The sequence below is a fragment of the Lynx canadensis genome, chromosome A1 (assembly GCF_007474595.2).
Source record: "Lynx canadensis isolate LIC74 chromosome A1, mLynCan4.pri.v2, whole genome shotgun sequence".
Lineage (NCBI taxonomy): Eukaryota > Metazoa > Chordata > Mammalia > Carnivora > Felidae > Lynx > Lynx canadensis.
Window position 1 is genome coordinate 200271377 of NC_044303.2, and position 72089 is coordinate 200343465.

The following is a 72089-nucleotide window of genomic DNA, read 5'->3' on the forward strand; positions in this document are numbered from 1 at the left end:
AGGTAGTATGGATATTTGAACAGTATTTATTCTTCAACTCCATGAACATAGGGTATCATTCCATTTATTTATCCCCTTCACTTTCTTTCCTCAATGTCATATGGTTTTCAGTTTTTAGATTTCTCATCTCCTTGGTTAAATTTATTCCTAGGAATATTTTATTCTCTCTGATGCTACTGTAAATAGGATTGTTTTCTTAATTTTCTTTTTCAGATAGTTCACTGTTGGTGTATAGAAATGCAACTGACTTTTGTATATTTATTTTGTATGCTGATTTTATTATTACTAATAATTTTTTGGTGGAGTCTTTAGGGTGTAAAGATCATGTCATCTGCAAATAGATGTCAAATCTTCTATGTGTAATGTAAGATCATGTCATCTGAAAATAGAGACAACTTACTTCTTCCTTTCCAATTTGAATGATGTTTACATATTTTTCTTGCCTAATTTCTCTGGCTAAGACTTCCAGTAGCATGCTGAGTAAAAGGAGTGAGAGTAGGCACATTTGTCTTCTTGATCTTAGAGGAAAAGCTTTTAGTGTTTCACCATTGAGTAGGATGTTGGCTGTGAGCTTGTCATATATGGTCTTTATTATGTTGAGGTACATTCCTTCTATATCTAATCTGTTGGGAGTTTTTTTTTTTTTTTATCATGAATGGATGTGTTATTTTGCCAAATGCTTTTTCTGCATCTATTAAGATGGTCAGATGATTTTATCCTTCATTTTGTTAATGTGATTTATTGATCTGCATATGTGGAACCATTCTTGAAACTTAAGGATAAATCCCATTTGATTATGGTGTATGATCCTTTTAATGTACTGATGAATTTGGTTTGTTATTTTGTTGAAGATATTTTTCATCATGTTTATCAGTGATATTGGCCTGTAATTTTCTTTTCTTGTAGTGATATTATCTGGCTTTGGTATAAGGATAATGCTGGCCTTGTAAAATGAGTTTGAAAGTATTCCTTCTTCTTCAGTTTTCAGTGTTTGAGAAGAATTGACATTAATTTTTCTTTATGTGTTTGGTAGGATTCTCCAGTGAATTCTCCATTCGGTCTTGGGCTTTCTTCAATCTCTTTACTCATTATTGGTGTGTTCAGATATTCTACTTTTTCATGATTCAGTTTTGATAGGTTGTATATTTCTAGGAGTGTATCTATTTCTTCTAGGTTATCCAACTTGTTTGGAATATAATTTTTCATAGTACAATTGACCCTTGAACAGAAATGGGTTTGAACTGTATGGGTCCACTTATGTGGATTTTTAACAGTACAGTACTATAAGTGTATTTTTCTTCCTTATGATTTTCTTAATAACATCTTTTCATTATAACTTTATTGTAAGGATACAGTGTATCACATATACATATACAATGTATATCACAAAAGATGTTGTTAGTGATTACTAATGTTATCAGTATGGCTTCTGGTTAACAGTAGACAGTAGTTAAGCTTTTGGGTAGTCAAAAGTTGTATGTGAATGCTGTACTGTATAGGGGGGTCAGCACTTCCAACCCCTGGCCCCTTATTCAAGAGTCAACTATAGTTTCTTATGATCCTATGTATTTCTGTGATATCAGTTGTAATGTCTTCTCTTTCATTTATAATTTTATTTATTTGTGTTTTCTCTCTTTCTTCTTAGTCTAGATAAAGGTTTGTCAGTGTAATTTATTTATTTATTTATTTTGCAAAACTCACTCTCAGTTTCATTGATCTTTTCTATTGTCTGAGTTTCTATTTTACTTATTTCTGCTCTAATGTTACTATTTTCTTCCTTTTGCTAACTTTGGAGATAGTTTGTTCTTTTCCTAATTCCTTGAAGTATAATGTTAAGTTGTTTATTTGAGATCTTTCTTTTTTCTTAATATAGGCATTTATTGCTATATGGTTTTTTTTTTAGAACTGCTTTTTCTGCATTTCATACATTTTTATATGCTGTGTTTGCATTTTCATTTATTTCTGGATACTTTTTGATTTCCCTTTTAATTTCTTCTTTAACCCATTGGTTGTCCAAAAGTGTGTTGTTTAATTTCCACATATTTGTGAATTTTCCAATTTTCCTGTTATTGACATCTACTTTTGTATCCATCTATTAGACTTTTATACAACACTCTGCACAACATTAGGAGATAGTTCATTATTTTCAAGTGCACTTGGAATGTTCCATAAGATAGATCATGTGCTGGAACATAAAATAGGTGTCAATAATTTTAAAATGATAGGAATCACAGAGTATGTTTTCTGATCACAACAGAATTAAACTAGAAATCAATGATAAAATATTTCCTGGAAAATTCTTAAGTATTTTGAAATTAATAAACACTTTAAAAAATAACAATTGAAAAGAAGAAATCACTAGGGAAATTAAAAATATTTTAACTTAGTGAATATAAAGACACAGTATGTAAAATTTTGTTGGATGCAGCTAGAGCAATGCTGAGAGAAATTTATAGCTTAATAATGTTCACATTAAAGTGAAACAACATTTGTAATCAGTAATCTACATTTCCATCTTATGAAGCTAGAAAAATAAAAACAAATTAAGGATAATGTAGAAGAAAAGATATTAATGAAGCTAGAGTAGATATCAAGGAGAATATAGACAAAACAAATGGAGAAAATCAATGAAACCAAGAGTGGGATGCTTGAAAACATTAAGTAAAACTGATAAACCTCTAGCTAGAGTGATCAAGGAAAGAGGGAAAGAGACAACTTATAAATATTAGGAATGGAAGAGAGGATAGCACTGTAGATACTACAGAAATTAAAACAACTTTTGAATGTGAATATCCCTATATATAGTAAGGAAATTGAATAAGTAAATTCCTTTCTGCAAAGAAAAGTACAGTACCAAGTGGCTTTACTGGTAAATTCTACCAAATATTCTACCAAATAATGCCAATCATACCAACTCTTTCAGAAAATAGAGTAGAAGGGAATAACTTTCAACTAACTTTATTGGCCGGCATTACCTTGATCCCAAAACCAAAGAATTACAAAAGATGAAGACTACAGACAAATATCCCTTATGAACATAGATGTAAAAATCCTTAACACAATATTAGCAAATTGAATCCAGTTATGTCTGAAAAGGGCAATACACCATGTATTGAAAAGGTCATGCGTAGTTTATCTCAGAAAAATGTTGGTTTAACATTAGAAAATCAATGTGTTATTTACCATATAAATAATAAAACATAAAAACAATATAATTATTTCAATAGATACATAATAAATGTTTGATGAAGTTTAACATTCATTTATGATAAAATTATCCAGCAAACTATGAATGAAAGAGAATCCCTTAAAATGAAAAGAAAATCTATGAAAATATAAATCATTATATTTAAAAAATGGATTCCTAAGATAGGGAATGAAGCAAGGTTGTTTGCTTCCACCACTTCTATTATCATTTTTTTTAAATAATTTTTTAAATGTTTATTTATATGAGAGAGAGAGAGACAGAGTGTGAGCAGGGGAGGGGCAGAGAGAGAGGGAGACACAGAATCTGAAGCAGGCTCCAGGCTCCAAGCTGTCAGCGGAGAACCTAACGTGGGGCTCAAACTCACAAACTGTGAGATCATGACCTGAGCTGAAGTTGGACGCTTAACTGACTGAGCCACCCAGGTGCCCTGCTTCTGTTACCATTTTATTGAAGAGCTTAACCAGCGCAAAAAGGCAAGAAAATAAAGGAAGAGGCATACAGAATGGAAAAGAAGTAAATTTGTTTCTAGTTTCATATGACATGATTGCTTGTGTAGAAAATATTAAGGAATCTACACTTGCCAGACCCGAAGGAAAATTAGCAAGGTGTTTAGATACATGGTTTATTTACAAAAGTTAATTGCATTTATATATACAAGCAATAAACACTTTTAAAGTGAAATTTCAAAAATTTGATTTTTAATACTCAAAACAGAATATTTTAATATTTAATTTAATAAAACCAGAAGCATTTTGATATAATCAGAAAAAGTTATCAAGATAAATCAAGATAGTCTGTTTTTAAACAGTTTACATTGTGTTTATTTTTATTGAGATGTAATTGATTTACAATATTATATAAGTTTAAGATGCACACAGTGTGTTGATTTGATATATTTATATATTACATTTATTTTTAAGTTCTTTATTGTATAAAATATACATAACAATATTTACCATTTTAGCTATTTTTAAGTGTACAGTTCAGTGCATTAAGTATACTTATATTATTGTGCAACCATCTATAGAACTTTTTCGTGTTCTCAAGCCGAATCTATTTTTTTTTAAGTGTTAATTCCAGTTAGTTAACATACAGTGTTATATTAGTTTCAGGTGTGCAATAGAGTGGTTCAACAATTCCATACATCATCTGGTGCTCATCAGGACAAGTGCCCTCCTTAATCCTCTTCACCTGTTTAACCCATCTCCACACCCTCCTCCCCTCTTGTAACCATCAGTTTGTTCTCTGTAGTTAAGAGTATGCTTCCTGGTTTGTCTCTCCCTCTTTTCTTCCCCTTTGCTTGTTTGTTTTATTTCTTAAATTCCATATAATAGTGAAATTATATGGTATTTGTCTTTCTCTGACTGACTTATTTCACTTAGCATTATACTCTCTAACTCCATCCACATTGTTGCAAATGGCAAGATTTCATTCTTTTTTATGGCCATATAATATTCCATTGTAGGTATATGCCACATCTTCTTTATCCATTCATCAGTCAATGGATACTTGACTGCTCCCATAATTTGGCTATTGTAAATAATGCTCCTGTAAACATAGGGGTTGAGGTATTCCTTTGAATTGGTGTTTTTGCATTCTTTGGGTAAATACACAGTATTGCAATTCCTGAATTGTAGGGTAGTTCTATTTTTAACTTTTTGAGGAACCTCCATACTGTTTTCTGCAGTGGTTAACAACAGTTTGTATTCCCACCAACAGTGCAACAGGGTTCCTTTTTTTCCACGTCCCCGCCAACACCTTTTGTTTCTTGTGTTGTTAATTTTAGTCATTCTGACAGGTGTGAAGTTATATCCCCTTGTAGTTTTTATTTTCATTTCCCTGATGGTACTTTGGTACTTACCATGAGCATCTTTTTTTTTTCAACGTTTATTTATTTTTGGGACAGAGAGAGACAGAGCATGAATGGGGGAGGGTCAGAGAGAGAGGGAGACACAGAATCGGAAACAGGCTCCAGGCTCTGAGCGGTCAGCCCAGAGCCTGACGCGGGGCTCGAACTCCCGGACCGCGAGATCGTGACCTGGCTGAAGTCGGACGCTCAACCGACTGCGCCACCCAGGCGCCCCACCATGAGCATCTTTTTATGTGTCTCGACCATCTGTATGTCTTCTTTGGAGACATGTCTGTTCATGTCTTCTGCCTATTTTTTAATTGGATTATTTGTTTTTTTGGGTGTTCAGTTTTACAAGTTCTTTATATATTTTGGATACTGAACCTTTATTGGATATGTCATTTGGAAATATCTTCTCCCATTCTATAGGTTGCTTTTTAGTTTTATTGATTATTTCCTTTGCTGTGTAGAAACCTTCTATTTTTATGAGGTCCCAATAGTTTATTTTTCCTTTTTTTTCCCTCACCTCAGGAGACATATCTAGGCAAAAGTTGCTATGTCCAGTGTCAAGGAAATTACTCCTGTGTTCTCTTCTAGGATTTTTATGGTTTCAGGTCTCACGTTTAGGCCTTTAATTAATTTTGAGTTTATTTTTGTATATGGTGTAAGAAAGTTTCACTTTTTATGTTGCAGTCCAATTTTCCCAACACCATTTGTTGAAGAGACTGTGTTTTTCCCATTGGATATTCTTTCGTGCTTTATTGAAGGTTATTGAACATATAATTGTGGGTTTATTTCTGTGTTTACTATTCTGTTCTATTGATCTGTGTTTCTGTTTTCATGTCAGTACCATGCTGTTTTAATTGCTACAGCTTTGTAATATAACTTGAAGTCCAGAACTGTGATGCCTCCAGCTTTACCTTTCTTTTTCAAGCTTGCTTTGGCTATTTGGGGTCTTCGTGATTCCATAAAAAAAATTAGGATTATTTGTTCTAGTTCTGTGAAAAATGCTGTTGGTATTTTGATAGGGATTGCATTAAATGTGTGGATTGCCTTGGGTACTATAGATATTTTAACCATATTTGTTCTTCCAACCCATGAGCATGGAATGTTTTTCCATTTGTTTGTATAGTCTTCAATTTCTTTCATCAGTGTTTTACACTTTTCAGAGTACAGGTCTTTTACCTCTTTGGGTAGTTTTATTCCTAGGTATCTTATTTTTGGTGCAATTGTAAATGGGATCGATTTCTTGATGTCTCTTCCTGCTGCTTCATTATTGGTGTATAGAAATACAACAGATTTCTGTACATTGATTTTGTATGCTGTGACTTTACTGAATTTGTATATGAGTTTTAGCAGTTTTTTGATGGAGTGTTTTGGGTTTTCTACCTACAGTATCATGTCATCTGGAAACAGTAAAAGTTTTACTTCTTCTTTACAAATTTGGATGCCTTGTCTGATTGCTGTGGCTAGGACATTCAGTACAATGTTGAATAAAAGTAGTGACAATAGACATTATTCTCTGGTTTCTGGCCTTGGGGGAAAAGCTGTTTTTCTCCATTAAGGATGATGTTAGCTGTGGGCTTTTCATATATGGCCTTTATTATGTTGATGTATGTTCCCTGTAAACCTACTTTGTTGAGGGTTTTTATCATGAGTAGGTGTTGTACTTTGTCAAATGCTTTTTCAGCATCTGTTGAAATGATCATTTGATTCTTATCCTTTCTCTTGTTGAGTGATGTATTATGTTGATTGATTTGCGAATATTGAACCATTCTTGCAACCCAGGAATAAATGCATTTTAGTTTTGTTGAATGTTTCCTTTGCTGTGCAGAGGATTTTTATCTTGATGAGGTCTCTGTAGTTCATTTTTGCTTTTGTTTCCCTTGCCTCTGGAGACATGTCTAGTAAGAAGTTGCTGTGGCCAAGGTAAAAGAGGTTATTGCCTGTTTTCTTCTAGGATTTTGATGGTTTCCTGTCTTACATTTAGGTCTTTCATCTATTTTGAGTTTATTTTTGTGTATTGTGTGAAAAATTGGTCCAGGGTCATTCTTTTATGTGTCGCTGTGCGGTTTTCCCAACACCGTTTGTTGAAGAAACTGACTTTTTTCTGTTAGATACTCTTTTCTGCTTTGTTGATTAATTGGCCATATGTTTGTGTGTCCATTTCTGGGTTTTCTGTTCTGTTCCATTGATCTGTGTGTCTGTTTTTGTGCCAGTATCATACTGTCTTGATGATTACATCTTTGTAGTATAGCTTGAAGTCCAGAATTGTGATGCCTCCAGCTTTTTATTTTTTTTTTCAATGTACTTTGGCTATTTGGGGGTCTTTTCTGGTTCCATACAAATTTTAGAATTGTTTGTTCTAGTTCTGTGAAGAATTCTTCTGTGAAGAATTCTGATAGGTATTGCATTGAATGTGTAGATTGCTTTGGGTAGTAGAAACATTTTAATAATATTCTTCCAATCCATGAGCTAGGAATGTTTTCCATTTCTTTGTGTCGTCTTCAGTTTTCTTCATAAGCTTTCTATGGTTTTCAGCAAATGAATCTTGTACTCCTTTGGTTAGGTTTATTCCTAGATATCTTTTGGTTTTTGGTACAATTGTAAATGGGATTGATTCCTTGATTTCTCTTTCTGTAGCTTCATTACTGGTGTGCAGAAATGCAACCAATTTCTGTACGTTAATTTTATATCCTGAAACTTTGCTGAATTAATGTATCTGTTCTAGCAGTTTTTTGGTGGAGTTTTCTGGGTTTTCCACATAAAGTATTATGCATGTCATCTGTGAAGAGTGAAAGTTTGACTTCTTCTTTGCCAGTTTGTATGCCTTTTATTTCTTTTTGTTGTCTGATTGCTGAGGCTAGAACTTCCAGTACTATGTTGAACAACAGTGGTGAGAGTGTATATCCCTGTCATGTTCCTGACCTTAGGGGAAAAGCTCTCAGTTTTTCCCCATAGGTTGATATTAGCTGTGGATCTTTCACATATGGTCTTTATGATGTTGAGGCATGTTCCTTTTATCTCTACTTTATTGAGTTTTTTTTTTTTATCAAGAAAGGATGCTGTATTTTGTCAAATGCTTTTTTTCTGCATCTATTGAGTGGATTGTATGGTTCTTATCCTTTCTTTTATTAATGTGGTGTATCACATTGATTGATTTGCAAATTTTGAACCAGCCTGTCAGCCCAGGAATAAATTCCACTTGATCATGGGGAATAATTCTTTTAACTGCTGTTGAATTCGATTTGCTAGTATCTTGTTGATAACTTTTGCATCCAGGTTCATCAGGGATATTGGCCTGTAATTCTTCTTTTTAGGGGGTCTTTGTTTGGTTTTGGAATCAAGGTAATGCTGGCTTCATAGAGTGAGTTTGGGAGGTTTCCTTCCATTTCTATTTTTTGGAACAGTTTGAGAAGAATAGGTATTAAGTCTTCTTTAAATGGTAAAATTCCTCTGGGTATTTGTCTGGCCTAGGACTCTTGTTTGTTGGGAGATATTTGATAACTGATTTAATTTCTTTGATGGTTATTGGTCTGTTCAAATTTTCTATTTCTTGTTTCAGTTTTGGTAGTGTGTGAGTTTCTAGGAATTTTTCCATTTCTTCTAGATTGCGCAGGTTTTGGCATATAATTTTTCATAATATTCTCTTGTAATTGTTTGTATTTCTTTGATGTTGGTTTTGATCTCTCCTCTTTCATTTGTGATATTTATCTATTCGGGCCCTCTCTTTTTTTCTTTTTGATAAGTCTGGCTAGGGGTTTATCAATTTTGTTTATTCTTTCAAAGAACAAGCATTTAGTTTCATTGATCTGTTCTACTGGGTTTTTGTTTGTTTGTTTGTTTCTATATCATTTATTTCTGCTCTAATCTTTATTATTTTCCTTCTTTTGCTGGCTTTAAGCTTTATTTGCTGCTCCTTTTCTAACTCCTTTAGGTGTAAGGTTACGTTGTATGTTTATTTTCTTCTTCTTTGGATAGGACTGAATTGCAATGTACTTTCCTCTTAGGACTGCCTTTGCTATATCCCAAAGGGTTTGGACTGTCATGTTTTCATTTATCATTTGCTCTAATATTTATTATTTTCTTCCTTCTGCTGGTGTTAGGTTTTGTTTGTTGTTCTTTTTCTAACTCCCTTGGATGTAAAGTTAGTTCATTTGAGATTTTTCTTGCTTCTTGAGGTAGACATGTAATGCTATAAACTTCTCTTTTAGGACTGCTTTTGCTGTATCCCAAAAGTTTTGGACCACTTTGTTTTAATTTTCATTCGTTTCCATGTACTTTTTAATTTCTTCTTTTATTTCCTGATTGATCCATTTACTTTTTAGTAGCATGTTATTTAACCTCCATGTATTTGTGGTCTTTCCATATTTTTTCCTGTGATTTATTTCTAGTTCCATAGCATTGTTGTCAGAAAAGGTGCATGGCATGACTTCAACTTTCTTCAATTTGTTGAGGCTTGTTTTGTGGCTCAATATATGATCTATTCTGGAGAATGTTCCATGTGTCTTTGAAAAAAATGTGTATTCTGCTGTTTTAGGATTGAATGTTCTGACTATATATTTAAACCTACCTGTTCTAGTGTATCATTCAAAGCCATTGTTTCCTTGTTGATTTTCTGTTTAGATGATATGTACTGATGTAAGTGGGGTGTTAAAGTTCTCTAATGTTATTGTATTATTATTCTTTAGTTCCTTTATGGTTGTCATTAACTGTTTTATGTGTTTGGGTGCTTTCAAGTTTGGGGCCTAAATATTTACAATTGTTATATCTTCTTGTTGGATTCCCCCCTTTATTACTATGTAGTGTCCTTCTTTGTCTCTTGGTATAGTCTACTTTAAAGTCTATTGTGTCCAATATAAGTATTCCCACTCTGGATTTTTTTTTTACATCCATTTGCTTGATAGATATTTCTCCATCCCCTTAATCTGCAGGTGTCTTGGGTCTAAATTGAGCCTCTTGTAGGCAGCATACAAATGGGTCTTGTTTTTTCATTCATTCTGTCTTTTGATTGGAGAGTTTAGTTCATTTACAGTCAATTATTGATAGTTCTGTATTTGTTGTCATTTCGTTATTTGTTTTGTGGTTGTTTCTGAATATTTTCTCTGACTCTTGACTTTCTTTCATGGTTTGCTGATTTTAGTGATATATTTGGATTTCTTTTTCTTTACTCTTTTTATATTTATTAGTGGTTTTTGATGTATGGTTACTATTATGTTTGTATATAACCTCTTCTGCAAATAGCAGTCTATGTTAAGTTGATGGTTGTTTAAGTTTGAACCTATTTGTTACTCCTCTTCCTTCCACGTTTTTGGTATATATTGTCATATTTTACATGGTTTCATTTTGTGATTTCCTTGACTTATTCTTTTTACAGAAATATTCATTTTTACTGCTTTTGTGTTTCCTTCCTTCATACTGTCTCTGTTGGTCACTCAAAGAGTCCCCTTTAATATTTCTTGAGGGGCTGGTTTAGTGGTCATGAACTCCTTTAGTTTTTGTTTATCTGGGAAACTCTTTTTCCCCCCTCTATTCTGAATGATAGCCTTGCTGGATAGACTATTCTTGGCTGCAGACTTTTTCCTTTCAATGCTTTGAATATATATCATGCCATTCCCTTCTGACTTGGAAAGTTTCTGCTGAAAAATCCCCTGCTAGCCTTATAGGGTTTCCCTCCTATATTACTATTTTCTTTTGTCTTGCTGCTTTAAAAATTTTTTTCTTATCACTATATTTTGCCAACTTAATTACAATATGTCTTGATGTAGATCTGATTTTGTTGACTTTGTTAGGGGTCTCTGTGCCTCTTGGGTCTGGATATCTGTTTTCTTCCCCAGATCAGGGAAGTCTTCAGCTATTATTTTGTCAAATAAATCTTCTGCCACCTTTTCCTCCTCCTCCTCCTCCTCCTCCTCCTCTTCCTCCTCTTCCCTTCCCCCTCCTCTTCCTCCTTCCTTCTTCTTCTTCTTCTTCTTCTTCTTCTTCTTCTTCTTCTTCTTCTTCTCTTGGGACTCCTATAATATGAATGTTATTATGTTATATAAAGTCACTGAGTTCCCTGTCCTTGTTTTGCTTAATTCTTTTTTCTCTCTTTTGTTCATCTTGATTATTTTTCATTATTCTGTCTTCTAAGTCATTAATTTGTTCCTCTGCTTCTTCCAGTCTGCTGTTCATTCTATCAAGCATATTTCTAAGGTTGTTTATGCACTCTTCATCTCTGATTGCTTCCTTTTTTATCTCTGTGTTAAGAGTCTCACTGATTTCTTCCACTCTTTCCTCAAATCCAGTAAGTATTCTTATAATCATTGCTTTAAATACTCTATCAGACATGTTACTTATATCTGTTTCACTTGGGTCTATGGCCATGGTCTTGTCCTGTTCTTTCATTTGGGATAAATTTCTCTGTCTTCTCATCTTGTCTAAGTCTCTGTGCTTGTTTCTCTGTGTGTGGTGTGAGAAAGTGGTCCAGTTTCATTCTTTTGCATGTTGCTGTCCAGTTTTCCCAACACCATTTGCTGAACAGACTGTATTTTTTCTATTGGGAAGTCTTTTCTGCTTTGTTAAAGATTAGTTGACCATTTAGTTGTGGGCTCATTGCTGACTTTTCTATTCTGTTCCATTGATCTATGTGTCTGTTTTTGTGCCAGTACCATACTGTTTTGATTGCTACATCTTTGTAATATAACTTGAAGTCCAGAATTGCAATGCCTCCATGTTTGCTTTTCTTTTTCAAGATTGCTTTGGTAATCTTTTGTGCTTCCATACAAATTTTAGGATTATAAAACTCCAGGCTTTAAGGTTTAATGGTTGCCAGAAATCACAAAATTTTGCTGTTCTTGTTTTCCAAGTGAATTGTTGTGGGGATTGTCTTCCCCCCCTGCATTTCCCTGTGTTGTAGTCTGTCTCTTGCTCTTCTCCGTGACTTCAGCTCCATCCCACCACAGTGGCTATATTCTACTTCTCTACCAAACTGTGTCTCTGTACATTCTACCTTCTTTGATGTTGCTTGTTCTCTGCCTTTAGTTATGGAGTTTGTTCTGTCATCTGTTAGGTGAATTTCTGAGGTATTTAGGGTGATTTGATAGTTATCTAGTTGTATTCATGGGTTGAGGTTAGCTTAAGGTCCTCCTACTCTGCTGCCATATGCCAGGTCACCTAAATCTATTTGTTTTTAAGTGTGGCAGTAAGTAGGCAAACGACACACACATAGAATGTGTTAGGGAAAGTCAGCTATATCTCCTGTTCTTGAGGGTAATCACCTTATGATGAAGAGGTCGTATAATGCTCTGTAGTGTAGTGTCCCCTGTTCACCAGGGCCTGGCACTTCTGGGAGTGTCTCCAATGTGTGCTGTGTATGCTCTGCCGTTTTTTTTCTCAGCCACTTTATCCTTCATGCCAGTCATCTACAGAGGCTCTCTCTGCCTGTTGTGGGCAGTGTTTTGTCTCTGGCCTGAATGTGGCATGTTTTAACTAGATGTGCTCTGGTGTGTTTGTGAAATGAGACCTGTTGTCACCACCACTGGAACTAAGGCATCACAAAACTCCTGGGTTGAATGAGGCAGTGTGAGCAGAGGTTTGGGCTGGTCTTCTGAGAAAGAGGGCCTGCCACTCTGGGACTGAGGTAAGTGTGACTGGGAAGGGCAGTTCCTCTAGAGCATTGGGAGATGGGGCTTGGTATGAGCAAGTTAGGTAGCTTGTGTTGGCACTGTGCTGGTTCCTGCAGGTGGCCCCGTGGTTGTGCTGAGGGGTGGGGTAGGAAAATGGCCCTGGCCAGTTCCTTAGTTCCTGGAGGGGTCTCCCTATGAAATCATACCTCTCTGGGATGCACTCCAAGTTGAAAAAATCACCTTTCCACTCCATGCCCCAGGTGCCCTTCAGATTGCTGTGTCCATGCTATATGTCCACAGGTTTTTTACCTACCTTCTCTCCAAGAGCAGTACAATTCTCTTCATGCTCTATCCCAGCCAGGCCTATTGACCTTTAAAACTTTAGGCTTCCCCCCGCCCCCAATTTTTATTTAAATCTCACTTAGTTAACATACAGTGTAATACTAGTTTCAGGTATAGCATTTGGCAATTCATCACTTACATTAAACACCCAGTGATCATCACAACAAGTGCCCTTCTTAATACCCATCACCTATTTAACCTATCCCTCCTGCCCACCCCCACCCCCCTTCCAGTAACCCTCAGCTTGTTCTTTATAGTTAAGAGTCTGTTTCCTGGTTTGCCTCCCCACCACCTCTGCCCCATGTTCATCTTCATTTTATTTCTTAAATTTCACATATGAGTGAAATCATATGGTATTTGTCTTTGACTGACTTACTTACACATGTAGAATACCAGAATCTGATTTTTAAGGTGATCTGCTGATTCTCCAGTATCAGCTTTAATGGTGATAAGCTTACATTTGCTTTTCCTCTGTATGACCTCTGATGTCCATTTCTCAGTTGGTTTTGAATGCCTCATGGGAACTGAGGAGGTGTTATATGTTCATGTATTTGCCTCCCTAAATCCTAACAGGGCACATAGATTTACCTCTACTGTAAAATGAGTCGATATTCTCCCTCACCCCCATGCCGTAAATCCTCTTGGCTGCATATCTGCTGATAGGTTTCAGAGTTGCCACATCATTACATCATTTGTAGATGTACCACAAGAATGCTGTGAGCCATAGCCCTCTTGGCTTTTAGGATACATCAAACTTAGTGAATGGGAATATACATCATCACCCTTGCTATGTGAGTTCTTTTGTGAATGTTTGTACCTGTAAAGGACATGGGCATGGCTGCCTCTCTTGGGACTTTTCTCTTTATACCCAAGAACAGATTTTCATAGCATCAGGATAGCCCTATGCTCATTTTGTAGTAGGTAGGATTGAAGTATAGAGAAAGTAAAGCTGTATGTTTGCTCACTTAGAAAAAAGTTTTCTTTCCACTTTGACTATAAAATTGTGAATTTTTGAATAAGAGGTATGTACATTTCAGTGCAATCTTATTCAAGAATTATGTTCTTGAGTAAAATTGTTAGAATATGAATTCACCAATTTATATATAACGATGTTGCCTAATAAAAGCATTCAAAACTGAAGTCAGAATATTAAAGTACTAAATTCATGTGTAATCTATTCAGCTACTGTTTTTTTCAAATATATCAAAAGAATATTTTTTATTTCCATCTGCATTATTTTGTGCATTTGAGAAAATCTTGTCAAATCTTACATACAGAAATCTTCTTTTGTTAGCCCATTTTGTTTTTTTGTGTGACCTACATTCCAATAAATGTGCCCCAAAGTGTTAAAAGTGAAAACTGGTATTTCTTACATAGTCATCCAACAGAAATCAATATTAACATTAGAAAGTCAGTGGGTGGCTATTGTACATAGTAAATAGATTTAAAATGGGGAAAACAATGAAATCAGCTTTAGTATTATTAGTAACTGAGATGGATATTACATGCTTTGGGAACTGTGTTTGTATTACATGTCAAATCCCATTATAAAATATGTCATTAGAATGGAAAGGTTCATAGAAAATAACATGTCCACACCCCTGGCAATTGCCCATTTATTTCTAGCAACATTCAATAAAAAACAGAGACATTTCCACTGTCTTTGGAATTCATTAATAAAATTTGGCTTGTATTGCCATATACCTCCTGCCAAAGGATTCACATCTAGTGCACATTTTCCTGTGCATTGATCCTAGAACTGTATTCTTCATGATCCCTTTATACATTCCCTTGAATTCCCTCCCAACATTCCTGCTAGACTCTTGAACTAGACCATGGATTTCACTGCTATTGAAATTTTCAAAATGGGTCAAAAGTATTTAAGGCAAGCCAGGAATTCTCTAACAGCTTTGCTGAGATTTAATTATTCCAGATGATAAAGCATTACCTTCCAGTACATGTTAGGATTGAGTAGCATAATCTGCTGATATCTAAGGAATGTAGCTTGGTAATCACTTTGGCCTTAGGGTTTTCAGAGTATTGATTTAGATGGGTAATAGTTCTGATGTCGAATCAGAATCCAATTTTAATGACAATTTCAGCATCTCTGGGAATAAAATGGAATAATATGTGATACAGATGTTGAATTGGACAAATTTCCAATATAAGAAGAAGCATCTAAATAATTCCTGGGAACTAAAACTTCTTTTTGAACATACTGATTTTACATACAAAGGTTGTCACCTCATTTGTAAAGTGCCACAACTAGAATATGAGGAACTAGATCTCAAAGAGGGAAATACTGCTTGGTGTTCAGATGGTCACAAGTAAGAAAACACTTGAATGACATCAAGGAAAACACTCGAATGTCATTCAAAAAAGCTTGATTTTTAAAATATAATTTATTGTCAGGTTGGTTTCCATACAACACCCAGTGCTTATCCCAATAGGTGCCCTCCTCAATGCCCATCACCCACTTTCCCCTCTCCCCCACCCCCATTAACCCTCAATTTGTTCTCAGTTTTTAAGAGTCTCTTATGGTTTGCCTCCTTCCCTCTCTGTAACTTTTCCCCCCTTCCCCTCCCCCCTGGTCTTCTGTTAAGTTTCTCAGGATCCACATATGAGTGAAAACATATGGTATCTGTCTTTCTCTGCCTGACTTATTTCACTTAGTATAATACTCTCTAGTTCCATCCACATTGCTACAAATGGCCAGATTTCATTCTTTCTCATTGCCAAGTAGTATTCCATTGTATACATAAACCACATCTTCTTTATCCATTCATCAGTTGATGGACATTTGGGTTCTTTCCATAATTTGGCTGTTGTTGAAAGTGCTGCTATAAACATTGGGATACAAGTGCCCCTATGCATCAGCACTCCTGTATCCCTTGGATAAATTCCTAGCAGTGCTGTTGCTGGGTCATAGGGTAGATCTATTTTTAATTTTTTGAAGAACCTCCACACTGTTTTTGAGAGTGGCTGCATCAGTTTGCATTCCCATCAACAGTGCAAGAGGGTTCCCGTTTCTCCACATCCTCTCCAGCATCTATAGTCTCCTGATTTGTTCATATTAGCCACTCTGACCAGAGTGAGGTGATATCTCAGTGTGGTTTGGATTTGTATTTCCCTGATGAGGAGTGACGTCGAGCATCTTCTCATGTGCCTATTGGCCATCTGGATGTCTTCTTTAGAAAAGTGTCTATTCATATCTTCTGCCCATTTCTTCACTGGATTATTTGTTTTTCAGGTGTGGAATTTGGTGAGTTCTTTATAGATTTTGGATACTAGCCCTGAAAGTCTTGATTTGAAAGAATAGCCAAAGCATGGATATAGATACTGCAGGACAGGAGTTGCACTTTCAACATTAACTACAGGACCTTTCTTGAATGGAGATTACTTTAAAGAGCAGCAACATTTTGGAAAAATAAAAGTATAGACTAAATATTAATTTAGAGTTATTAATTCATTGCATCATTCTCAGCAAAACATTGAATATTTGCTTGTCAAATATGTCTAAAGACTCTTCTGGTAGTGGTATAGAAAATACAAAGGTATCTGGTAGTTCTAAGTCATTCTCATTGGGAAAAATATGGAAAACAAACAGATGCCTTTTTTGATATTGCTTTTGTGTAATAAGTATGCTTTCATACCATGTTGAGACTGTTTGAATAGATTTTCCTGGGTGGAATAATTCTTTAGCTCAATTCATTAATGTTCCAGCAGAAAAAATGGATAGGAGAGCTAAGAAAGCAGTATTTCCAGGCATCCCTTTGCCCCAGTGTGACATTTTCCATTCTCTGTGGGTGCCCAAGGGTTTGCCCTTTGATTGATTATAGCATGATTTAGTGCTCTTGATATCTACTAAAGTATTGTCCTAGTGTTCTGGTCCACCAAATTAATAGTGGTTTATTGTGTCACTTCTGATATAATAGAGACATTAGGAAGTTGCAATCCTACTTACTTGTTAAAGGTCAATTCAGATGCTTAGCATGAACCTGAAAGTCAAGAATGCAAATCTAACACCCAATGTCCTTTATTTCCTTCCTGAAGGCTTTCCAGACTGACCCTTGGCAGCTTTGACAGCTCCAAAAAGAGAGAAGGGAAATAACAGCTTCTGTCCTAAGGGTTTGTCTATTTTTTTTTTCCAACAAAGATCATATCATGGAAATTCTGCTGGGTAGAGAATCATTCCTTACTAGGCTGTTCATTTGATATTAGCATTTTCTTCTTCCAATAGCACTTAGTGTGACTTCTTTGGATATTTGCCCTACTTTTAATAATTTATTTTTTTAAGTTTATTTATTTACTTTGAGAGAGAAAGTGTGAGCGAGGGAGGGGCAGAGAGAGAGAGGGAAAGAGAAAATCCCAAGCATGCTCCAGGCTGTTAGCACAGAGCCCAAGAGAGGCCTTGATCTCATGAACCGTGAGATCATGACCTGAGCCGAAATCAAGAGTTGGATGCTTAACCAACCGAGCCACCCAAGCAGCCCTTCCCCACTTTGAGTTTTCTTGTTTGTAGTTTCACATCTTCCAACTTAACCACTAAACGTTCAGGGCATTAGGTCATTGTCTAGATCTCTCAGAAAACTACAAGAATAACCTTTGTGCAATGTTTCATATGCCAAAGGAGGTAAATCATGTCTTACATATCATAATTTGATTACTTATTAGTGTAGAATTGTTTAGGAGTTCACTGTAGTCCATTAAACCTATTTGTGGATAGATCTGATTTAAAAAATACTTCATTTATACACATTTATATAAATCAGATAGATCTTTGTGCTACTATTACAGATTCCAAAATATAAATCTTAGGCAACTAAGGATGGAGCCTGTCTGTATCTGTTGCTGTGAAGAGCTGCTCTGTTTAATGCACTAGTCATTAGATATATGAGGCTTGTTAAGTGTAAGTTAAATTAAAATAAAAAATTTAGTTCACTGGTTACACTAGCCACTTTTCAAGTTCTCAATAGCCTCATGGGTCTAGTGATTACCATGTTGTACAGTACAGATATAGAATATTAGCATCATCATGGAAAGATTATTGGATAGTACTATTCTAAAGCATATAAGATTATCATATTTTTTACTTTTTTATAAAATGAGGGAAGACTCACATTATAATGCTGTGTTTATGATCTCTAAGGCAAGTGATATGGGTCCCATTTCAAAAATTCTAGGCTTGTAGGTAACCAATAAGAAATCTTTACACAATCATGTAAATTTTACTCTGCATTATTTATCTTATTCTACACTTTAGGAAACACCAAGAGGTCACAGGACTTGTCCCATCATCCTCATGAGGTTATTGAGTGGCTCAAGGTAGAACGAAGGCGGACAGCCTAGACCACTTAATCTGTGGAGAATCTAGGTGCCAGACACAATAGGGATAAGCATCACAAGTGAAGAAAATCTCAAATAGGCCTCTGGAAAACCCTTCAATACACCTTGAAAGTGTTCCTTGTTACAGACTAAAATAGAAGAGTGTTTATTTCATTTTCATTTCAAATTGTCCTTGAGACTGAGAGCTTATTCACTTTGTTACCTTCAGTAGACTTGTAGTGACTATAGAATTCATCAACAAGTTATTTAATATGGAAACATTGAAATGTAGGAGATGGTTTTACATTTTTAAACTTGAATGAGGACATTCAGACACTAGGAAAAAATAATTAGTTCAGATCTTAGTAACAGAATAACTGGTTTGATTAGAAATTGAAGCATTTGACATTATGGAACTGGTCTGTACTTGCTCACAAGAGCCCATTGTTAACATTTCATGAATTCTGCAAACTGGTCATTAAAAGCATTCATTATTAAAAGTTAAATTTTGTAAACTTATAATTAAATTATATTAAAAGCAAAGGTAAAAAATACTCAAGAGTAATTGTTTTGTAATTATTTTACTACATTTTACTATTACCTATGCTCTTGAGGTTATTTATGTTTACTTTGTTGGTAAAGCAGAAATACTATATCATGTTGTGCTATTGCACATTTTCTCCCAATTACCTGTAACTGGGGCCTCTTGGCTGCCCCAGCTGTAGCCCCATCTTGGTCCCGTCACTCTGACCACAACTATTAAAGTGCCATTTCCTGTCTGGACCTCAGTGGGTGTGTCTGCCTGGGCCCCTCCCGTGCCCAGGTGGTGTCCATCCCAGGAAAGGCCGAGCCTTTGCTGCCCAGAATAGCTTTATAAGGGGCTCCCGTCACAGGTGTGCGTCGTAGTAATACTCTGCCATGTCTGGCCCGTCCCGCTTGCGCTGCTGGGCCTGGGAGAGCAGGGGTCGAGGCCCTCGTGGCCAGGGGTGCTTGGGTCGAATCCCATAGTCTGAGAAGAGAAGAGGGTGCGCGTGGTAGGAGGACTCCACTGAAGTCCCCCCAACCCCCCGCCCCAGAATAGAGCTGTTCGGGATGAGAGGACCTAGAGGAGGGACCTGGGTGCCCCTCCCCTAGACCAAGTGTCCTGCATGGGGGGTGGGGGGGGGGGCTGGGCAGGGCTGAAAGATACTACCATCCACCAGGCCGGAAAATGGCTGCGAGAGTTCTAGAGGGCCTGAAAATTCTTAAGGAACAGACCGCTGAGGCCTGTGGGAGATGTTGGGGTGCTCAGCCCTGGCCCTAAAGGCCACTACCACCTCCCCTGTCAAGGCCCAGGGTAGGGGACAGGGTGAGCCTCGATGCCCAGCAAAAAAAAAAAAAAAAAAAAAAAGGGAATTGTCTACTTACAATTTCAACTCCCACTACATTTGGTGCTTTTTTTGGTCAAGGAGTCATGCTATTTAGAGATGAGGAAAAATTGGAGATGCTTTCTGAAGTCTTACATCTGCTGTTTCTTTCTGTAGGTTCTTTTTATCCCCCAATTTTTATTTAAATTCTAGTTTGCTAACATATAGTGTAATATTGACTTAAGCAGTAGGATTTAGTGATTCATCACTTATATATTACACCCAGTGCTCAACACAAGTGCCCTCCTCAACACCCATCACTCATTTCACCCATCCCCATCCCACCTCCCCTCCATCAACCCTCAGTTTGTTCTCTATAGTTTAGAGTCTCTTATGGTTTCCTTCCTTCTTTTTTTCCCCCTTCCCCTATGTTCATCTATTTTGTTTCTTAAATTCCCCATATTAGTGAAATCATACGGTGTTTGTCTTTCTCGGACTAACTTATTTCACCTAGCATAATACACTCTACCCTCCATTCACATTGTTGCAAATAGCAAGATTTCATTCTTTTTGATGGCTGAGTAATATTCCTATATATATCATGTATTCTTTTTTTTTTTTTTTTTTTTTTTTTTATTTTATTTTATTTATTTTTTTTTTTATATGAAGTTTATTGACAAATTGGTTTCCATACAACACCCAGTGCTCATCCCAAAAGGTGCCCTCCTCAATACCCATCACCCACCCGCCCCTCCCTCCCACCCCCCATCAACCCTCAGTTTGTTCTCAGTTTTTAACAGTCTCTTATGCTTTGGCTCTCTCCCACTCTAACGTCCTTTTTTTTTTTTTTTTTTTTTTTTCCTTCCCCTCCCCCATGGGTTCCTGTTAAGTTTCTCAGGATCCACATAAGAGTGAAACCATATGGTATCTGTCTTTCTCTGTATGGCTTATTTCACTTAGCATCACACTCTCCAGTTCCATCCACGTTGCTACAAAAGGCCATATTTCATTTTTTCTCATTGCCACGTAGTATTCCATTGTGTATATAAACCACAATTTCTTTATCCATTCATCAGTTGATGGACATTTAGGCTCTTTCCATAATTTGGCTATTGTTGAGAGTGCTGCTATGAACATTGGGGTACAAGTGCCCCTATGCATCAGTACTCCTGTATCCCTTGGATAAATTCCTAGCAGTGCTATTGCTGGGTCATAGGGTAGGTCTATTTTTAATTTTCTGAGGAACCTCCACACTGCTTTCCAGAGCGGCTGCACCAATTTGCATTCCCACCAACAGTGCAAGAGGGTTCCCGTTTCTCCACATCCTCTCCAGCATCTATAGTCTCCTGATTTGTTCATTTTGGCCACTCTGACTGGCGTGAGGTGATACCTGAGTGTGGTTTTGATTTGTATTTCCCTGATAAGGAGCGACGCTGAACATCTTTTCATGTGCCTGTTGGCCATCTGGATGTCTTCTTTAGAGAAGTGTCTATTCATGTTTTCTGCCCATTTCTTCACTGGGTTATTTGTTTTTCGGGTGTGGAGTTTGGTGAGCTCTTTATAGATTTTAGATACTAGCCCTTTGTCCGATATGTCATTTGCAAATATCTTTTCCCATTCCGTTGGTTGCCTTTTAGTTTTGTTGGTTGTTTCCTTTGCTGTGCAGAAGCTTTTTATCTTCATAAGGTCCCAGTAATTCACTTTTGCTTTTAATTCCCTTGCCTTTGGGGATGTGTCAAGTAAGAGATTGCTACGGCTGAGGTCAGAGAGGTCTTTTCCTGCTTTCTCCTCTAAGGTTCTGATGGTTTCCTGTCTCACATTTAGGTCCTTTATCCATTTTGAGTTTATTTTTGTAAATGGTGTGAGAAAGTGGTCTAGTTTCAACCTTCTGCATGTTGCTGTCCAGTTCTCCCAGCACCATTTGTTAAAGAGGCTGTCTTTTTTCCATTGGATGTTCTTTCCTGCTTTGTCAAAGATGAGTTGGCCATACGTTTGTGGGTCTAGTTCTGGGGTTTCTATTCTATTCCATTGGTCTGTGTGCCTGTTTTTGTGCCAATACCATGCTGTCTTGATGATGACAGCTTTGTAGTAGAGGCTAAAGTCTGGGATTGTGATGCCTCCTGCTTTGGTCTTCTTCTTCAAAATTCCTTTGGCTATTCGGGGCCTTTTGTGGTTCCATATGAATTTTAGGATTGCTTGTTCTAATTTCGAGAAGAATGCTGGTGCAATTTTGATTGGGATTGCATTGAATGTGTAGATAGCTTTGGGTAGTATTGACATTTTGACAATATTTATTTTTCCAATCCATGAGCAGGGAATGTCTTTCCATTTCTTTAAGTCTTCTTCAATTACCTTCATAAGCTTTCTATAGTTTTCAGCATACAGATCCTTTACATCTTTGGTTAGATTTATTCCTAGGTATTTTATGCTTCTTGGTGCAATTGTGAATGGGATCATTTTCTTTATTTGTCTTTCTGTTGCTTCATTGTTAGTGTATAAGAATGCAACTGATTTCTGGACATTGATTTTGTATCCTGCAACTTTGCTGAATTCATGTATCAGTTCTAGCAGACTTTTGGTGGAGTCTATCGGATTTTCCATGTATAATATCATGTCATCTGCAAAAAGCGAAAGCTTGACTTCATCTTTGCCAATTTTGATGCCTTTGATTTCCTTTTGTTGTCTGATTGCTGATGCTAGAACTTCCAGCACTATGTTAAACAACAGCGGTGAGAGTGGGCATCCCTGTCGTGTTCCTGATCTCAGGGAAAAAGCTCTCAGTTTTTCCCCGTTGAGGATGATGTTAGCTGTGGGCTTTTCATAAATGGCTTTTATGATCTTTAAGTATGTTCCTTCTATCCCGACTTTCTCAAGGGTTTTTATTAAGAAAGGGTGCTGGATTTTGTCAAAGGCCTTTTCTGCATCGATTGACAGGATCATATGGTTCTTCTCTTTTTTTTTGTTAATGTGATGTATCACGTTGATTGATTTGCGAATGTTGAACCAGCCCTGCATCCCAGGGATGGATCCCACTTGATCATGGTGAATAATTCTTTTTATATGCTGTTGAATTCGATTTGCTAGTATCTTATTGAGAATTTTTGCATCCATATTCATCAGGGATATTGGCCTGTAGTTCTCTTTTTTTACTGGGTCTCTGTCTGGTTTAGGAATCAAAGTAATACTGGCTTCATAGAATGAGTCTGGAAGTTTTCCTTCCCTTTCTATTTCTTGGAATAGCTTGAGAAGGATAGGTATTATCTCTGCTTTAAATGTCTGGTAGAATTCCCCACGGAAGCCATCTGGTCCTGGACTCTTATTTGTTGGGAGATTTTTGATAACCGATTCAATTTCTTCGCTGGTTATGGGTCTGTTCAAGCTTTCTATTTCCTCCTGATTGAGTTTTGGAAGAGTGTGGGTGTTCAGGAATGTGTCCATTTCTTCCAGGTTGTCCAATTTGTTGGCATATAATTTTTCATAGTATTCCCTGATAATTGTTTGTATCTCTGAGGGATTGGTTGTAATCATTCCATTTTCATTCATGATTTTATCTATTTGGGTCATCTCCCTTTTCTTTTTGAGAAGCCTGGCTAGAGGTTTGTCAATTTTGTTTATTTTTTCAAAAAACCAACTCTTGGTTTCGTTGATCTGCTCTACAGTTTTTTTAGATTCTATATTGTTTATTTCTGCTCTGATCTTTATTATTTCTCTTCTTCTGCTGGGTTTAGGCTGCCTTTGCTGTTCTGCTTCTATTTCCTTTAGGTGTGCTGTTAGATTTTGTATTTGGGATTTTTCTTCTTTCTTGAGATAGGCCTGGATTGCAATGTATTTTCCTCTCAGGACTGCCTTCGCTGCGTCCCAAAGCGTTTGGATTGTTGTATTTTCATTTTCGTTTGTTTCCATATATTTTTTGATTTCTTCTCTAATTGCCTGGTTGACCCACTCATTCGTTAGTAGGGTGTTCTTTAACCTCCATGCTTTTGGAGGTTTTCCAGACTTTTTCCTGTGGTTGATTTCAAGCTTCATAGCATTGTGGTCTGAAAGTATGCATGGTATAATTTCAATTCTTGTAAACTTATGAAGGGCTGTTTTGTGACCCAGTATATGATCTATCTTGGAGAATGTTCCATGTGCACTCGAGAAGAAAGTATATTCTGTTGCTTTGGGATGCAGAGTTCTAAATATATCTGTCAAGTCCATCTGATCCAGTGTCTCATTCAGGGCCCTTGTTTCTTTATTGACTGTGTGTCTAGATGATCTATCCATTTCTGTAAGTGGGGTGTTAAAGTCCCCTGCAATTACCACATTCTTATCAATAAGGTTGCTTCTGTTTATGAGTAATTGTTTTATATATTTGGGGGCTCCGGTATTCGGCGCATAGACATTTATAATTGTTAGCTCTTCCTGATGGATAGACCCTGTAACTATTATATAATGTCCTTCTTCATCTCTTGTTACAGCCTTTAATTTAAAGTCTAGTTTGTCTGATATAAGTATGGCTACTCCAGCTTTCTTCTGGCTTCCAGTAGCATGATAAATAGTTCTCCATCCCCTCACTCTGAATCTAAAGGTGTCCTCAGGTCTAAAATGAGTCTCTTGTAGACAGCAAATAGATGGGTCTTGTTTTTTTATCCATTCTGATACCCTATGTCTTTTGGTTGGCGCATTTAATCCGTTTACATTCAGTGTTATTATAGAAAGATACGGGTTTAGAGTCATTGTGATGTCTGTATGTTTTATGCTTGTAGTGATGTCTCTGGTACTTTGTCTCACAGGGTCCCCCTTAGGATCTCTTGTAGGGCTGGTTTAGTGGTGACAAATTCCTTCAGTTTTTGTTTGTTTGGGAAGACCTTTATCTCTCCTTCTATTCTAAATGACAGACTTGCTGGATAAAGGATTCTGGGCTGCATATTTTTGCTATCTAGCACCCTGAAAATCTCGTGCCAATTCTTTCTGGCCTGCCAAGTTTCAAAAGAGAGATCAGTCACGAGTCTTATAGGTCTCCCTTTATATGTGAGGGCACGTTTACCCCTTGCTGCTTTCAGAATTTTCTCTTTATCCTTGTATTTTGCCAGTTTCACTATGATATGTCGTGCAGAAGATCGATTCAAGTTACGTCTGAAGGGAGTTCTCTGTGCCTCTTGGATTTCAATGCCTTTTTCCTTCCCCAGTTCAGGGAAGTTCTCAGCTATTATTTCTTCAAGTACCCCTTCAGCACCTTTCCCTCTCTCTTCCTCCTCTGGGATACCAATTATGCGTATATTATTTCTTTTTAGTGTATCACTTAGTTCTCTAATTTTCCCCTCATACTCCTGGATTTTTTTATCTCTCTTTTTCTCAGCTTCCTCTTTTTCCATAACTTTATCTTCTAGTTCACCTATTCTCTCCTCTGCCTCTTCCATCCGAGCCGTGGTGGTTTGCATTTTGTTTTCCATTTCCTTTAAAGCGTTTTTCAGCTCCTCGTGACTGTTCCTTAGTCCCCTGATGTCTGTAGCAAGAGATTCTCTGCTGTCCTGTATGCTGTTTTCCAGCCCAGCGATTAATTTTATGACTATTATTCTAAATTCACTTTCTGTTATATTATTTAAATCCTTTTTGATCAGCTCATTAGCTGTTGTTATTTCCTGGAGATTCTTCTGAGGGGAATTCTTCCGCTTGGTCATTTTGGATAGTCCCTGGTGTGGTGAGGGCCTGCAGGGCACTTCCCCTGTGCTGTGGTGTATAACTGGAGTTGGTGGGCGGGGCCGCAGTCCGACCTGATGTCTGCCCCCAGCCCACCGCTGGGGCCACAGTCAGACTGGTGTGTGCCTTCTCTTCCCCTCTCCTAGGGGCGGGATTCACTGTGGGGTGGCGTGGCCCGTCTGGGCTACTTGCACACTGCCAGGCTTGTGATGCTGGGGATCTGGCGTATTAGCTGGGGTGGGAAGGCAAGGTGCACGGCGGGAGGGGGGGCAGGCTTAGCTCGCTTCTCCTTAGGTGATCCACTTCAGGAGGGGCCCTGTGGCAGCCAGAGGGAGTCAAATCGCTGCCGGAGGTTTGGCTCCGCAGAAGCACAGAGTTGGGTGTTCGCGCGGAGCGAGCAATTTCCCTGCCCGGAGCCGGTTCCCTTTGGGATTTTGGCTGGGGGATGGGCGGGGGAGATGGCGCTGGCTAGCGCCTTTGTTCCCGGCCAAACTGAGCTCTGTCGTCCGGGGGCTCCGCAGCTCACCCTCCCTTTGTCCTCCAGCCTTCCCGCTTTCCGAGCAGAGCTGTTAACTTATGACCTCCCAGACGCTAAGTCGCGCTTGCTGTCTGAACACAGTCCGTCAGGCCCCTCCGCTTTTGCAAGCCGGACTCGGGGGCTCTGCTTGGCCGGCGAGCCGCCCCTCCGCCCCGGCTCCCTCCCGTCAGTCCGTGGAGTGCGCACCGCCTCGCCGCCCTTCCTACCCTCTTCCGTGGGCCTCTCGTCTGCACTTGGGTCCGGTGACTCTGTTCTGCTAATCCTCTGGCGGTTTTCTGGGTTATTTAGGCAGGTGTAGGTGGAATCTAAGTGATCAGCAGGACGCGCGGTGAGCCCAGCGTCCTCCTACGCCGCCATCTTCCCAGAATCCCCTCATGTATTCTTTATCCACTCATCAGTCAATGGATATTTGGGCTCTTTCCATAATTTGGCTATTTTTGATAATACTGCTATAAACATTGGAGTGCATGGGCCCCTTTGAATCAGTATTTTTGTATACTTTGGGTAAATACCTAGTAGTGCAATTGCTGGATCATAGGGTAATTCTATTTTTAACTTTTTGAAGAACCTCCATACTGTTCTCCAGAGTGGCTGCACCAGTTTGCATACCCACCAACAGTGCAAAGCGTTCCCCTTTCTCCATATCCTTGCCAACCTCTGTTGTTTGTTGTATTGTTGATTTTAGCCATTCTGACAGGTGTGAGGTAGGTATCTCATCATGGTTTTGATTTGTATTTCAATGATAATGAGTGATGTTGAACATCTTTTCATGTGTCTGTTGGCTATCTGGATGGCTTCTTTGAAAAAATGTCTATTCATGTCTTTTACCCATTTCTTCACTGGATTATTTGTTTTTTTTGGGTGTTGAGTTTGATAAGTTCTTTATAAATTTTGGATACTAACTCTTTATCAGATATGTTATTTGTAAATATCTTCTCCCATTCTGTAGGCTGCCTTTTAGTTTTGTTGATTGTTTCCTTTGCTGTGCAGAAACTTTTTAGGTTGATGAAGTCCCATTGGCTCATTTTTGTCTTTGTTTCCCTTGTCTCTGGAGACATGTCTAATAAGTTGCCATGGCTGAAGTCAAAGAGGTTTTTGTAAGTTCTTAGAAAGCAGTGTGAACATTTGAATTGAGTCTCCAAGCATAGAGATGGTTCTTGGAGTCAGAGAAAGGGTTAAAGGATGATATTCCATATTGAGGAAATAGAATGGTCATAAAAGTAGAGGAGGAGAAACATGGAACATGTGCAATGTTCAAAAATATTTCTGTAACTCAGATGTCACTTAGATCTTTCCAGCCCTTTTTATAAAATGGACTAAACACCCTAGTCCATATCTCATAGATGTCCAACAACCTACTTCAATAAGTCTCTGAGGGTTACAGTATCATGGAGATCCAGAATCTGAGCTCTTATTTCTTTTAAATTAGCTGAGTTTAGGGATTTCTCTTTCCAACCTGTGCAAGTTACTCCCTACTTCACAATATGTCATCCAGATGTGGTGCTTAGCCCCTTCTCAACAATTCTGCCACAAATAACAACAGTCACTCACATCAAACCTCTGTATGTTCATATGCATGTGTGTATGTGTTAGGTCCTTGCTATGTGAAGTGTGGCCCACAGACTAGCAGAATCAGCCTTGCCTGGGAGTTTGTTAAAAATGTAATATCTCAGGCTTCCACTCAAGCCTAAAGAATTAGAATTTAATTAAATGTACATTAAAGTTTGAGAGCCACTAAAGGTAAATGGTTGTAAGAAGTGGTATGTGTGTATATATATCTATCTTGAAAGGGCTGGGAAGATCTAGATGACATCTGGGTTGCAAAGATCTTTTTGAATATTACACATGTTCTATGTTTCTTTCTCTACTTGTATAACCATGCTGTTTTCTCAATCTGAGATACCATCCTTTAACCCTTTCTCTGACTCCTGGAATTGTCCGTATTTTTGAAGTTTCAATTCAAATGTTCACTTTGCTCTCTTAAGAACTTACAGAAAGAAATGGCATATATAGGACTCCAGAAAGCATTTCTAATTTTTCCTCATCTCTGTATAGCATGACTCTTTGAAAAAAAAACACACACCAGATATAGTGGAGGTTGAAATAGCAAATAGACCATTTCAGTTACAGGTAGTTGTATGTGTCCTAATTTAAAAATAAGTTTGCTAAGGGTATTTACATACATAGCTCTGAGTATGGACAATCTTCGAGAAAAGTGAGATAAGTGATAATTGACATTGATATCTCCCTTTCATTTTTAAACAAGATGGCCATACCATTAGCCTAAAATATCCTTATGTAGAGAGACAACTTCCCTTTAGTCCCTTTCTCTGAAGTTACTTTAGTAAATTATTCAGATATAATGATAAGTAGCCAGGGAGAACATTTGTGTGAATAGCTTTGACCTTGTTTGAATACCAAACCTTGTAAGACTAGGTTGCAGACAGAATTGTTCTAGCTGTGAACAGAGAGCAATCCCATGTCAGGGGATGTGAGAATAGGGAAGGGGGATGAGTAGAAGCAGCACTGGCTACACAGTGAGAAAGGTCAGAATCTAGTACTAGTTCCAGCACTAGATTGCTAGGAGACTTTGCTTCTCTTCCCTGGGTTGCATCCCCTTTTTCAGTCTCTTTTGTGATCAATCAGAGGACTACAGAATTTCCCAGCTCACTAAGAGCCCTCGAGATTACTTGGGGACCTAATGGGATAGCCAGAACTGCTACAGCTCCTCCAAGCTCACACAATATTGAATCCAGCAAATTTTTCTAACTTAGAGGACAGTGATTTTGCTCATCTTGCCATTTTCTTAAAACTCTTTCCCTTGAGTACCTACAATACTTTTGTCTGCGCTCAGTTTTATTAGCACTTCTATTCTGTAGACTTCTTTTCCATTTATTGGAATAGAGTGGATACATTAGTTGCCTGGATTTGAAACAAATCCTAAATAAAGAGTTTTTTTTTTCTTTTCTCAGTGGTGCTATAACCTGGAATAACCTACTTTCTCTCTTGATAACACTGTTATAGGAAAACTAAGAGTAATTATCAGAGATCAGGAATAATTCTTACTTTTCACAGTAAACTGAAGTTCTTCCTGGGTCTAACCTACCAAAAGTCAAATCCAAGTAAATTATTGTAAGAAAATTTGGTGAAGTTTGTTTTTACTTCCTTCCACCTTTCCACAGGGATATGTCTAATGGTGAACCTTTATCAAATATGTGGTTTCCTCATGTTACCTTTTGCTTTTGTAGTTCTTCTTCAAGGGTCTGACATCCTAAAGTTATTGCCTTGCCTCAAACTTCCCTCTTTCCTCCCCATTTCTCTCTGTATTTTTGTGCTAATACTGGTCCAGTTAGAAAGACTTGACAACAGAATTCACAATAAAATGTTGATGAGTGTGATCCTGTTGAGAAAGTTTACATTTCAGGGTTCTTTGATTTAGCCAAAATAAATGAAGACTTATGTTAGAATAATCAAGAGACTGGTTAGCATTGCTGAAATTCAAACCAAACCTCCATTCCTCCTACATCTAGGGGTGGTTCTTGTCCCAAATGAAAATTAAGGACAGCCAGTATTCAATAGGACAGATGATCAGGAAGGCATGAATCAGAGCACCAAGGAGACTGCTGTTAAGTTTAAGCAGCATTATTTTCCAACATATTTAGGCTACTGGCACCCACCCAGATCCCATTTACCATGCTAGCATACCCATCCCTCATCTGTGAGTGCCAGCTCCTAAAGACTTATAGTAGCCTCCCTCTCCAGACAGTTTCTCACAAACTAATGGGAAGTACTTCATCCTGGCTGCTATGCCTCTGGGGATAGGAGAGGAGTTGAAGAGAGCAGTGCAGAGACTCCTTGCCTCAAGGTAGGAATAAATCTGTGATATATTCATGCTTCAGAATTCCTATATAAATGAGGCAAAGCTGATCTGCAGCTGAGACTACATCCTTATTTAGTTTTACCATGGCATATCCTGTTTTCTTTACTCCTTTTCTCCTGAAAGTAATCTCTCCATAAATTACTCATACAAGACTTTTCATCTCAGGCTCTGCTTCTAGGGTATTTGGCACTAGGAATAGTCCTAAGAAGTGAACTCTTCAAATAGGATTCTGGAGTTGGGTTAGTCATTGGCCAGGTGGCACTGAAAACCCCAGCCTGGATAGGTGGAGCCTTGGTAGTTCCTGGCATGCTGCAAAAGTACACTTGCTAAGATGCTCGCCTATGGTGAACTGACAGGATACAGATGGAAGGAGGTATACTAACTGATACAGTTTCTGGCATTTGAAAGGCACAAGAAAAAGAGTAGCTCTATGGACTGTAGAATGGTTTGCTTTTGCTAAATGGCATTTATATATTGAAGGGAGATCATGATAAATTTCCATCTATTAATCAGTAGTTTAAAGCGAAATATGAGTCAGAAATCCTCTAATTTCTATAGATTGAGGGCAGACAAAGCTGATGGCTTGGAACAGGACATAATTGTAAGTGGCAGAAGACTTTAGAGAAAGGTGAATTCTCAGCTTTAAGAAGGTCTCCTAATCCAAAGTCAGAGATCTGATAGGAAAGTGGGAGCCTGAGATGGAAATATCTAAGTAGATGCACTTGGGTACCTTGAAATCTTAGACTTCCCTGAACTCTCTGATTTTTCAGAATTGACCATTATCTTTTAGTGGAAGATAAAGTTCCCTCTCCCCTGCTTAAAGACCATGCAGAAGTCTCAAAGGAGAAAGGCATCTTTGGGAAAATCTTCCTCAGGAGCGGTTCCTATTTCTTCTCCTGCCTACAAGACCCATAACTTCGGTCAAATTTCAACAAAGTTAGACTGGGGAAGTATTAGCCTGCTAAAAAAGAGGTATTGAGTACTAAAAAATCTGCTGGCCTTAGTTAAATGTGTATTGGCAGGATCTAAGAAGAGATGCCTATAAACAGATCCCGAAGCTACTGGGAAGGAATATAAAGCTGGATTAGAGATCATGTATTGATATGAGGCACTTTTCTGCAACACAAGATTTAACATTCTGGCAGTGGTCTGAAGAGACAGTTTTAATGCTCTACTGGGATGGTTCTTAGAAGATTGGAAAAAGCAATGCCATATATCAAATGTCAGCAAACCTTTACTGTAATGGGCCAGATAGCAAGTATTTTAGAATTTGAGAGTAATATAACCAATATATAAACAAATGGGTGTGGCCAATAAATTGGGTATTCCAATAAAAATTTACTTACAAAAAAAGGAAGGAGCTGGATCTGGCTCAAGGGCCATAGCTTGCCAACTGCTGCTCTACATTTAATGAGATAGAGGTGCCAACATTTCTGTGGCAGACTATGAAGGAAAGTATTAAGAGGCTCAGAAAGTGGGCATGTTAGAATGGGCTATTACTTAAGACTGGAAAAGCCACCATGTGATTGTATTCCTTGGGAGGTCCTGGAGAAGACTTTACTCATTACAGTAAGAAGTGTGCCAGTAAGGGAGAATTTTTAAGAAGCATTGAGGTGGCTGTGCTCTACACTAGAGCAGAATAGAAGATACTGTTGCAGAACTGAGAATGATAGGATATGGGAGTAGCCAGGTGGTAGTACTAAACTGACAGAGTCAGGTGGGCATAGTTATCATAATAGGCAGAAGCTTGGAATGGCAGCCAGGGAGGCATTATCCACAGAGATCTATGGAGATTGCTAATATAGCATCATGCTCCTAGGGGCAAGATTTATTGTTTAATATATGTAGCAATCAACACAGATAATAAATATGAGATCAGAAAGCTGAAGGCAACTGCCAGAACATCACAGTTCCTTGCCCAGTTTACATACTGAGGAGATTCTTAGGCATAGAGCCCATCAACTGAAGGAGTAACCAGAAATCCATATAAAAGGACTTAGCAACACCATGAGTATACAGAGCAGTGAGACACCCAGTCCTTCCCTCAAAGACCCTACTGCCACTTATTTGGGTAACTGTATACTTTGGAGAGGGATATACCCTAACATTTCAAGAACTAATGATCTGGGTCTTTGTTGATCCTGATACCTAGGGATGCGGAGTCCCTCAATCGTCTCTTGTTAGAGTAGAAGCATATGGGATCAGGTTAAAAAAAATGAAGTCTTTGTCTATGTCTATTTCAGTGTGTTCACCAGGGTTAGAGATTCACCTAGTGGTCATTACCTCTGTTTTTGAATGCATAATCAGAAGAACATACTTTGTAATCAGCACAACTTTCACATTAATTCCTTGACCTTTAGAGTAAAAGCTATTGTAGTCAGAGAAGCCAGGTAGTTTTTGAAACTGCCTCCACCCTGTCCACCTTGTCATAGTACATAAAAACAGTATCATTTTTTAAGAGGTCGGTAGATTAAAATTTTAAGGAATGTAGGGGTGGTAATCTTTATCATATCCCCAATTAATTCACCAGTCTGGTTCTTGCAAAAACTGGATGGCTCATGGGAGGATGACAGTGGACTAATTGCAAATTTAACTAACCGCAGCTGCTCTGCCAAATCTGGTATCTTTATGAGATCAGAATAACACAGCCTCTTTATGTGGTATAAAACTATTGAGCTGGCAAGTACATTATTTCAATATCCATAAAGAATGAGAATCAGAAGCAGTTCCTATTCACATGGGATGGACAACAATATATATTTGTGGTCTTATCCCAGGGCTATGTTCATTTTCCTCTCCTTGTCACAATGTAAACTAAAGAGAGCTGGATCATTTGGATATTCTGTAGATTGGTCCACTTTGTTGATGATATCTTGCTAATTAGATCTGACGAACAAAAAGTAGTAAGTGTATGTCTTGGTAAGACACATGTGCTCGTGAGGGGAAGAGATGAATTCTAAAAAGATTCGGGAGTCTGTCACATTAGTGACATTTTTATAGTTTCCAGTGTTGTGAGACATGCTGGAACATTTTCATTGAATGTAAAGGACGAATTATTGCACCATACACTTTGTAACACTAGGAAAGAAGCATATACCTTGGTAGGTCTGTTTGGGTTTTGGAGGCAGCATATTCTTTAGTTGGGAGTATTGCTTTGACCCATTTTTTTAGCAGGTGAAGGCTGTTTGGAGTGGATCTCAGAGCAATAAAGGACTCTGCAGCAAGTCCAGGCTATGGAACAAGCAGTCCTACCCTTGAGCAATATGGTTTGGCAGACCCTCTGGTGCTAGAGGTATCTCTCCTAGAAAAAAGCACTATCTGGAGCCTCTAGAAAGTCCTAGTAAGGGAATTTAAGCACAGAGTTCTGGAGCAAGGCCATCCATAACAGAATTACCTGCCATTTGAAAATACCTGGATTGCTATTAGGCTCCAGTAGAAGTTGAGCATCTAATCATGCGATATCAAGTGACCATTCAGAAATAACTTCCCTTTATGAGCGGGATACTGTCAGCCCATCCAGCAATAAGTTTGGGCCCAACAGCAATCCACTGAAAAATGGAAGTGGTAGATCCCATCCCAAGGCTGGGGCTTGAGCAATTCCAAGGAACAAAAGTAAGCTGCATGACACTTACACTCAAGTCACATATCAGTGTTTCACCAGTGCCTCTCCCTCAGCTCACATCTACAGCCTTTGGGGCTTTCTTACAAATGGCTGATGAGAGGCAAAATCCTGAGTTTGGTTCCCAGATCATTCAACTTGATATGTGGCTGTAAACTAAAAATGAACTGTTGCTCTACTGCATTCACATGCAAGGGTGGGACCGAATGATTGTAGTGAGAGGAAATCCTTCAAATGGGCAGTTATTCAGTGAGTTTAGTGATTTGGCTCAGTCACTTTGTTGGAGTGGAAGCTGGCCTGAGACAAGATATCCCCATACTCATGAGTGATGGGGGGTGGCTTAATGGGTTGGAAATACATAAACTCATGGGCAGTGGTGAATGGTTAGTTGACTGCTCAGGAGCTTGATAGGAGCAAGATTGGAAGCTCAGTGGTAATAATGTCTGGGCAAGAGGCATATGGTTGGAACTTTAGAAAAGGGCACAAAATGTAAGTAACCTTATGCTGCACCTTAATGCAGAAGAGGTGCTAAACAACTAAGTAGACAAGATAGATGTCAGCCTCCTCTGTCCTCAGTCACTACAAGAATTGTGCAGTGGGCTTCTGAATGGAGTGTCCATAGTTGGAGGCCATAGGAATGGAGGCTTTGAATGGGCCCAACAACATGAGTTCTGTCTCATTCACAAAGGCTGATCAAACTACTGCTATTTCTAATATCCAGTCTATCAGCCACCAAGACCAATGCTGGCTCCCTATTAAACTGCCATTTCTCAAGGAGACCAAGCAGCTACTTGGGGGAAAGTTTTCATTTTGATATCCCTTTTACCCTAAAAGGGACAGTGATGTATTTTGATAGGATTGTCTTGTATTTCAGGGTGGATTGACCTTTTCTGCCTTGGCTAACATCACAACCCACGTGTTGACAAAGTATCTAATCTATTGACATAAGATCTCATATAATATTTCTTTGAACAAAGGAACCAAGTTTATGGCAGTGCAGATGAGATGGTATTCACATGACCATAGGATACATCTGTCCTGCCACAACATCCCCAAACTGGATGGCCTGGTAGTGCAGTGGAATTGCCTCTTCTCAGTTGAGGTATCAACTTGAGGGTGACATCCAGTGTAGATGGGGTACCATCCTTCATGATGTGGTGTTCACATTAAACCAGTGGCTATCATATGCTGTTTTATGTGTCTGAGAACCAATGGGTAGAAGTAAAAGTGGCTGTATTCACCATCACTTGTATTGGCCCATTTGGGGAATTTGTGCTTCTCATTCTGAAACTATAAGCCCTGTGGATCTGGTGGTCCTGGTTTTCAGAGGGAGAACTCTTTCTCAAGAAGACATAGTAAAAATCCCTATAAACATTTGTTGAATGGTCATTTGGGGCTTTTCATGCCAGTGGACCAGCAGGCTAAGATTATAGTTACACAATGGTAGGATAATTGACTCTAGTTATCATGAGGAGGTAGGATCACGGAGAATGCTTTTGTCACTAAGTCAATCCATTTTAGCATATTTTGATTTTATCATATTTGGTTTTAAGTGTAAATGCAACCATAGCACCCCCAGCCTGATAAGGAGATGGTCACTAGGACTTAGATTCTTAGGGATGAGGGCCCATCAAGCAAACTACCTAGCTCAGCACAGATACAGGCTATGAAGGAAGAAATCTGCAATGAGTGGCAGAAGAGGGAGATAAAGAGTATAAGTTACAACCTTGAAATCAACTGCAGCAGTCAGTTGATTGTAGTTTGATCTATTAAACTACATTTGCAGTCTTCCCTGAACTTGTAAGTGCTCTAAATCTTGGAGAAGCTGTGCCTGGAAAGAGTAAACTTAATATGAGAATCAAGTGGCTCTGAGCAGTATAAGGGGTAGACTGTAGTAAATCTTGTTGGTATCCTTAACTTAAGATGTTGTTGATGCACTTAACTACTAGCTGCTGGGAATTTTGGCTACCTAATGGCTCATAGCTGCCTCCTTCTCTGGAGATTTGCCCTTGACCAAATGGGAACCCTCGTTCATGGGAGATGATTTTCCTCTCCAGAGAACTGACCCAGGGTACATAAATATGGCTTCCTTGCCTTAAGATTGGACCAATTCTATGGTGCAATTCTTGCTTAGCATTCCCTGCGGGATCAGGCTGAAGTTAGTCACCAACTGAAACTATACCTTTTTTTTTCTTACTTCCTCCCCGCTTTCCCACAACTTTTGCAATGAGAGCCGTTACACTGATACAATGACTTATAAATCGCTGAAATGAAAGAAGAAATGAGATCATTGCTCTACCTTGCATGACTTATTTTCCTTCTCCTGATATTTTCTCAATAAATTGTTGCACAAGAATCCTCATCACAGGATCTCTTTCCAGGGAAACTGACCTAAGATAAAGTGTAAAGCAATTTCCAAGAATCTTGGTTGTTACCAATTCTGAACATAATCAGTTATAACCAAAGGATTTCTCAGTAGGGAAAGGTTTGAGCCAAGAGATATCCAAGAGCCAAGAGATATCCCAAAGATATGTATACACACATTCATAGATGCATATGTGTGGGTGCATAAATTACAGATATTTTATATGTTTCATTGGGTAAGTAAGTCAAATTCTTACTCCCCAAAATGGTTTGGGACTCTTTACCTTTTAGTAGCCAGGAAAAGTAAAGTTCAAGTTCTAAGTGGTGGGCATGCCTGTTTCAGCGACATGTGGGCACATGTATCTTCTTCTTGGAAAGGAATGTAGGCTGTATGCCTGCATGGGAGTGCCTGGGATGAATGCATGACTCAATCGCATGTCTTGGAAAAGAACCAGTAGGCTCATAGCCTGGTGACTAGAGCACAGGTGAAGTAGTTTTGATTTACAAATGTACTTAGGGAAGATTTTATATTAGGCAATAATTAAGACTTTCAAACTGTGCCTGGGTCTAATTCTTTGAACTTGGATGTAAGTGGACTTTTGCAGTTAGAGATATTACATTAATATAATAATTCTTGAATAGCTGAAATGAAAAGGAGAGATAAGATCACCTGCCCTGTAGACAGAGATGCATGTATACTTTTAAAGTTGTGATGAGAGAAGATACCCAGTGACTTGCAAAACTTAACATCTCAGCAGGAACAAACATGATAGATCAGATCTGAATCTGAAAACTGTCCAAAATAAAAAACCACTTTATTTGCATACTGCAAGCTTTACTGAAGCCACATGTGTGGTTATTGAAATATTCGATAAATGTCAAAGTGGTTCTGGCCCAACATTTTAGTACATTTGGTTTAGTTTCATTAACTATATAATTTTGAAGTTGGCCTTGTCAGCAGTCTTTCATACGCCAAGAGTACCAAAAGAAAACTTAGACAATTGATTTTATCTGATAATAAAAGTTGCTCAGGCCCTTTTCTATGAAGGCAGGGATGCTTCAAATCCTTTGGGGGATTTAGCCATCAATTTGCTTAGGGTGAGAATAAATGAAAATAATGTCAAAGAAGGGCTGATATGGAGCATAGAAAAGAGGGCTTCACAGAATAGGAGAAAGAAGCCAAGAGCTTGAAGTCTGAACATTTGCTCTAGGCAGGTGAAGTCTGCAGTGCAAATACGGAGTTGTGGGTTGCAGTCCTTACAGCTTCCACTCACTAAGGGCCTTATGGAATTTCTTCCAGGTATTTGAAATCTCTTCAATAGCATTCCCTCCAAGTTCAGCTGTATGTAGTTGCTCTGTTATTCCTTCCTGCTTGACTGTTTCTCACAAACTTGACCAAGAAAATATCACTCAGGAAGATTGCTGAGTGGCAGACTATCCGTTTAAATTGCAAGACAACTCAGCACAGACCCTGTCTTTAGAGTCATCCAGGATGGGTTGGAAATTTGCAACCTGAACAGGATCTGATCTAGGCACGTGATAAGATGACATCAAAAGACTTGGTGCTCAGGTCTGTGGAAGCACCTAGGATGGATACTTCTCCAAACTCAGGATACTCTTGAGAGCTAGCAAATCTGGACTGGAAATTACAATAAGATGACTTCCTATGAAATTTCTGGTACTTTATCTTTCCCATCAGGTCATAAATGTCATGAGAACATAAGCTTTTCTTATTATATATAAGTTTTTCCAGTGCCAGTTTAGGTCTTGGCCCAAAGCCAAAAACTCAGAATGGGAACATATTAAAAGAAAAAAACACAATTGATCATTTTGGAAGACCCTAGAAAATTCTGTGTCGATTCTGATCTAGAAGATGCTGGAGGGGGGAAGGGGGACAGTTCTTATTTTTGTAAGCTAGTTCTCTCATCCAGGTCGTAGTTCTGATGGATATCTGGCTGAAGGTGACTACTGGAGTCATCCGTCTGCTGAGAAGCAGCTGTTTCAAGTGAACAATGTTGGACAGTATTATTCTAATAGAAGAATCTCAACTGGTACATCAGATAAATTAGATTTGCAAATCTTTCATCATGTATACACAGACAGTCAAAAAATTTCCAGCTGAAGATTTAAGTTGTATTCTGGAATATGAGGAACTACTGGGCTTGGAGTATGGAACATACAGGAATAAAAAGACAGGGCAAGATTGTGAAGGTGTAATGTTGTATTGCAAAGCATACAGATAGATGGGCTGTGAATGGGAAGGTTGTGGTGGTGAGGGGACCAAGTGTGGAAAGAAGTCTCAGACTCCCAATTTCCAGTCTCTTGGATATTGGCATCCATTGACATCTTCCATTATGGCTTTTAACTTTTTTTAAACTCTCCAAAAGAGGTAGAAAAGAGGTCTGTAGATATGCGGGTAGTAAGCATCCTTTAATTGATTAATTAACCCCTCATTTCATCTACCAGAAACTCCAGGTAAGATAACGTACACCAAGGGCAACTTTTTATTTAAAAAATAAAAATGAGTTTTACTTTTCTCTATAGAATACTGTAAAATTCTAGGGCCTAACTGCTTATTGATTTCATCTTTCAGCATCCTTTTACTGAGTGCTTATTCTCAGACACTGCGGTAAGCTTGGGGGTGACAAATATGAATTTGCCAGCAGAACAGAGTTGGCCTCATGTGTGTGCAGCCTTTGTAGTGGCACAAGTGGCCCCTGTTCTCAGAAGGCCCAATGCTTGACTTAATCTCAGGTGTCACTGTCTTGAAATTTCTGAAGATTTTTGAACAAAGGGCTCTGTATTTTCATTTGCACTGGGTCTTCAAATTATGTAGCTTGTCCTGCTTCTGAGGCTTGTTTGAGGAAAAAAACTTTTAAATAAACAACTAATTACAGAAATATCTCATACAATGTGATAATGTAAAGAGAAAAAAAGCAACAAGCATATGCCAAGTGCTGTGTTGTGAATCCCAGAAGACAGTATATTTATATGTGCTTGTGGGAGGTCATAGGTTTTTATTTAGGATGTATTATTTTGGTGAGAATTTTAATACAGATTTATACCTTGTAACTGTTTCCATTTTGCCAAGACTATGCAAAGTTGTATGAATTTGTACAATTGGTCTAGCAAAGCCCATATAGCACAAAGAGACAGAGAGTATGATTTGTTAAATAACTGTACTTCTAACTTGCCACAGGCTATTCATACTTCCCATTGCATATCATAGTGGCACAAGCCTTGAGTAGAGGGAGCAGAGAATGTGATAGAAAGGACTGTGTGTGTGTATGTGTGTTTGTGTGTGTGTGAATGAATGTACATGCAAGCATTTCAGCTGAGGACAGGCAGGCAGACATTTGGTTATTAATTGTTTTGCTTTAAGTTGGTAATAAGTGCATTTTAGTAATCTCACATGACTGGATTTTCAGAGGGAACTGCTAAGGCTAAGTGAAGGTAGAGATTTGATGCAGATAAAGATCTGTATCTAGAAACAGAAATTTAGGATAGACAAGGATGAAGATAAAAAGAAACTAAAAATAATGATGTTACCATATATATTATATATATGTATATATTATACATATAATATAGTTGTATAGTAATTCCATGTTTTAGATTCTAATTTATTTCTTTGGCAAGTTAACAACAATTTCCCTTTGTCTTTTCATCAAGTGGGTTTTTTTCTTTTTTTCTTTTTTTTAAGGAAGCAGTTTAAATGTCAGAGTTGAGAATTGGAATACCAAAAATTTCCATTCTCTTCTAAAATGTTTTTTGAAGCTGTAGGCATATAGATTGTCTTTAAAGATTTTTTTACTACATGATGTGAGCAATTATTAAATGTTTTTTTTATCATAGGAGTTTCTCTTTCACCCAACATTGTCTCTCCTTAAAAACTGAGCTTTCCTGCTCTTTATCCTCTCAAAAAAAATATATATATATACAGCTACCCTCAAATGCCAAATGGAAGGATTTCCATGTCATTCAGAAAATAGTGACAGTGCTTTCTGTTTTCATTTAAGAGGATTGAGTTTTCACCTAAGCTATAGTCTGCACATCTAGAATCATGCGTGGTGAAAGGAGGAGATACTGGATGTTGAGAGAGTAGCCAACTGAGAGGGAAAGGCAGAGGGGCCTTGATAATAATTTAATATGATATGACTCTTCAGTTTTAGTAACGCTTATGATAAAATGGGCATTTTAACAAGTTAAAGCAACATTTGTAGATGTAAGTTAAGAAGGGAGATGTTTTCTAATTTGAAAAGATAGGTGCACCTGTATGTTCAGTGCAACATTATTTACAATAGCCAAGTTATAGAAGCAAGCCAAGTGTATATCTATGCACGAATGAAGAAGTTGCGCGCGCACACACACACACACACACACACACACACACACACTGGAATATTACTCAGCTATTAAAAAGAATGAAATCTTGCCATTTGCAACAACAGGGATGGACCTAGAGGGTATAATACTAAGTAAAATAAGTCAGTCAGAGAAAGACAAATACCAGATGATTTCACTCAAATGTAGAATTTAAGAAACAAAACACACAAAGAAGAAAAGAGATAAACCAAGAAACAAACTCTTAAATAGAGAGAACAAACTGATGGTTATCAGAGGAGAGGTGACTGGGGAGATGGATGAAATAGGTGATGGGGATTAAGGAGTGCACTCATCATGATGAGCACTGAGTATTATATGGAATTGTTTAATCACTATATTGTATACCTGAAGCTAATACAACACTGTATTTTAACTATTCTGGAATTAAAAAAAAATTTAAAAAGTAGCAGAAGAAAGGAGATGTCTGCAGAGATAAAAAGTTTTGAGGAAAGGAACATATTGACAAAAAATTTCCTAAAAATCCAACAAGATAAAGCCTACAGAATGTTGTTACCTAACATAGAAGTGTGTCTGTGCAGGTGGATTCTTGGAAAATAAAGTAACATGAATAATGCTTACAGTTGTGCATATTATAAAGATGATTGATTAAAGTGTGCATTTATTTTAACAGGCCAGGAGTATCTGTTTCAGTTTCATAGATAAGCATGTGCAGGTTTGTGGTTTGTGGTTTTAGAACCAAGGTGCCCAGAGGGAGGAGAATATAGCTGGGTTGGTGGCTCTGACCTTTGTTATTATCACCATCATCATCATCATCATTAGGCAACAAGGACACTGAACATTTTGGGATGCTGAGCCCCACAAGTGTGATCCAAATATCAACTGCCTGGATTCTTCCAGTTCTCCTAGACTATTGAGGTCACCCTGTCCAGCCTCAGTGCCAACTGGGAAACCACAATCTTCAACTACATTTCTTATCTCTCAGATCTGTAAGGATTCCTGGGGTTTTTGTCTCTCATTATTCATAGTCTCTGCTCTGAATCCTACCTTATGTTACTGCTTCTTTCTTCTTCATACTTGGCCTCATTCTGGACATTGCCCTGATTATTTCAGTTCCCCAAATGGCCAATAACATGAGACTGAGCATGTGGCAGACTTTTATTTTGAGGGTACGTGCTGTGGACTGAATGTTTGCCTTCTGCCCAAATTCACAATTTGAAACCCTAATCCCTAATATTATGGTATTTAGAGATGGGGCCCTTAGGAAGTAATGAGATCATGAGGGTAGAGACCTCATGATGGGTTAGTGTCCTTTTGAGAAGAGATAAAAGGGGATTTTCTTTCTTTTTGCATGCACACAACAAGAATAGGCCACATATGGACATAACTAGGAATGAGGCCTCACCAATACTGAATTATGCTAGCATCCTGATCTTAGACTTCCAACTTCTAGAACCATGAGAAATAAATTTTTGTTATTTTAGTCACCCATTCAATGGTAATTTGTTATAGCATTCCAAACTAGACAGTGATAGAGTGATTACATGGTATAACTATAGAGACGAAACAAGAAATAGAATATTAATCATCACCTTTCTAACATTCATTACCAATTTCCTACCTTCATATAATTTTTGCTGTCCATATAACCTCCTTAAGTTTTGGCTGCCTTCATCTTTTTGTCTCTGGTCCCCTTCTATCTTCTAGCCTCCTGCTCACTATTCTAAACTAGACATGTAATTGAGCCTGTTTTTAACAGGAAGGACTTTCTACTGTGGATGACTACCATTTCACAGCACAAAATTTTAAAGGAGCTCTGCTAACCTAAAAGACTTTCTACCATGGTGTCTAAAATTTAACAGTAAGGGGAAAAACTAGCAGAAGCTCTGTAATGTTTTTCTTTTGACATGATCAAAAGTTTAGACAAGATTCCTTCTTCCTGGTTAAAGCATAGTACATGGAATATTTTGTTCTCCTTCCTTTAGAAGCATAGATTAAACACAAATGATCCTTGTAGTCTTAATGATAATAAAGTGAAACAATTCATTGTAAAGTGATAAATAGGAAAATGTATTCATACAAAAAACTTTTAGGGGCACCTGGGTCCCTCAGTCGATTAAGCATCTGACTTCTGCTCAGGTCATGATCTCACAGTTTGTGAGTTCGAGCCTTGCATTGGGCTCTGTGCTGACACCTCAGAGCCTGGAGCCTGCTTCAGATTCTGTGTCTCCCTTTCCCTCTGCCCCTCCCCTGCTTGCACTCTGTCTCTCTCTCCCTCAAAATAAATAAACATTAAAAAAAGTTTAAAAGAACTTTAAGTAGCTTGGTGAGTCAGACTTTGTGCTCAAGATTTTCACATGCTCTATCTCTAATTTTACAACAACCTGATCGTTAGATTTTAGTCATCTAATTTCACATATTGCTAAGCCAGTGAGTGGCATTCAGATAGAGATGCTGACCAGCAGGTCACTAACATTTCAAGTGTGTACTCAGTTTAACAAGTTAATAATCTATTCACTTTCATATACTCTGAAATGATAAGGATTTCAGTAACAGACTCACACTATCTTAATCCACAAAAGGGTAATATATAATCCATAAATCCAAAATTTTAATTTATAATGGCACACATTCATCCCCAATGACCATAACTTTTGTGTACTACATCCTTAAGGACTACTTCTTTCCTCCAGAATCAATGTATTTGAGGGTCAAACTATTAATCAGAAATATATTATTGGAAAATAGAAGGTTTGCTTAGAGATATTTTACCTAAATTCAGAAAACCATGATTAGCTATGACTACCCCAATGTCCCTTCCAAGGAGACATTTTTAATGCAGACCACCCTCTTTTCCTTGACACATATTTTCTTAAGATCAGTTAATACTACCGGTTGACACATAATCTAGCCATTAATTCATGGAACTGAGAAAGAGTCCATTCCTCAGACTGCTGGATTGCCCCAAATCATAGTTTGTATACACTACAGAGGAAACGGAAGGCCGAGATTAAATGACTCATTCAGTGTTGCAAGGATAGCAGGTGCTCATTATTTTTGCTTCTGTACCACAGAGGAAGAGCCACTGTTTAAACTAAGAAAGGCTAACAGCATCAAGAGCTATTCTAGGGAAAAAGTGAAATCAATATGAGTGAGTAGGTCCTTGATTTATAAGAGGAATAAAATTATTAATGTGTAATCAGGACACAACATATTGCTAAATATGTATTTACAGCCTGTTCCCTTCTCTCACTCTCATTGGAAGGAAAGATTTTTGCCCTCTGCATCAGATTCTGGACTTTCATTCGGGGTAGAGAACCTTAGTAATGGGCAAAGAAGAGAAAAAGTTTAAAAAGAAATCCAAGAGGCTGAGTTCATTTACATAAGAGCTGGGAGTGAGGGTAGTAAAATGGAGAGCAAAAAACTTTATGGGCTTTTTGTCAGGGAGGACATATTTTGCTGCAAAATGGCAAGTGAGAAGCAAAGAATAAAAGATTCTAGAGCAGCTTCCATAAGGAAGGATTGGGGAACAGAAACTAGGAGTTTAAAAATTATATAGCTTTGTGTTATGAATTAGATTCTCTTTATTAATCTTTTCATAAGGCAAGAAAAGAGTAGAATTATTTTTAATTACACTTGGCTAACTTTACAGGATTGTGTTTCTTTGAGTGAAACACCTTGGCAAGGCTAGGTCACTTGAAGCCCTGGGATTTATTTGGATTACAGTTGGAGGAAAGACACATTGTTCCTGAAAATTCATTTATTTGAAGTAAGGTTGGCTCTGGCTTCATGGGCATTCAGCCAGTGCAGTGGCACAGGACCACATGTTTGCCAACTGTAGTCTGAACTTCTTGATAAATCTATCTCAGAATTTGTGCTAGAGACTTGTTTTGTAAGTGAGGCGCAGTGGGACAATGGAGCATGGGTGTAGAGGTTGGCTAGTTGGAGTCAGTCCATGTCTGGGAGTGGGACATAGTGGCGGCTGTCCTAATACCAGTGATCTGGGGTATTAAATGGCACAGCAGATACAGTTTCCTGCAGTCCTTGGTACAGAGGGTTAAAGATCCTTGGGGTCACTCATTTGCCCAGAGTTGGGCCAGTGGGAAGGGGAAATGCCTGACTGACTTTCTCTAAAGTGGCTGGTGGGAGGGTAACCCCTGCTTGGGACCTGAGGCAGCACGTGTGCATGCTCATCATTCCAAGACTGGATCCTCAGGGCCTGGGGGTAAGGGGAGGGGATGTCTTTTCTCTCCCCACAAGTAATCTCATGGCCTAGAGTACTCCTTTGACTGGCTTTTCCTTTGTGGGCATGCTCTTCCTACTTCTCGACTCCTGTGTCTGACTTGTGTTTGTCTCTTCTGGTCAGTTCAGGGGGCCTATGGGATTGAACCACAGAATACAAACAGGGTAATTTTGGTGATTCCCCACATCAATTAAATACTCTAGTATTTCCATTTAGAACTGGCACTGCATAGGATAGTAACATTCAAGCTAGTAATTTAAAATTTTAATTTTTCTTTACTTAGGATGACATTAAGCAGCAAAAAACCCCCCAAAAACCCCAACATGATAAGTAGGGAGAAATCAGTGGGAAAAGGATAAAGCTTTATATTTTAGTTCCTTTAATGGCATCCCCCTCCTCCCACCCCCCCACTCCCCCCCTACTTTTTGAGCAAAGGGCTCTATTGTTTGTTGTTGTTTTGTTTTGTTTTGTTTTGTTTTTACTTTGCACTGGGACTCACAAATTATGTAGCCAGCTTCTAGGAGGGAAATTTGTAAGACATCATTGCTAGAAGAAGGGAGACGGCTGGCAGAAATAGATTCAGGTTTGAGATGGAAATGAAGTCAAGATGCTTTACTGCTGGAAATGGTGGAATTACTTTCGGTGGATAAAGTGCTGCAGAACACAGGATCCTACTAGAATTCTGTGGTATGGCAGGTTATATCTCAAGCCATGACTTCTACAGTGTATTTATGAAATTTTTCATTTTCTGGGAAATAGGTCATTCCATTAACTGCAGCATGGGGTGTTGCTTGAATATAGAAGCCATTTGAATATACTTGCACTTACTGAATTTTCCTGAGACCTTTAATTCTTTATCTAGAATCATAGATACCATATAATTAGGATGGTGTTTGTGAAGTTGTCTAGTCTACTATATTTCCTAGTCCCTCTTGCATCTAAATAGGATCATGTGATTAGTTATGGCCAATAGAAAACAAGTAAATGAAAATAGGGGTGTCATTTCCTTGGGTGTACTTTCCTTGCTTCTTCTTTACTCTTTTGTGGGTCAGGTGCAGAGATATCCAAGGCTTAGGGAATGGTAGAGCCACAAGATGGAGGAAACCTCAGTTCCCCAATTGACACATGGAAGAAAGCTACCTGGAATATGTTTATTGAACTTGGCCATGTAATGAACCAGTAAATAAACTTCTCTTGTGTCAAGCCTCTAAATTTGGGAGAATTTATTGTTATATAACATGTAGTTTACTCTAGCAGCTTTCATCAAACTCCATAACAGATTGTATGTAACCTTTAAAAAAATGAATCTATTCTCTAATTTTACAGATGAGGAAATCAAAGTCTTGGTACTTAAGTTACTTTCTCATATAAATGTAAATAGAAGAATCAGAGACAGATACTAGAGCTCCTGTCTTCCAGTCCAGCTCACGTTCTACTTTTTGGTGATAAATTCTAAACTTAGTAAATATTTGTCTATGGCATGCTTTTGGAAGCATTATTAGGTAGAGAACTGCGATAGCATTTCTTACTTAAAAATCAGCACTAAATAGTCAATATATATTTTTTCATGTTGTTATATTGAATATTATTCAATTTTGTTAAACATAAAATCAATCTAGGGGCGCCTGGGTGGCGCAGTCGGTTAAGCGTCCGACTTCAGCCAGGTCACGATCTCGCGGTCCGTGAGTTCGAGCCCCGAGTCAGGCTCTGGGCTGATGGCTCAGAGCCTGGAGCCTGTTTCTGATTCTGTGTCTCCCTCTCTCTCTGCCCCTCCCCCGTTCATGCTCTGTCTCTCTCTGTCCCAAAAATAAAATAAACATTGAAAAAAAAAAAAAAAACATAAAATCAATCTTTTTCTTTTAAATGTAATTTTAAAGTTTCATAAAATTTCAATCTTTTGCTGTGCATATTTAATTTAATTTTTTTTATTTTTAAAATATGTTTATTTATTTAATTAGAGAGAGAGAGAGAGCACAAGCAGGGGAGGGGCTGAAAGAGAGGGAGACAGAGAATCCCAAGCAGGCTCTGCTTTGTCAGCGCACAGCCCAATGTGGAGCTTGAACTCACAAACTGTGAGATCATGACCTGAGCTGAAATCAAGAGTCAGATGCTTCATTGAGCTACCCCCTCACACCTGTCAAAATGGCTAAAATTAAAAACTCAGGCAACAACAGATGTTGGCGAGGATGTGGAGAAAGAGGAACCCTTTTGTACTGCTGATGGGAATGCAAACTGATGCAGCCACTCTGGAAAACAGTATGAAGGTTCCTCAAAAAACTAAAAATAGAACTACCTTACGACCCAGCAATTGCACTACTAGGTATTTATCCAAAGAATACACATGTGCTGTTTCAAAGGGGCACATGCACCTCAATGTTTATAGCAACACTATCAACAACAGCCAAAGTATGGAAAGAGCCCAGACGTCCATCAACTGATGAATGGATAAAGAAGATGTGACATTCATATATATATATGCATGTGCATGCATATATACACATGCATATATATACATATATATATTGGAATATTACATGGAAATCAAGAAAGAATGAAATCTTGCCATTTGCAACAACATGGATGGAACTAGAGTGTATTATGCTAAGTGAAATTAGTCAATCAGAGAAAGATAAATATATGACTTCACTCATATGTGGCATTTAAGATACAAAACAGATGAACATAAGGGAAGGGAAGTGAAAATAATATAAAAACAGGGAGGGGGAAAAACCATAAAGAGACTCTTACATACAGACAACAAACTGAGGTTGCTGGAGGGGTTTTGGGTGGGCTAAATGGGCAAGGGGAATTAAGGAGGACACTTACTGGGATGAGCACTGGATGTTGTGCGTAGGGGATGAATCACTGGATTCTACTCCTGAAATCATTATTGCACTATATGCTAACTAAGTTGGGTGTAAATTAAAAAAAAAAGTCAGATGCTCAACCAACTGAGCAACCCAGGCACCCCTATACATGTTTAATTTTAGATGAAAATTAAGACAGAGCTTGATTCACTTATGAGCAATGTTCTTGACGGCAAACTTTATTAGAATGTTCATTACAATCTCCCAAATAAAAAAGAAATGCCAATTATGAATGTTATAGTTTAAAATTGAATGGCATTTTTGGAGAATGCCAGAGACTTCTATGAACTCTACCACCAAAGACCCTGCTCCATCAAACAAAGGAATCAGATCAAGAAAGAAAAAAGCACAAGAGAAAGAATGTGGAAGTTGTCCCTCTGTGTGAAAATTGAATGGGAAGGGTGAAAATAGTCTGGTGCTTCTAGGTTTTGGGTAAAAATCCTGGTCAAAGAATATTTTATAGAAAGAAAATGCAATAATAGATTCTAGTATAAGTATTGAAAAAATATTTTGGGTGGAAAATAGTGATATGCAGTGTATGTTGAGAGTGATTCTCCTCTGGGAGGATGAGGAGGATTTCATCTTCTGTGTTAAGTACTTTGTAATTATAGAATTTTGAGATTTAATAATTGCTTCTGTAAACAACAAACTTTAATTTAGGACAGAGACGTGAATCAGATTATACACTGTGTCCACTCTGCAAGATTTGAGCAAAGTGTTCTAAAAATCTTATATCTCATAGTTAAGAGCAAAGTGTTCTAAAAATCTGTTGTATCTTATAGTTAAGGAAACTGTCAAAGGTGCGGTTTTAAGACATAAACTTGTCGCTTTGAGAAAATTTACACAAAGACTTCTAGGTAGGTAAGTATGTAGATAGATGGATAGATAGATAGTTGTTAGGATTATGTTTGTGACGTGGACATATCATCATCCCCTTTACTCAAATTTCCTTTACTGGTTATTCAGACTCTCTCATAACTATTTTCATAGTTAACACTGGTTTTACTACATTCTTGGAATGAGGGTGGAGATGGAGACAGGAAGGAGGAGTATTAACTGAGAGAGAACATTCTTCAAGGCAGGCCATGATCTGTAGAAATATCTCGGAGGTATCTATCTAAGGCACTCCTGTTCTTAATTTTTGTTGAAACCATGAACACCTCTTTGATGTACTGGGTCTGGTAATACACACCTTCTTCCTTTCCAGCCAGCCATATGAATTTATTTACATCACAAGCCTCTGCCAGAGGCCAGGAAAGAGATCTGTATAGTAATTCCAAACACAGTCAAAAAAGGAAGTGGCTCAGTAGTTTTCATAAAAGTCAATGACACCTATCAAATGGCATTAGAAATATTTAGGAAGGACTATTCACAGTTGCCTCAAACTGACATGATAGTACCTGTCTCAAATCAAATTGAACATCACTGGATGGTTTTTTAAACATTCATCCAAAGTCATGCAGTCAGCAAGACAGTTTCAGCTGCCCAGAAAAACAGATGTTAAGTGGTAAGTGGGCTTTGAAATAGAAATGAAGTCAAGGGTCTTTTATTGCTTTTGAGTGTTTAAAAAGCAAAACAATTTAAATGAAGGACATTCTTTTATATTGCAGTTTTTACTCATAATCACATTGTGTTGTCTGTGTGTGCAGTCCTATCTATTATAAAAGCTATTTCTACATAGAATTGCTAGTAAAATCAGCTGTATGACATTAGGCCTCTACTTACCTTACTATATTAGAAATAAACTGTTAGTTATAAAAACAAATGTATGCTGGGTAGGCAAGCATAAGATTAACTTTTCAATTTATAAATTAAACAATAAACGTGCCTTAATACATCATAAATTGATGTTCCATTTTTTTAAAAAAATTTTATTTATTTTTGAGACGGAGACAGAGCATGAAAGGGGCAGGGTCAGAGAGAGAGAGAGGGAGACACAGAATCCGAAGTAGGTTCCAGGCTCTGAGCTGTCAGCACAGAGCCCGATGCGGGGCTCGAACTCACAGACCGTGAGATCATGACGTGAGCCGATGTCGGATGCTTAACCGACTGAGCCACCCAGGCGCCCCTGATGTTCCATTTTTTAAAACCAAGTCTTCTTTTTACCTAAAGGAAGATTTTTTTTTTACTCTCAAAATAATACTCCTCTTTCTGATTTCCTCACTAGTTCTTATGTACTGAATTTAGACATGCTCAGTAAGTAGTACCAGGGAGCATCTTGCTGTCAAAGCATTTATTTTTGTTCAGCTACATTCTACTAGCAAGTCTTAGGGCACAAGCCTTTAAGAAGCAGTTTGCTCTCACAATCTCTGCCTCTGCAGTGGTTCAGTTGAGCAGCTTAGAGAGTCTTTTATTCATTCTCTCTTGTGTAAATCACCATCACGCCTTCCTAAATGAGACCAGAAGGCTCACTTAGCATTCTTACCCCACTTTGGGGTACAGTGACCTTTCCTCGTTGCTTGAGGGCAGTCCAGCCTCATGATTAAGATGAGATCTACCAAGAATGTAGGACTGATGTCTTGTTCTAGCACTAGTCAAGGGAGTTTGGCCAACTCATGTGTATATGTGGATGTATGTATGAATACACACTGTATGTATGTATTTGTATCTTTAGAAGACCAATGTGTATTTACATACACACTGTTTTTAAAGGACCAATTAATTTTAATTTTTATTTATTTAAAAACTTTTTTTGATGTTTATTTATTTTTGACAGAGAGACAGAGCATGGGCAAGGGAGGGGCAAAGAGAGAGGGAGACAGAATCTGAAGCAGGCTTCAGGCCCTGAGCTGTCAACACAAAGCCCGATGCAGGGCTCAAACTCAAGAGCCATGAGATCATGACCTGAGCCAAAGTTGGACACTCAACTGACTGAGCCACGCAGGTGCCCATGGACCAATTAATTTTTAAATAGTAATGAACATATTCTCCATGAGTACAAATTTCTGAGGTACAATGTAGTCCAATACTGTTTTGGCATGCAAAGCACTGATAGCCAAAACCCTGTTTATCAAGTCTTAGGCTGTCGCTCACATATTTCAAACTATATTCCATACTTTTTAAAAATGTATTAAGGCAGTTTTTTAAAGACTATATTAATAAGACTTTCTAAACTTTGAAAACAAAAAATTTAAAATAATCAACTGAATATATCCAAATACCCATATATTTGGCCTTAAGCATTAAAATGCCATGATATTTTTTTTTGGAGACCTCTTATCTCAATGCTTGAAGTCAGGGAGCTATGAGTTATGTCAATTATGAAAATAAGCATAGGTTCATAAATGGCATTGACATTGCCCAGGATTTTGTCCAGCATACGCTTAAAGGAATTAGGCAATGCACTTAATGGAAATCAGTGCCATACCTTCAACACATAAAATAGATTCTCTTAATTACCTAAACATGGGATTTTATATTTGGAGAGGCACAAATTTCTATTGTTACCCATAGATACTGGTATTTTCTTGGACTAATTTCCATTAAACGGTAAATATATGGTGACTTGTCTTACTTTTTTTTTTAACTACTTTTTATTACAACTGTGTTCCTCCCTTCATCAAGCTTCATTGGCTGTATCTTCTCTGTCCTAGCATTCAAACTTAGAGAACCAATCATGGTGTATTTCCTCAGGGCCCAAATCTAGGCTCTTTTAAAGAACTTAAGCTGATACATACAGATGGCTAACAGAGACATGAAAAGATGCTTAATATCACTCACCATCAGTGAAATACAAATCAGAACCATGATGAGATACCACCTCACACCTGTCAGAATGGCTAAAATTAACAACACAGGAAACAACAGATGTTGATGAAGATACAGAGAAAGGGGTACCCTCTTGCACTGTTGGTGGGAGTGCAAACTGGTACAGCCACTCTGGAAAACAGTATGGAGGATCCTCAAAAAATTAAAAATAGATCCAATTTGACAATAAATTTCATATTTGAAAAAAAAACAATAAAAAATAAAGGAAAAAAAGAAGTTGTGGTTTATATACAATGGAATACTACTTGGCAATGAGAAAGAATGAAATATGGCCTTTTGTAGCAAAGTGGATGGAACTGGAGAGTGTTATGCTAAGTGAAACAAGTCATACAGAGAAAGACAGATACTATGCTTTTTCACTCTTATGTGGATCTTGAGAAACTTAACAGAAGACCATGGGGGAGGGGAAGGGGGGAAAAAAGAGAGAGAGGGAGGCAAACCATAAGAGACTCTTAAAAACTGAGAACAAACTGAGGATTGAAGGGGGGTGGGAGGGAGGGGAAAGTGGGTGATGGGCATTGAGGAGGGCACCTGTTGGGATGAACACTGGGTATTTTATGGAAACCAGTTTGACAATAAATTTCATATTAAAAAAAGAAATATACAATTTGTAATAAAATATTTGGGTCAAATTCTAATTTTTCTACTTCACCCTAGGCAGTGAATCTTCCAGAACTTTAGGTTTTCATCCATAAAATAAGTAAAGATAAAATACATAAAGATAATCTTGCAATATGTCACAACATGGATGAGCCTCGGACAGCATTATGTAAGTGAAATAAACCAGTAACAGAAGGACAAATACTGAGTGGTTCCACTTACATGAGGTGTGCAAAATGTTCAAACTCATAGAGCAGAGACTGGAGTGATAGTGCCAGAGGCTAAGGGGTGGGGGGTGTTGCTAATTACAGATACACAGTTTCAGTTATGCAAAATGAGTAAGTTCTAGAGATTTTTGTATACCATAGTGCCTATAGATAACAGTACTGTATTATACACTTAAAAACCTGTTAATGGATCCCATGGTGTCTTTAGCTCAATAAAATAAAAATTAAAATAGATTTTAAAAAGCCAGTACACTAATACTTGCCTTAGACATAGTGGATACAATTTGGGGTTATGTGCTTAACTTAACTACAAACAAGTAGTTCTAAAATTGCCAGTTGCCCACAGGTGGGCCATGGAAGCCACGTTGCAGTACATGGCCCTAGCCTGATGGTCAAATATGATTGGATCAGGAAAGGATAGCTTTTCAAACTGGGCTAATCAGAGTTATATTTTCCTGGGATCTTGGAATTAAGACTGAGTAACCATAATTCAGTTGCGCTGGTCATTTGATTACAGGAGAAGTAAACTGGGTGTCTTGATGGTCATTGGACATAATGAAACATATGTACAGAGGGAAGAGCCAGAGATGAAGAATGCAACCCTCAGGTCCTCCTGGCCTTCCCAGGTTCTGGTTCTAGTTGTTTGTGAGGCTGGTTGCCCTTTGGGTTTCATGAGATGATGATGATGATGGTGATGATGATTTTTTTGTTAATGTTTGACATTGGTTTATTTGCTACAAAAAAGCTTGATTATGAGGATAAAATCAGACTTTGTAAAACCATATTGAACCATATATTATCTATGATTATTATTAGAAAATATCTTAATAATTAAGAGGGGGGTGAATATTAGGGAGGACAGTGTAGGAGGTACTCAGGGGCAGTTAGGATCCTGAGTTATATCCTTTTCAATGTGCCATGTAGATAAATAGGTGTTAATTTACTACTTCCAGTCAATTTTGTTTTTAGTCTAATGATAAATGAGAAGTGAAAATAAATTTGGCTTTGATGTGGAGGAAAGTAGCCCTGAAAAATTGGGAATTGCCTAATTTAACATTTTTTTTTTTATGAAATTTATTGACAAATTGGTTTCCATACAACACCCAGTGCTCATCCCAAAAGGTGCCCTCCTCAATACCCATCACCCACCCTCCCCTCCCTCCCACCCCCCATCAACCCTCAGTTTGTTCTCAGTTTTTAACAGTCTCTTATGCTTTGGCTCTCTCCCACTCTAACCTCTTTTTTTTTTTTCCTTCCCCTCCCCCATGGGTTCCTGTTAAGTTTCTCAGGATCCACATAAGAGTGAAACCATATGGTATCTGTCTTTCTCTGTATGGCTTATTTCACTTAGCATTACACTCTCCAGTTCCATCCACGTTGCTACAAAGGGCCATATTTCATTTTTTCTCATTGCCACATAGTATTCCATTGTGTATATAAACCACAATTTCTTTATCCATTCATCAGTTGATGGACATTTAGGCTCTTTCCATAATTTGGCTATTGTTGAGAGTGCTGCTATGAACATTGGGGTACAAGTGCCCCTATGCATCAGTACTCCTGTATCCCTTGGGTAAATTCCTAGCAGTGCTATTGCTGGGTCATAGGGTAGGTCTATTTTTAATTTTCTGAGGAACCTCCACACTGCTTTCCAGAGCGGCTGCACCAATTTGCATTCCCACCAACAGTGCAAGAGGGTTCCCGTTTCTCCACATCCTCTCCAGCATCTATAGTCTCCTGATTTGTTCATTTTGGACACTCTGACTGGCGTAAGGTGATACCTGAGTGTGGTTTTGATTTGTATTTCCCTGATAAGGAGCGACGCTGAACATCTTTTCATGTGCCTGTTGGCCATCTGGATGTCTTCTTTAGAGAAGTGTCTATTCATGTTTTCTGCCCATTTCTTCACTGGGTTATTTGTTTTTCGGGTGTGGAGTTTGGTGAGCTCTTTATAGATTTTAGATACTAGCCCTTTGTCCGATATGTCATTTGCAAATATCTTTTCCCATTCCGTTGGTTGCCTTTTAGTTTTGTTGGTTGTTTCCTTTGCTGTGCAGAAGCTTTTTATCTTCATAAGGTCCCAGTAATTCACTTTTGCTTTTAATTCCCTTGCCTTTGGGGATGTGTCGAGTAAGAGATTGCTACGGCTGAGGTCAGAGAGGTCTTTTCCTGCTTTCTCCTCTAAGGTTTTGATGGTTTCCTGTCTCACATTTAGGTCCTTTATCCATTTTGAGTTTATTTTTGTAAATGGTGTGAGAAAGTGGTCTAGTTTCAACCTTCTGCATGTTGCTGTCCAGTTCTCCCAGCACCATTTGTTAAAGAGGCTGTCTTTTTTCCATTGGATGTTCTTTCCTGCTTTGTCAAAGATGAGTTGGCCATACGTTTGTGGGTCTAGTTCTGGGGTTTCTATTCTATTCCATTGGTCTGTGTGCCTGTTTTTGTGCCAATACCATGCTGTCTTGATGATGACAGCTTTGTAGTAGAGGCTAAAGTCTGGGATTGTGATGCCTCCTGCTTTGGTCTTCTTCTTCAAAATTCCTTTGGCTATTCGGGGCCTTTTGTGGTTCCATATGAATTTTAGGATTGCTTGTTCTAATTTCGAGAAGAATGCTGGTGCAATTTTGATTGGGATTGCATTGAATGTGTAGATAGCTTTGGGTAGTATTGACATTTTGACAATATTTATTTTTCCAATCCATGAGCAGGGAATGTCTTTCCATTTCTTTAAGTCTTCTTCAATTACCTTCATAAGCTTTCTATAGTTTTCAGCATACAGATCCTTTACATCTTTGGTTAGATTTATTCCTAGGTATTTTATGCTTCTTGGTGCAATTGTGAATGGGATCATTTTCTTTATTTGTCTTTCTGTTGCTTCATTGTTAGTGTATAAGAATGCAACTGATTTCTGGACATTGATTTTGTATCCTGCAACTTTGCTGAATTCATGTATCAGTTCTAGCAGACTTTTGGTGGAGTCTATCGGATTTTCCATGTATAATATCATGTCATCTGCAAAAAGCGAAAGCTTGACTTCATCTTTGCCAATTTTGATGCCTTTGATTTCCTTTTGTTGTCTGATTGCTGATGCTAGAACTTCCAGCACTATGTTAAACAACAGCGGTGAGAGTGGGCATCCCTGTCGTGTTCCTGATCTCAGGGAAAAAGCTCTCAGTTTTTCCCCGTTGAGGATGATGTTAGCTGTGGGCTTTTCATAAATGGCTTTTATGATCTTTAAGTATGTTCCTTCTATCCCGACTTTCTCAAGGGTTTTTATTAAGAAAGGGTGCTGGATTTTGTCAAAGGCCTTTTCTGCATCGATTGACAGGATCATATGGTTCTTCTCTTTTTTTTTGTTAATGTGATGTATCACGTTGATTGATTTGCGAATGTTGAACCAGCCCTGCATCCCAGGGATGGATCCCACTTGATCATGGTGAATAATTCTTTTTATATGCTGTTGAATTCGATTTGCTAGTATCTTATTGAGAATTTTTGCATCCATATTCATCAGGGATATTGGCCTGTAGTTCTCTTTTTTTACTGGGTCTCTGTCTGGTTTAGGAATCAAAGTAATACTGGCTTCATAGAATGAGTCTGGAAGTTTTCCTTCCCTTTCTATTTCTTGGAATAGCTTGAGAAGGATAGGTATTATCTCTGCTTTAAATGTCTGGTAGAATTCCCCACGGAAGCCATCTGGTCCTGGACTCTTATTTGTTGGGAGATTTTTGATAACCGATTCAATTTCTTCGCTGGTTATGGGTCTGTTCAAGCTTTCTATTTCCTCCTGATTGAGTTTTGGAAGAGTGTGGGTGTTCAGGAATGTGTCCATTTCTTCCAGGTTGTCCAATTTGTTGGCATATAATTTTTCATAGTATTCCCTGATAATTGTTTGTATCTCTGAGGGATTGGTTGTAATCATTCCATTTTCATTCATGATTTTATCTATTTGGGTCATCTCCCTTTTCTTTTTGAGAAGCCTGGCTAGAGGTTTGTCAATTTTGTTTATTTTTTCAAAAAACCAACTCTTGGTTTCGTTGATCTGCTCTACAGTTTTTTTAGATTCTATATTGTTTATTTCTGCTCTGATCTTTATTATTTCTCTTCTTCTGCTGGGTTTAGGCTGCCTTTGCTGTTCTGCTTCTATTTCCTTTAGGTGTGCTGTTAGATTTTGTATTTGGGATTTTTCTTCTTTCTTGAGATAGGCCTGGATTGCAATGTATTTTCCTCTCAGGACTGCCTTCGCTGCGTCCCAAAGCGTTTGGATTGTTGTATTTTCATTTTCGTTTGTTTCCATATATTTTTTGATTTCTTCTCTAATTGCCTGGTTGACCCACTCATTCGTTAGTAGGGTGTTCTTTAACCTCCACGCTTTTGGAGGTTTTCCAGACTTTTTCCTGTGGTTGATTTCAAGCTTCATAGCATTGTGGTCTGAAAGTATGCATGGTATAATTTCAATTCTTGTAAACTTATGAAGGGCTGTTTTGTGACCCAGTATATGATCTATCTTGGAGAATGTTCCATGTGCACTCGAGAAGAAAGTATATTCTGTTGCTTTGGGATGCAGAGTTCTAAATATATCTGTCAAGTCCATCTGATCCAATGTCTCATTCAGGGCCCTTGTTTCTTTATTGACTGTGTGTCTAGATGATCTATCCATTTCTGTAAGTGGGGTGTTAAAGTCCCCTGCAAATACCACATTCTTATCAATAAGGTTGCTTCTGTTTATGAGTAATTGTTTTATATACTTGGGGGCTCCGGTATTCGGCGCATAGACATTTATAATTGTTAGCTCTTCCTGATGGATAGACCCTGTAACTATTATATAATGTCCTTCTTCATCTCTTGTTACAGCCTTTAACTTAAAGTCTAGTTTGTCTGATATAAGTATGGCTACTCCAGCTTTCTTTTGGCTTCCATTAGCATGATAAATAGTTCTCCATCCCCTCACTCTGAATCTAAAGGTGTCCTCAGGTCTAAAATGAGTCTCTTGTAGACAGCAAATAGATGGGTCTTGTTTTTTTATCCATTCTGATACCCTATGTCTTTTGGTTGGCGCATTTAATCCGTTTACATTCAGTGTTATTATAGAAAGATACGGGTTTAGAGTCATTGTGATGTCTGTATGTTTTATGCTTGTAGTGATGTCTCTGGTACTTTGTCTCACAGGGTCCCCCTTAGGATCTCTTGTAGGGCTGGTTTAGTGGTGACAAATTCCTTCAGTTTTTGTTTGTTTGGGAAGACCTTTATCTCTCCTTCTATTCTAAATGACAGACTTGCTGGATAAAGGATTCTCGGCTGCATATTTTTGCTGTCTAGCACCCTGAAAATCTCGTGCCAATTCTTTCTGGCCTGCCAAGTTTCAAAAGAGAGATCAGTCACGAGTCTTATAGGTCTCCCTTTATATGTGAGGGCACGTTTACCCCTTGCTGCTTTCAGAATTTTCTCTTTATCCTTGTATTTTGCCAGTTTCACTATGATATGTCATGCAGAAGATCTAATTTAACATTTTTAAGCCAAATGATTTTTGTCTTCTAAACAATTTTGAAGGTGATTTGCAAAAATCTTATAATATAATTAACTGAGAGAATTAGTGGTGATCCTAAATCTTAATATATAAAAACAAATCAACCAATAGAATTGAAATTAGTGATTGAGAAATGGAAGCATAATAGCAATTGTTAACAAATGTACTTTTTTCTTATATTTTTTCTTATATTATCCCTGACTTATAAATATATATTTTTTATCAGTTGTTTCCAACCTGAGGGCTAAGAATGCCTGGCCTAAAGACATGGGAGTACAGAGTAGATTTAGAGAAAATGACCCCTAAATTCATATATACACCAGGCATGATCTATAGGTGTGATAAATACTTTACTTTGAATGAAAAATAGCAAAAATTTATTAAATGATTACTTAATGAATTATACAATTTAATTCTCACAACAAGTCCAGATATTATCCCATGTTATAAATGACGCATCTGGGACCTAGAGTGATTTGGTAACTTGTTCAGTGTCAAACAGGTAGTTAATGGTAGAACTGATTTGCACCCAGTCAGCATGACTTCCAAGCTCTTAACTACCATAATCCATTACTTCCATTATAAATATTATTAGGTTGAACCATATGAAATTGCCATTTATCTAGGATGAGAACATGCATATATTAACAATTTCATGATTCAACATTATCTTCTAACTACTTATGTAGTCATGTAAAGCACTTATGTAAAGCACTAACTCATTTAAAAACATAATTGAATTGAATATAGTTTAGCAACATGTAATTTTCCCATAATGCAGAAGTTGAAAATACAGCTAGTGTCTTATGGTTTTAATGTCTTTGGTTTACTTGGGAGGTGACATCTCAGAATGACAAGAGTAAGGGAAAAAGAGCACTTATGCAGGGAAAAAAGAAAAGCAAATACTAGATTGTAAATTTCTTTCTTTTTATGTTTGTTTATTTTGAGAGAGAGAGAGAGCATGTACAAGAGTGCCAGTGGAGGAGGGGCAAAGAGAGAGGGAGACACAGAATCCGAACAGGCTCCAGGCTCTGAGCTGTCAGCACAGAGCTTGATGTGGGGCTCAAACTCACAAGCCATGAGATCATGACCTGAGCCGAAATCAGATGCTTAACCGAATGAGCCACCCATGCGCCCTTAGACTGTAAATTTCTGAGCTGGCCACAGCTTAACACACACACACACACACACACACACACACACACACACACAGCTAGTTACTCAGGCATACAGGGTATCTCCTTCTGCATACCATACCCAGAACAGTCTGTCAGAGACAAGAAGACAAAGAAGTTCATTTGCTGGTTACTTTCTTTTCCCAGTCTTGCTGAAGTACCCAAAGGTCAAAGTTCAACATTTCCAGCCTTTCCAGGTTAAGTTATCTGATCTGTATAGGCATATCTCCCTCTCATCATCTGAGTCTGGAAGCTGTGGGAAGAGCCCGAGCCCAATGTGGGTTTGGTCTGACTGGACTATATCTGCTATTGGTTCTGACTCAGTAGGTTGACTGAAGATGGTGCTGACACCTAGTTCTCACCCTGGGGGACCCTAAGATAGCATTAGTCTATAAGGCCAGAGCAGCGACAGCTAAGGCACTCATTCAGCAAGCAGTTGAGGTGCAGAGGGCTGGGTGAACCAAGCAAATCTGGGTAAGCTCATAAATGAGATCTGGCATGGAGAACCTCAATTTTATTTGAAGTTTTGAAGAGTTCCTGTTAATCTAAAAACCTGAAAATCACACAAAAACAGCATCCCTCCCACCCCATTAAAAAAGTTACTTCCTATTTCTTTTCTTGGGTTGCCCTATGATCAGTCATTCCTAAATGAAACCATAAAGTTTTACTATTATGCTTTTAGAATTAATATAAGGAGACCCCCCCCATTCCTAAAACAATGGCAAACAAATCACTAAACAAAAAACTAGTGTGAAATTTAGGAAAGATTGCTTAAGACCACTTATCTGGTACAAAAAGGGGAGTTACATCATTAATAAGTATTCAGGGTTCATCTCTATTTGAGAAAAGATGTTTGTACTTTTTAAGGCCCTCCAGTGACCATGACTTTGGCATTTTTTCAGTGATCACAAATTAAGTTTTATTGGAATATAGTCATGCTTATTTGCTTATGTGCCATTTTTCCTTTTGTGTCACAAAGAATTAAGTACTTGCAAAAGAGACCATACAACCCACAAGGCCTAAAATATTTCCTATCTGGCTCTTTGCAGGCATAGTTTGCCAACCCATGCTTTAGGTTGCTTGTCTGTATTCTGAAACTCCCCAAAGATTCCCCTGGAAACAACTTTATATACAGCTGCAATCAGTTGCCCAACATAATTTTTATTTATTTATTTATTTATTTATTTATTTATTTATTTATTTTTAAATATGAAATTTATTGTCAATTGGTTTCCATACAACACCCAATGCTCATCCCAACAGGTGCCTTCCTCAATACCCATCACACACCCTCCCCTCCCTCCCATCCCCCATCAACACTCAGTTTGTTCTCAGTTTTTAAGAGTCTCTTATGTTTTGGCTTCCTCCTTCTCTAACCTTTGTTTTTATTCCCTTACTCCTCCCCCATGGTCTTCTGTTAAGTTTCTCAGGATCCACATAAGAGTGAAAACATATGGTATCTGTCTTTCTCTGTATGACTTACTTCACTTAGCATAACACTCTTCAGTTCCATCCACGTTGCTACAAAGGGCCATATTTCATTCTTTCTCATTGGCAAGTAGTATTCCATTTTGTATATAAACCACAATTTCTTTATCCATTCATCAGTTGATGGACATTTGGGCTCTTTCCATAATTTGGCTATTGTTGAAAGTGCTGCTATAAACATTGGGGTACAAGTGCCCCTATGCATCAGTACTCCTGTATCCCTTGGGTAAATTCCTAGCAGTGCTATTGCTGGGTCATAGGGTAGATCTATTTTTAATTTTTTGAGGAACCTCCACACTGCTTTCCAGAGCGGCTGCACCAGTTTGCATTCCCACCAACAGTGCAAGAGGGTTCCCATTTCTCCACATCCTCTCCAGCATCTATAGTCTCCTGATTTGTTCATTTTAGCCACTCTGACTGGCGTGAGGTGATATCTGAGTGTGGTTTTGATTTGTATTTCCCTGACAAGGAGCGACGTTGAGCATCTTCTCATGTGCCTGTTGGCCATCTGGATGTCTTCCTTAGAGAAGTATCTATTCATGCTTTCTGCCCATTACTTCACTGAACTATTTGTTTTTCGGGTGTGGAGTTTGGTGAGCTCTTTATAGATTTTGGATACTAGCCCTTTGTCCAAGATGTCATTTGCAAATATCTTTTCCCATTCTGTTGGTTGCCTTTTAGTTTTGTTGATTGTTTCCTTTGCTGTGCAGAAGCTTTTTATCTTCATGAGGTCCCAATAGTTCATTTCTGCTTTTAATTCCCTTGCCTTTGGGGATGTGTCAAGTAAGAAATTGCTGTGGCTGAGATCAGAGAGGTCTTTTCCTGCTTTCTGCTCTAGGGTTTTGATGGTTTCCTGTCTCACATTCACGTCCTTTATCCATTTTGAGTTTATTTTTGTGAATGGTGTAAGAAAGTGGTCTAGTTTCAACCTTCTGCATGTTGCTGTCCAATTCTCCCAGCATCATTTGTTAAAGAGACTATCTTTTTTCCATTGGATATTCTTTCCTGCTTTGTCAAAGGTTAGTTGGCCGTACGTTTGTGGGTCTAGTTCTGGGGTTTCTATTCTATTCCATTGGTCTGATTACAGCTTTGTAGTGAAGGCTAAAGTCTGGGATTGTGATGCCTCCCACTTTGGTCTTCTTCTTCAAAATTACTTTGGCTACTCCAGCTTTCTTTTGATTTCCAGTAGCATGATATATAGCTCTCCATCCCCTCACTTTCAATCTGAGGGTGTTCTCAGGTCTAAAATGAGTCTCTTGTAGACAGCAGATAGATGGGTCTTGTTTTTTTATCCATTCTGATACCCTTGTCTTTGGTTGGAGCACTTAGTCCATTTACATTCAGTGTTATTACTGAAAGATATGAGTTTAGAGTCATTGTGATGTCTGTAGGTTTCATGCTTGTAGTGATGTCGCTGGTACTTGTGGTCCTTGCAACATGTCACTCACAGAATCCCCCTTAGGATCTCTTGTAGGACTCGTTTAGTGGTGATGAATTCCTTCAGCTTTTGTTTGTTTGGGAAGACCTTTTTCTCTCCTTCTATTCTGAATGAGACTTGCTGGATAAAGGATTCTCGGCTGCATATTTTTTCTGTTCATCACATTGAAGATTTCCTTCCATTCCTTTCTGGCCTGCCAAGTTTCAGTAGATAGGTCTTCCACTAGTCTTATGGGTCTCCCTTTATATGTTAGAGTGTGTTTATCCCAAGCTGCTTTCAGAAGTTTCTCTTTATCCTTGTATTTTGCCAGTTTCACTATGATATGTCATGCAGAAGATCGATTCAAGTTACGTCTGAAGGGAGTTCTCTGTGCCTCTTGGATTTCAATGTCTTTTTCCTTCCCCAGATCAGGGAAGTTCTCAGCCATGATTTGTTCAAGTACACTTTCAGCCCCTTTCTCTCTCTCTTCCTCTTCTGGAATTCCTATTATACAGATATTGTTCTGTTTGATTGCATCACTTAGTTCTCTAATTCTCCCCTCATACTCCTGGATTTTTTTAATCTCTCTTTTTCTCAGCTTCCTCTTTTTCCATAATTTTATCTTCTAATTCACCTATTCTCTCCTCTGCCTCTCCAATCCGAGCTGTGGTCGCCTCCATTTTATTTTGCACCACATTTATAGCATTTTTAGCTCCTCCTGACTATTTCTTAGTCACTTTAGTCTATCTGTAGCAATAGATTCTCCGCTGTCCTCTATACTTTTTTCAAGCCCAGCGATTAATTTTCTGACTATTATTCTAAATTCTTGTTCCTTTATATTGCTTAAATCGTTTTTGATCAATTCGTTAGCTGTCGCTACTTCCTGGAGTTTCTTTTGAGGAGAATTTTTCCGTTTTGTCATTTTGGGTAGTCCCTGGGGTGGCATGGAACTGGAGGGCACTTCCCCTGTACTGTCTGGGGTAACTTGTATTGGTGGGCGGGACTGCAGTCAGACCTGAAGTCTGTCCTCAGCCCACTGCTGGGGCCACATTCAGATTGGTGTGTACCTTATCTTCCCCTCTCCCAGGGGCAGGACTCACTGTGGAGTGGTGTGGCCCCTGTCTGGGCTGCTGCTTTGATGGGATCTGGCATATTAGCCAGGGTGGATCCAGAAGGTGCACAGGGGCAGGAGGGGCAGGCTCAGCTCGCTTTGCTGTTGGTGGTCCCCTGCAGGAGGGGCCCTGCAGCACTGGGAGGGAGGCAGGAAGACCCTTTGGAGGGATGGATCACAGAAGCATAGCGTTGGGTGTTTGCATGGTGCAAGCAAGTTCGGTGACAGGAACTGGTTCCCTTTGGGATTTCAGCTGGGGGGTGGGAGAGGGAGATGGTGCTGGCAAGTGCCTTTATTCCCCACCCAGCTGAGCTCTGTCTTCCAGAGCTCAACAACTCTCCCTCCCGGTGTCCTATTGTCCTCCCCACTCTCTGAGAGCAGAGCTATTGACTTATAATATTCCAGATGTTAAATCCCACTGGCTGTCAGAACTAACGCAGTCTGGCCCCTCTGCTTTTGCAAGTCAGACTCAGGGGCTCTGCCTTGTTGGGCAGGCTGCCCCTCCACCTCCCTGGCTCCCTCCCGCCAGTCTGTGTAGCACGCACTGCCTCTCCACCCTTCCTACCCTCTTCCTTGGGCCTCTTGTCTATGCTTGGCTCCAGAGAGTCCATCCTGCTAGCCTTCTGGGGTTTTCTGAGTTATTTAGGCAGATGTGGGTGGAATCTAAGTGATCAGCAGGATGAGGTGACCCCAGCGTTCTCCTATGCCACCATCTTCTCCCCAACATAATTTTAGAATTTAGCTAAGTTGCAAGATATTACTAATTATTCTTTTTTTCAAATTTTTATTTAAATTCTAGTTAATTAACATAAAGTGCAATATTGGTTTCAGGAGTAGAATTAAGTGATTCATCACTTACATACACTAATTATCTGTTCGTAAAGCTCAAAGTTACATTTGATTTTCTGGAAAGGAGCTGGGACTGCAAACAAAATGCATCCAAGTCCTCCTTTGCTGAAACAAAACTAGTTGAAGACTTCAGACATGTGTTTCTTTCCACAGATAATTTAGTGCAGTTCAGAGTGAATCTTTTCAATTGTATGTGAGGTCCTAACACCCTCAAAATAAAGACAGCACTTACCATTGGCCAGTTGAGAAGAGTTGGTTACTTCTTGTCTTCCCTGACAAGTTGTCCCACCTCTGGCTTCAAAGGCTAGTCTAAGTCAGCCACCTTCTCTCTAATTTTCTTTTCCCAGACTCTTCCTACTCCTCAACGTCAAATCTGCTTCTCAGAAAATTTCACCAGCTAATCAACAGCCACTGTGCACAGGGAGTGGGAAGGAAAACTAGCAACTAAATCATGACTTTGTCTTTTATTCTCATTGGAAAGACAGCGCCTTTCATGACACAGTGCCCCCAAACACTGCTATATGGAATAGATCCTGAGAAGTATTCAGTTCCTCCAGACAGTACTTGGTCACATTTCTATTGTTGTTGGATAAATCCCATTTCAGTACTGGCCGGAACTGACCTTCCGTAGCTGATCCATTCTGAATAGCCCATTGCTTGAGGTGTTAGGATTTCAGCCAAACTGAAAGAAATATAATCCTAGAACACTGTGTATTGCTAATATTTTTCTCTTTAGATAGGTTTTCAAGAAGAGCCTAGGGATGGGAAAATTGAGTGGGGAAGAAGAAGCAAGAGAAAGGAGAGTAAAAGGCATTTGCCATAATCCTGTGTTCTGATGTTGCCACTATGGTAGTAACCATATGACAAATGTCAATAGCATTGTTCCTACTGTCCTGCTCAATGATATTACAACAGTCCTTTCTGGTGAACAAACAATAAGATGATGTGTTTGTCTGCCTGAGTAAGGAGACTGCTTGTGAATACAACAGAGCCACTCACTTTTAGAAAAATCTTGCTTGTTCTTTTCTTTTATGAACAAAAATCCTTTTCCTACCTAAGACCCACTACAGAAGACGGGTATGATGGAAAAGGTTTCCACACAGGGGGGCTTTAAGTATCTGGAAACCTCATTTACTTGGCACGAGTCTTTCAAAACTACCAGGTTTTCTAGTTTTAAGACTATTTGTTAACTTTAATTGCAGTTCACTGTGAAGCTGGCTAAAATTCAATAGCTAAAAGGGCTAAAATTCAATAACTAAAAGGTCAAAATACAATTACATAAGGAATGGGCAAGCTAGATCAGTTTGGAATTGGCTCAGGTTTTCATCTTATTCTTTCATGGTCCCAGATTGAGTATCTTTTAAAGTTTAGACAGAATATTTAAAAAACATATACATAGGAGGAAAATAAGATTAATTCCTAGTATTGTATGGTGATATGACAAGCGACAGCATGATTTTAAAAAGTTCATAATAAAAACTTGAACAATATGTTATTTCATCTGCAGTTTTTCCCCATCCCCCAGAATTGCACTACTTTTTTGAGGCCTTTTTGGTCCCTTTGTATCAATTTATTTTTGAAACATTAGTATATGGAAATAGCCACACAGGAAATAATGCACCTAGGTTGAAGAAAAGGCTAAAATATGAACATCTGGCTACAGTTTATTGATTAGCCCATGACAAAAATTAAGCACTAGCAATAGTTTGGGTCATAGAACTAGAGTTTTTTTTTTCTTAAGATTATTTGTTTATTTGAGAGAGAGAGAGCATGCAAGTGGAGGACAGGCAAAGAGAGAGGGAGAGAAAAAATCCCAATCTGTACTGACAGCACAGAGCCCAAAGTGGGGCTTGAACCCACAAACCGGTGAGATCATGACCCAAACTGAAATGAAGATTTGGATGCTTATACGACTGAACCAACCAGGTGCCCCAAAGTACTGAAACTTAAAAATAAAGTGCCAATTGCTTGGCATCATGAATGCAGCATTATTATTATATTTTTAAATACTTAAAGCCTGGCCAGTGATCTGGAAAAGAAGAGAAGGTATCCAACTCTGTCATTGCTCTTGAATAAAGCAAGACACAGGAGGTAATTAGTGACCCTTACAAGACAAAATGGAATGTTATCCATTTCCAAAACAGTTCATACTTTCCCAAGACTCACTTCACAACGACCCTGTGACATAGATTGGTCAAGTGTTATTTTCTTCATTTTACAGATAGGAAACTGAAATTCCAAGGGAGTACTTAATTTGCCTCAGATTACACAAGAATAAATGGTGTACCGTAAGTTACATAAGGTAATATTTTTTAATGTGGGACTCCAGGGGTAATGGACACAAATGTGAGCCATAGGACAGGACATGACCACTTGGGCAAAGCTACACACAAAGCAGAAGTGGAGGTTAAGGGCAGCTATTTATAAATCCTCCTGAGTGAGTTGTTTTCCTCTCTTGAAACTAGAACTGCTCATCTGGTGCTCCAAAGTTCTGGCATGTCCATTGCTAAAAAGAGGCATGAAAATGGGAATAGATAATTTATGTACACTGTGTGTGTGTGTATGTATTTATAGACATGTGTACATATACATACATATATTATATACATTATATATATAATATATATTCAATATGTATATATAATATAATTCAATATATATATAATATAATTCAATATATATAATATAATATATATTCTATATATATATATATATAATATATATTCAATAAGCCCATACATACATTTTTGTACATTTTCAATCATCTGCTTGACATTGTTCTGGGTGCCAGGAGTACAGTACTAAACAGTAATAGAAGAAATAATATTAAAGGAAATACATATTAAATTCATAATAAGATACAACTTTTTTGTCTCTGGCAAAAGAAGTTTCAGATTATAATTAACAAAATCATAATAAACAAGCACATACCACTCATGAAAACATAAAGTGATACCAACGTTTTGGAAAGAATTTTGGTAATATGCATGTAAATCGTTCAAAGTGGTAGCTTTAGAACCAGCAGTTCAGTTTCTTGGAATCCATCCTAAGGACTTAAGGATAGACCCAACTATATTGTATATTTGAAAGTTGCTAAGAGTAGATTTTAAAAGTTTTTATCACAAGAAAAAATTGGTAGCTGTCTGTGGTGATGGATGTTAACTAAACTTATTGTGTTGATCATTTTACAATGTATACATGTATCAATTCATTATGTTGTACACTTGAACTTAATGCAATTATATCTCAATAAAATTTAAAAAAATGAGGGTGTAGACCAGATCAGGAATTGCATATTGGTGGCCTAAAGGATACCTGAAAACCGCAGATACATTTTGTTTAGGCTATATGTTTGTTTTGGTTTGGTTTAGTTTTCCCAGGCAGTGAGTTGTATTAAATTAGAATTCCTTTAAGAAGGCCAGTATAGATACTACCCAATGTACTCTTTACTGTCTTATTAAACAAGTCTGATTCACACATTTATGTGCTTGCCTAGTTCTTACAGGCTTTTCTGCCCGCAAAAGCACCTCCCTTCCTGCGGCTTCTCTCTCCCCAAGTTCACCTCTTCGTACTGTGTACCTGCTGAATTCTGTGGTTCAGGTTGTGTAGATTGTTGTGTTAATTCCTCAATCAGTTTTCTAGGTGTGAAGGATGGTTTAGTGTTAGTCTGGCTGTATTTCATGGACGCAAGACACACAAAAAACTTCCATGCTGTTCCACCATCTTGGCTCCTCCCTACAAATCAATGTCCTTATAGGCTTTTGAGATTGCAAATTGGAGATTAAATTGTCTCTGAGACCAAAGTCAATTATATTTATTTTTTCCTGGGACTCTATTAAAAAAAACGTAACTTCTAGGAAGACGTAACTTCTAGGAAGTTTGTTATAGCATGGCTTATAAGAGAGGAAAACTATAAACTTGAACGTCTAACAATGTTAGTAATAATAAGGATAATGATAATGAGAGTTATCGCGCCATATTTAATGTGTCAACAACACTGTTCTAAGTACTTTATATTATTGCACTTCATACTTTCAGCAATTCTATGTAAGGTAAGAACTATTATCACCTTTATTTTATGATGAGGAAACTGCAGCATCAAGAAGTGAACTGAACAGAAACCCATGGGGGAGGGGAAGAAAAAAAAAAAGAGGTTAGAGTGGGAGAGAGCCAAAGCATAAGAGACTCTTAAAAACTGAAAACAAACTGAGGGTTGATAGGGGATGGGAGGGAGGGGAGGGTGAGTGATGGGTATTGAGGAGGGCACCTTTTGGGATGAGCACTGGGTGTTGTATGGAAACCAATTTGACAATAAATTTCATATATTGAAAAAATAAATAAATTAATTAATTAATTAAAAAAAAAAGAAGTGAACTGATTTGCCCAAAGATTTAAGTAAAGAGTAGGACCAAGATTTGATTCCAGATAGCCTTAGCCTGTCTTCAAAATACCACTTCTTAATTAGTATGCTTAATTCTGATATATTCATAAAATGTAATTCTATTCAGTCATTTAGGAATAGATCTACAACAACATACTTTAAAGTGTTTATAGTAGTTCTCTTGGTGTGTGAAATCATGAGTATTCTTTTATTTTTTTCTCATGTAAATTTTGTAGTAATTGTTTGAGATATATATATATATATAATATATATACTATATATATATAATATATATATACTATACTATATATACTATATACATATATAGTATTTCTGAAATTAGAAATAAAAGTTCTTTAAAGAAGAAAAAGAGCCAAGAGAAGCTTTTGTATTAAAACGACACCAAACACCACCAACAACAACTCAAGCCAGGTTGCCTTTTCTGGCTTCCACTGTGACACACCAATCTTGAGTGTACATAAGCCAAGTGCTAGAGGAGAATTCCCTTACAAAGCATCAAGCCTACTCTTAAACATCCCAAATACTCATATTCTTTTATTCCAACACAAACCATACATTTTGTCACTCCCATGAGCAAAGGTATATGAGTGTCCCAAGTAAAATGAAGAGCATAAACTAAAACACTAACAGTCCCTTACAGAGGAAGAAGCTAGCATTATAACTGTGAAGATTCACTACAAGTCCTCATTTTATTATGATAGACACTAAAGCAACAACCCTATAAGTCATTGTTTCTGAGGTTCTAGCCACTGCATACTGAGGACACTACATTGAAGCTTTGTTTGTTTCTGGAATATTGCTTTATTCAGCTCTGGATGTAGTAGATGAATATTAATGTTCTTTGTGGCATCCATGCCATATGGGGAATAATAGACAACCTCAGGGAGACATGATTGGAAGGCCTAGGACATATATATACATGCTCAATTTCTTTAAGACTAAACCTTCTGAATATGGTATATCCTGGACCACTGCTAAACAGCAACATCAGAAAGCAACACCATGGATTTTAGCAAGTAGTAGCTTCCCACACACTCCAAATAAAACAATAAAAAGAAGAAAATTTGAGTCCATCCTGAAGGAATTTGAGCAGAGCGAATTTGAGCTATGTGGTGACATGGAGTGTTACTCTCTACATCACCAATGACAATCTTCTATTGTTCCTGAAACCCCAAACAGCCAAGCGTGACCCTTCCTTGAACTTCTGTGTTTGTTGTATGCCCAAACTACTGTGTGGAAGATCACATCATGGTCACTATGTCAGTGCAGAGTTTGATGATTCCCAAGGCAATTGGTGCTTACTGGAGAACCACTTACTGAGTTTGACAGCTTTGATTTTGCTTGTGCTGTGTTCTTTTGTGCATAAGTAGAAATATCCTGAAAAGTTTCACTTGGGTCACTGGAATACCAAATATATGGGAATTCTGGCAAAGCTATAAAGCATCTTGATACACTGGCTATTGTTGGTATTTTTGAAAGGTTCAAAATACTAAACCAAACATTCAGAAAATTATTACTGTTCTGGAGTCTATTAAACAAGAGGCAAATTCCCTGAATTTACCAAGTTCAAGCCTCATGACATTTTTCCTGAAATCTTTGGGTTAGATATACTCAGGCTCATTTTCCAGGAATATGTGACCTAGATTATGCCCAATGAACCCATCAGTGTCAGCAGCAAATGGATGTCCAGAGCCAACTTCAGCAAGGAAGATGAGCTGAAGGGAATAACAGAAAGCAATTGTTACCCACTTAGTTACTGAAAAGCAAATTAGATCATCCCAAAGCTGGTATGCATATCTTAATACTCCAGGGGAGTTCTACTCTAGCTAAACACAAATCAGCCTTGGAAATCTGTCACTGGCAGTGTTTCATCTTGCTTCTATTCCCTTTATCTATACACCTGAGATAGTTACCTGCAAAGTGTGAAAGGTTGGAGACAAAGTACAGTGTTCTTACAAAGAGGGAACATTGTACTCTATGTGTCATGCTTGATAAAATTGTGATGATTGGTGGTTTGGATACGATAGTACTTTTCCTATAGCAGATATTATAATCAAAAGATAAAGGAAGATGAGTAGTGGCATTTCCTTCTCAGGATGCAGGACTCATGAATACCTTCACTTATTTACTTGAAAGCTATTTTTAAAACAGAGAAAAGCAGAATGGTTGAGGACAAGTTTCATTAGTTAGGTAAATTACATTATGCAAGGAGAATCAGGTAAAATGAATAGTCATGGTTCCAAGATCAGGGAATTTGAAGTGTCAACTTAAAAGTCTTAAAAAAATTAATTCAACAATTAAGAATTATGCTATAATTCAGTCACTTTTGAATTTCAGAGATATAAATTAAGTATTTGCTGTAAAAAGTATTGCAATTAGATACAGGAAACATTTACTTTTAAATAATTTATCACAATAATAACAATCCAAGTGTCCGTAGATGAATGAATTGGACAAAATATGTGTTAAATAGAAAATGAAACATTAATTCAGCCACAAAAAAATAAAATACTGCCTTTTGTGACTATATGGATGGACCTTGAAAACATTACACTAATGGAAATAAATCAGAGAAAGACAAATACTATAATATCTCACTTATATGTGAGATCTAAAAAAGTCAAACTCATAGAAAGAGAGAATGGAATGGTAGTTGCCAGGGGAACAGGGAGATGTCGGTCAAAGGCTATAAACTTCTGGTTATAAGATGAATGGGTTCTGGGGATCTAATGTATAACATAGTAACTATAGTTAATGATACTCTGTTATATAGTTGATGGGTATTAGGGAGGGCACTTGTGATGAGCACTGGGTGTTGTATGTAAGTGATGAATCATTGATTTCTACTCCTGAAACCAATGTTACACTGTATACTAATTAACTAAAATAAAAAAGAGAGAAAGTTACCAAGAGAATAGATCTTAAATGTTCTTACCACAAAAAATAAAGATAATAATGTGAGGTGATGGAGGTGTTAACTAATTTTATTGTGGTAATTGTTTTATGACATTTATGTGTATCAAACCATCACATTATACACCTAAATTTACACATTGCTATATGTCAACTATACCTTAATAAAACTAGAGAAACAATAATAAATGTTGTATTTAGGTAGTTAATAAGAAAGTAATCATTAAAATTGAGAGAAATATATCCAAAAAAGGCAAAACTTGATAAACCACATGTAAAGTTTTTACATTAAGAAGTATATATTAAAAATAGGATATGAAGGGGTGCCTGGGTGGCTCAGTTGATTAAGCATCTGGCTCTTGATTTCATCTCAGGTCATGATATCACGGTTCGTGAGTTAGAGCCCACGTTGGGCTCCATGCTGAGAGTGCAGAGCCTGCTTGGGATTCTCTCTCTTCTCCACTCCCACTCATACTCTCTCTCTCTCTCTGTTTCTCTCTCTCTCTCTCTCTCCCTCAAAATAAATAAACTGTAAAAAAATAAAAATAAAATAAAAATAGGAAATTAAGATGTATGTACTTTTGGGTTAGTTGACCCAATTAGCTTTGAAATGCTCAAAAGTTAGCAAAGTGGAAAGTGATACATAAAATGCAAACATTTTATAGACATTAGAACCTATCATAAAGGCAACAAGTATTTTTTACATCCAAGTTAGCATATAGTGCAACAATGATTTCAGGGGTAGATTCCTTAATGCCCCTTACCATTTAGTCCATCTCCCCTCTCACAACCCCTCCAGCAACCCTCAGTTTGTTCTCCATATTTATGAGTCTCTTCTGTTTTGTCTCCCTCCCTGTTTTTATATTCTTTTTGCTTCCCTTCCCTTATGTTCATCTGTTTAGTATCTTCAATTCCTCATATGAGTGAAGTCATATGATATTTGTCTTTCTCTGACAGACTAATTTCACTTAGCATAATACCCGCTAGTTCCCATCCATGTAGTTGCAAATGGCAAGATTTCATTCTTTTTGATTGTTGAGTAATACCCCGTTGTATATATATACCACATCTTCTTTATCCATTTATCTGTTAATGAACATTTGGGCTCTTTCCATGCTTTGGCTGTTGTCGATAGCACTTCTATAAACATTGGGGTGCATGTGCCCCTTCGAAACAGCACACCTGCATCCCTTGGGTAAATACCTAGTAGTGCAATTGCTGAGTTGTAGGGTAGTTCTAATATTTTTTTGAGGAAACTCCAGACTGTTTTCCAGAGAGGCTGCACCAGCTTGCAATCCTGCCAGAAGTGCAAAAGAGATCCTCTTTCTCTGCATCCTCGCCAATATTTGTTGTTGTCTGAGTTGTTAATGTTAGCCATTCTGATTGGTGTGAGGTGGTATC

At 38.0% G+C, this 72089-nt stretch overlaps 1 protein-coding gene across 1 annotated transcript; it reads right to left on the bottom strand.

The window, feature by feature from the left end:
• Nucleotides 1-19154: 19154 nt before the first annotated feature.
• CA1H11orf94 (chromosome A1 C11orf94 homolog) lies at nt 19155-49694 on the bottom strand. Its single transcript, XM_030328016.1, is given in 3 exon segments — nt 19155-19340; nt 19524-19652; nt 49640-49694. Coding segments are annotated over 3 exon segments (306 nt in total). The 3' UTR covers nt 19155-19218.
• Nucleotides 49695-72089: the final 22395 nt, after the last annotated feature.